Below are 72089 nucleotides of genomic sequence, written 5' to 3' on the forward strand. Positions count from 1 at the left end.
TAATGTTGAAAATGCTAAAATTTTTATTGCATGTGCCAAATTTGATTGTAATTATATTCAATCTTGTGTACCCTGTATTTCATGCGGGTTTTTATTTGTAAGGGTTGTGTGAGAGAGAGAGAGAGTGTGTGAAGACTCAAGGCAAATTGAAGACTGAAGTGTTTTCGCAAGTAGCTCACGAGTAAGCATCCCGCGAAGTGATGCATGTGCCATGCATATGATTGGAATGCGAAGAATCAGGACAAGATGGAGACAACTGGTTTTCGTGAGTATCTCGCGGGTAAGGCTTTCCCGCGAAACATTCTGTTTTACCAGACTGTCATTTCTGATACACACTTTCTTTAACTGCACTATATATACCCTTACTACCCACAGATGTTGAGGAGTGCTTCTGAGAGAAAACCCTAGCCACAAACCTTGAGAGTTAGAGATTGTTATACCCATAATTCTCTACACAATTGCTTGTGAATTTTCCTCAACTCCTACCTCTCCATTTCCATACCATTGAGAGGTTAAAAGCCCAAACACTTACCACACCCTTTTAGAGTGTTTAGTGAGGTTTTGGTGCTGCTAGGAAGTATTGGAAGAAGCCAGGTTTTGGCGGATGCAATCGGGTGTATTGCGGGATCCAGAAAGCTAGACAAGACACGGTTCTGAAAAGCTTTGTTGGAGTAGGAGCTTGAAAGGTTTAGGTGCATCGGGTAGATTAGGCTTAGAGAGTCTCTTGCTAACCCATGTATCCCAACTAATTGTCTAGTGGATCGATTACCACTTGGAGGGCGGCAAATAGGTTTTACGCCGAGTACTTCAGTTTCCTCTTCGATAACATATCAGCGTGTTATCTTATGTTTGCATTCTTCTTCCCCACTCTTTTACCTTTCATTTTACTGCTGTGTTACAATGATTATGGGTTAGAGTAGTTTTTTTGTTTATCCGCTCACATTTACTCTTTTCCGCACTTTGTATAAGTTAGAGTAAAATCAATCGAGCCGTAATTTTTAAATTTGGGAGTCTAAATAGCTCTTATGTTTTAACACATTTTTGAGCTTTCAACAAACACCAAATTTATTTCTATCCCACATTTCAAATCTTATTTATATCAAGCTTGATAGCTCTAACTATGTGCTTTGGAAGTATCAAATAACAAAGGAATGCAAGAGATCAAGAACTTCAAACTCTAATGAATTTTCCTTCTTTAAGCCCACTAGAGAAGAACGTTACAAGGACCGTCTCGCCTACCTCATCTATCAAGGGGGCTTCCATGTTAAATTGGGCTACATACGACTTTAGGCTCTCATCTTCTCGTTGCTTAATCTGCATTAACATGTGTTGAGCATTTGTGTCTTTGTCCTCCAATGAAATAGGTGACAAAGTCATTGCTCAACTCCTTGATGGTTGATATGAAGCTTGGTTTAACCTTACTAAATCACAATCGAGCTAGTCCTTTGCAAGTGGTGGGGAAGGCTCACCGCATTATCTCGTTTGGTATGCCTTGGAGATGCATAAAGGTTTTGAAAGACTCAAGATGATTAATAGGGTCATTTGTACTGTCATAGATTTCCATGGCATTAGAAACTTAGGCAACAAAGGGCAAGATATGACCTACAAGGTGAAAGGAGAATCATTGTGATGGACTAGGTTGTTAAGTGTAGTCATTCATCCCTTCATTGCATTCATCATAAGATCCATCTTGTTCTTCATTGCCCTCATCTTTGCTTCCCATCATGCGTTAACAACTTCGGGCTCATAAGGTTGCTCATCTTCGCTTCTAGTTTGCCTACTAGGAGCATTGCTCTCGACCACATCTTCTCCTTTATGATGGTAACCTGCTGAAGGGTGATGATTGTCATGTTCATGATGGTTGCTTGCTTCAGGTCGTAGCTCCTGCAATAGGTTAACTTATTGCTCAAGGATCTGGTTTGTTGTTGAAGGGTTTGGTTTTATTGGGCAAGTCATTCAACTTAGATAGAGAGTGTTTGTAGTTGTCTTTTATGGCAATAGGAGGATTTCTGGATTCAAGGTTGATTGATGCTATCAATCAAGTTTGGACTATACGATGTTTTGTCTTAGGAGCCAGATGACGGCAAATCACTCGTTGCTTCCCACAAATGGCATCAATTGATGATGCAAGAAATCGTTAGTATGTCAATAGTCTAAACTCGCAGTTGTCAGAAAACCTGAAGAGTAAAGATACTTTCAGAGCGTACAGGTATGGTGCCGGCCAAAGATCTTTCGAAAGTTAAGTCAAAAACTCATAGTGATCTTAATGAACTCAAAGAAGTTAAGAGTTTGAGAATTATATTTTCATGTACCTTGGAACTATGGTATCTTGGTGTTTATATAAGAGTCTAGAGTAACCACTTTCACTGGATTGAAGGCATCAGTGTAGTGAAGATCATGAATTAATGGCACTGAAATTATTGGTTTAGTATTCCCATACTTGGTGGTTGTAAAAATAAAGGAGGGTCTTGTGTAGTGGTTTTCACACATAAGTAGAGTAGGATGATTAATTTCAAATAGGTGTCCTTACTCGTCCTTCTTTAGATATGACGAACGAGTGTTGAAGTCGAACTACTTAAACATACTTAGTTTTATTGCTCAATTGTTGGTTTCAATTGAAGTGGACTAGACGAGTGGATCAACTAGTTGGGAAGGGTTAACCTTGCCTAACAGGTTGACCTTGTAGTTTTACTTGACTCTCACATGTGTTGGATGAGTGCATGTAGTTGAAGCTAACAAGAAAAATATTCGTCATCACTACATCACTTTTTAAGGTAATGCCATGAATGTGTTTTTAGCCATTTTTCTCCCAAAAAAAAAAAATGATGATGCTGATATACCAATTACTAGGAGTTGAAAAATAGGGCAATGTTAGCTGACATGTTTTATGTTGTGGGCTAGTAGAGTTCGTGTTTTATATATATAATAAAATATGGATTATTTGGAGTGTATTTTAGTGAGCATTTATTAGAACCAAGAGTGGAATGTGATCAACATATACTGTTAATATTGACTCCTTTTAGTGCATCTTATTATTAATAGTATAGATTTTATTATCATGTATGTTTTTTAATTATAGATAATTTTTAATGGGATTGGCTCGCTATTTTCACAATGGAAATGTTCCTATCCTCTACTTGTTACAGTATTGGTTTGGCCCATTAAAACCAATACACTCTGATACTCTCTCACCCACATATATATATATATATATAAGTTTCTTGTGTTTGACTTGTATATATATATATATATATATATATAGAGAGAGAGAGAGAGAGAGAGAGAGAGAAGCAAGGGAATAGGTCCTTTCACATACGGGCACTCCATTTTTGCATGACTTCTTTCTCTTATTCTAGCACCTCATAAGGTGTGTTGTGCTTCTCTTAATCTCTACTCCTATATTTTCTTTTTACAAATATATGCTAGTAATGATAGAGAGTAATAGAGATTATTTTATCCACTTTGGTTTTGTGGATCTTTGTTGAAGTTATCTATCATGTTCTTCATGTTAAAAAAAAAAAAGGCTCTCTTCTTTCTATAGTTTGTATTTTTTTTTCTAGATAGACAAATAACTGAACTCATGTTTTCTGCTATTTTAACCCAAATTTTTAGCTATTGCATTATTTATAAAAAATTATACATCCCAATTATCTATTTGTACGTAATTTAAATATTATTTCTACCAAACAAACATTTATCAAAAAATAAACAAACATTTATCAAAAACCAAACATCAAACCTGTATAAGAGCATTCATATCAAAGCTCTCAAAATGCTAAAAAGCTATTTTTTAGCAGCACAAACAATAAAATGCACTACATCAATGATGTTAAAGATAAAAAATTTAGCACCCAAGTTATAGTAAACTGCTATTTCTCTATTTGTTGTCGTCTTATCCTCCATTCTTTTTGTATTTGTCTCTTTCTTATCTCTTTTTCTCTTTTTGCTCTCTCTTCTTCTCCTCTTGCTTAAGCTCTTTCCAAAAAAAAAAAAAAAGTGGTGGTGGTAAATGATTTTGGGTCGTGATTTGCTGTTCTGTGGTGGTGGGTCATGGGTTCAATGTGTTGTGGTAGGTCACGGTGGTAATGCTGGGTTTGCTCTCTCTCTGAGCCATGGTGGGTTTTTTAAGGCTTTTTCTTTTTTCTTTTTCCAGTGGTGTTGGTGGATTGTTTGGGTTTTTTTTTTTTTTTTTGGAGGTGGCTTGTGATTGTGATGGTGGTTGTTGTGGCTGGTGGTGTTGGTCTACTGTAATGGGTTTTGTCGTGGGTTGTTGATGATGGTAGTTTTTGTTATGGCAGTGGCGATGATTTTGTTTTGGGGTTTTTATTTGTGGTGGGTTGTGGCTCTCATAGTGGTGGTGATGAACATGTCTGGTGGTGGCTGACGGTGGTTGTTGTGGCTAATGTTGTTGGTCTATTTTAATTGGTATTGTGGTGGGTTGTTGATGATGGTGGTGGTTGTTTTGTTTGTGGTGGTCATTTTGTTTTGGATTTTTTTTCTAGTGATTTGTGGTTGCCACGGTGGTGGTGGTGGTGAATGTAGTTGGTTGCTATGAACTTTTTGGGGGAAGTTTTATTTTATTTTAATAATTTGTTTATATTATTTTAATGAGATGAATGTAAATATAGAACCTTTGATGTTGAGTGTATTGTAAAATAAGTTGTTAAAATAGATAAAATAGATTTTTGAATTGCTAAATGCTAAAATTTTAAAAAGCTTTGATGTGAATGCTCTAACAAACTAGTAAACCCAAATCACAAACCACCAAGCCAAAATCCACGAACCACACCCAAGCCACCAAATTAGCAGACACCATCCACCACCCACACCTATAACACCAAATCAGCAGCCACCATCCACCACTCACACCCAGACCACCAGATCACACTAAAACAAAATGTATTTTTAGCAACAAAATTTAGTGAGGAAATTTTTTTTCATTGCTAAAAGCTATCATATAGTAAGGAAATTTAAATTTTGTCGCCAATTATAAAAAATAAATAACTGTTGGCGACTAAAATACAATTTCGTCGCTAAAAAGTAAGGCGCCAATAAAAAGCAAGGACAGGAAGCTTTTTGATTTACGGTGACGAAACTATTCGTTGCTAAAAATATAATCTTTGGTGATGAAAATTTTTTTTTGCCAAAAATTTTTGTTGCTGGGAATATATTTGGTGATGAAATTGGGTTCATTGCTGAAGATAACCTTTAGTGACAAAATAATTCGTCACTATAAGCTTGCAAGAATATTTTTAGTGATGAAACCAGATTTGTCGCAGAAGATAACATTTAGTGACGAACTAATTTGTTCATTGCTGAAGATAGCCTTTAGTGACGAATCCAATTTTGTTGCTAAAGCTTTAAGTTAGGGTTTTATTCATTTTGAGCCAACCAAAAAAAAGGGAACCACCCAAAATGAAAAATCATGCCTAATGCACTTTTAGGCGTAAATGCACTTTTGGTCCTTATATTTTGGGTCATTTTTCGATTTGGTCACTAAACTGATTTTGTTCCTAGGTCAGTCCCTGACTTTTTAAAATCGTTTTTAAAATGGTCCCTACTGTCAACCCAGTTACGAAAAAAGCTGAGGTGGTAAACAACGTGTCCTACTTGCTGACATGGCCCTGATGTGGATATTAAAATATTATTAAAAATACCACGTCAGCATCCATGTCAGCGTTTTAATGACAAATCAGCATTCTAATTAATAAAAAAATAAAAAAATTTAAAAAAATTCAAAATCAATAACAAAAAAAGAAAAAACTTTTTAAGATCCTCTCTTTCTCTGTGTTTGTCTGTATCTTTCTTCTTTTCGTTTCCTCTTAATTTTTTTTATTTTTTATTTATTTATTTTTTCCAGATCCTCTCTTTCTCTGTCTCTTGGTGCGTATTTGTGTTTGTATATTTCTTTGTTCAAGATTTCAATCCCTCTCTCTCTTTTAATCTCTGACATTCTCTCTTTCTAAATCTGACTCTCTCTCTGGGTTTTTCTAGTTTTCCGTGGGGTGGTCAGTAATGGAGGTGGATATCGGTGGTCGAGGTGGAGATCGGTGTGGTTGGGGTGGTTGTGGTGGAGATCGGTGGTTGGGGTGGTCTTGGATTATGGGTTTGGTTGGAGATGGAGATGGCTGGGTTTGGTTGGAGAGGCTGGGTTTTTCTGGGTTTCAGTGGGGGTGGGCTGTGACCGTGGAGATCGGTGTGGCCGTGGAGATTGGTGTGTGTCTTGGATTTGTGTTTACAGGTTTGGTTGTAGGTGGGGATTTTTTGGGTTTCTGTAGGGGTGGGTGGTTGGTTGTGGAGGTGGAGATTGGTGTGGCCATGTTTGTGTTTCGGAGATGGAGTTGTCTCAGTGAGTTTGGTTTCGTGTTTGTGGTTTTTTTTTTTTTTTTTTTTTTTTTTGGATTTTTATATTTATTTCTTGGATTTATTGGGTTTGATTTACTAGAGGTTTATGGGTTTGATTTCTTGGATTTATTGGGTTTGATTTACTAGATGTTTATAGGTTTGATTTCTTAGATTTATTGGGTGGTTTATAAGTTTGATTTCTTGGATTTATTAGGTTTGATTTACTAGATGTTTATGGGTTTGATTTCTTGGATTTATTGGGTTTGATTTGGGGAAGAACATGAAGCATGAAGTTCATGTCCTGGGGAAGAAGAAGAACAATGTTCTTCCGAAAAATAATGAAAAGCAAACCCATTTTTTAAACTCAATTTTTTAAACTGAAAAAGCTTTTTTTTCTTAATTTAATTAAATTAATGTTTATTTATTTAAAAATTTCTGACTTGGACTTTTGTTTTAATTTTTTATTAATTTAAATCTGACGTGGCATTTCAAAAATGTTAAATAATTTTTTTAATAATATTTTAATATCCACGTCAATGCCATGTTAGTAAGTAGGACACGCCGTTTGCCACCTCAGCTTTTTTTGTAACTGGATTAACCATAGAGACCATTTTAAAAATAATTTTAAAAAGTCAGGGACTGACTTAAGAGCAAAATCAATTTAGGTACCAAATCGAGAAATTATCCAAAATATAGGAACCAAAAATGTATTTACACCAAAATTAAAAAAAAAAATAAAAGTTTAGTTAAACCCAAAAAAAAAAAAAAAAAAAACAAACAAACAAACAAAAACAAATAAAGGAAGAAAACGAAAAATCATGCCCGGTGGCAGAACCTATACAAAAGAAAAAAGAAAAAAGAAAAAAAAAATCCAGTTAAAGCTTTTTTTTACTTTAAACGATAGAAAAATCCAGCTAAAACTTAAATCGAAAAAAAAAAAAATGTATGTCACGCCCAGTAAAGAAAAAAAAAAAAAAAGTAAAAAGAAATCAAAAGAAGGATCACCACCAAAAAAAAAAAAGAAGAAGATCAACGGACATAAACGAATGGCAAAAAAAGATCAACAGACAAAAATAAAAGACAAAAGTTAGGGTTTTATATTTTTTTCAGAGTCTGAGCCGCCTCTGTCTCTCTCTTCCTCACTCTCGTCTTCGGCTCTCTCTTCTTCTCTCAGCTCTCTTCTCCGCCGCACCACCACCTCCCTCACCTCGCCACTGTAGCGCCCCAACTCCTCTCCCTCAGCCTCGGTTCCCTTTCTCTCCCTCCCCTTCACCTGGCCGCACCTCTCTCTCTCTCCCTCACCCTTGCATCTCCGCCGCCGCCCCAAGCTCCTCAGCTAGCCACCGCTGCCGCCATACCCTCTCATCTCCTCCTCCGCTGCTAGTCTCGTACCTCTTCTCCCCTTTGTATTTTTTTTTTTAACAAAGGTGTTTGTATTTTTTTTTTGGTATTTCAGTTATTAATTTTTTTTATTTCGTGTAATTTTTTTTCTTCATAATTATTCTTAGTGAAAGTTTTTTATTATTGTTCATGAATTCAACCTGTTGCCACCACCCACCACCCACACCCCAAATTGCCATCGCTAACCCATCACCACCCCTTACCACATCCCAAACCCATCAAACTAGATCAAACCGTTTGGCACCAGATCATTTGCATCAGAGATGAAGAAAGAGAAAGGCATATATCTTATAGCCCAAAGTTGAGAGAGGGATAGAGGGTATACCTTGAAGCAAAATTGACCAATGAATCTTAAGGCAAAAGTACATAGAATATAATAGTAGGAAAGTCAAAGATTTTTAATTTTTTATGACAATTTCAATTTTCAATGTTGTCGGCATTCTTTTTTTCGTTGTCGGCATTATTATTATTTCTAATTAATTTTTTTAAAAAAATTCAGAAATATAATATAAGAAGCGCTCAGCTGTTTTATGTTAGTTGAAAACAATTAACATTGAACAAATTTTGAATAATTCTGGGTTTTGCATTTTTTTTATATATATATATATATATATTAATTGTACAGATCCATTCTAAAAATTATCGGGTCATTGCACTACTTTGCACTCCAATCTATTAAAACTTGCAAAGTAATTACCAGTTACCACTGCAGTGCAAGTCACATGATCCTAATGCAATAAATTGTCCATTTTGCGCTTTCACACAGTGAAATTATGACACTGTCCTTACTAATATTCAGCGGTGGTTTCAGAATTTGCCTTGAGAAGCGAGTAAAAATTAAAAATGATTAATTTTTTTTTTCTATATATACAACTTACATGATATATATAATAATCTAAAATAATATTGTAAATATAATTTAATATACAATATAACTATATTGTACAATAGTCTAAAGATTGGTAAGGCAATAACCATTGAATACATAAACAAATATAATTAAATAACTAATCATACTTTTTTTTTTGTCAAATTCATGATAACTTATTATATTTATATGTAATATTAATTAAAGAAAAAATATATGATAAAAAAGAATAATAAAAAACCTAAGAGTAGGATTGGGATTAAGTGTGAAACTAAATGTCTGTTTGGGATTTGCTTATTTTACTAAAACTGAAAACTTTTTGCTGAAAATACCGTACATAAAAATAAAATTTAGTTGAAATAATTTAGTGAGACTCATGAATAATACCAAAAAGTGCAGTGGAACTTATGAATGGTAGCAAAAATAAGTTGACTTTTTAATTTTTTCTAAACACACACTAAGCGTCTGTTTGCCAACAAATGTTTGTGCATTTTGCCTTTTTTTTTTTTTTTTTTGCTAATCTCACGGCACTGTTCATGGACCAGGCAACTTGTGAAAAATAAAGCAACAGTGTTTTGCCTTTTAAAAATTATTTTGCTATAATGTTTTCAGTAATAAATTTTTAATTTTCAGCAAAATAAGAGGTATCCAAATAGATCCTAAGAGGAGGAAAAAAAAAAGAATAAAGTTTAATTACAAAATTGATTATAGCCTAAAACTATAATCTTACTTAATAATATAAACATTATTATATATTTTGGAAATCTAATTGTTGAATTGCATGTTCTTTACACTCTTAATACACTTATCAAATTTTATGTTAATCGGATATTTATTATTATATGATCTATTAGCTTACATTTTATGAATAATTTTATACTACAAAATCTTGCAATTTAGTGTGCGTTTGGCTCTAAATTAAAAAGTTAGCTTATTTTACTATTCAGCTTATTTTTGCTACTATTCATGGATCCCACTACACTTTTTGGTACTATTCATAAATCTCACTGTACTATTTCAGCTAAATTTTACCTTTATTTACAGTACATTCAACAAAAAATTTTCAGTTTTAGCAAAATAAGCAAATCCCAAACAGATCCTTAAACACTTTTTTAATGACATAGCTATTAATCTTTAATTTTCTAGAAATTTTGCAAGTATGGAGTATATAAGAAGAAGATATAATTTAATGATGAATTTTTCAAAATTTATCTCGAATAAAAAGATATTGAGTAAGTTTGTAGCCTTAGATTACAACAAATTTTGTCACTAAACTTTGTTACAAAAAAATAAAATAAAATAAAATAGTAACTGATATAAGTTTTTATTTTTGAAGTGTATGGCTTGTTAACCATACTCATGCTCACTCTCTTGGAATTGGAGCAAACACTAAAAGACTTTTTGGACTTTAGAAATCTATAGAGTATCTATCAAACTACTTGATCAAATAGAGAGAAAAGCTGGGAAAACATAGTAGGAATAAAGAGAGATAGAGAGAATGAGGAAATAATCACAGATATAGATACAAATTTGTTGGTTGTAATGAACTAATGATGGGTGTAATTTTTAGCTGATGAAGAAAAAAAAGTTTAGGAAAAACCCCATTCAACTGTCAACAGCAAAGTTTTTATTTTATTTTATTTTATTTTATTTTATTTTTTATTTTTTATAACAAAGGGTGAAAATAAAGGGTAAAGGGAACATCTACCATTTAAAGGAAAATATAAATATAAATATATATATATATATATATATATATATAATCAAAAGGGCAAGGCCAATCACTTGGTGCATTGCAAATTACAAGACATAATGTTTATTGTATGAAATTGAATATTTCGTCCAAAATGCCAAATATATATATATATATATATATATAATTAAAATAAGTTAGATTAAATAATGAAATTATTTCCTTAATTTTTTTTTTCAAATATTAGTAACGAAATTATGATCTTAATTGAAATTTAGACTTCTGGAATTTTGATACGTAACAGAGTAAGCAAAATTAACTTCATATTTTTATATACTTATAATCTAATATATATAGAATATGATGTTAATACTTAGGAAACAAATATGTATTGTCAAACTTTCCTATGCATTGTGCATGTTTGAAACTAGTTGTAAAACATAAAGTTGAGCAATTGAGGGCTTGTGGTTCAGTAGTTACAAACTTTTGTTTAGGCTTGGCTATTATATTTTAATTTTTATTTGTCAACACTATATATATATATATTTTAGAGAGTTTCAACTTATAGCGTTTACTTCTGATGATATAATATTAGACATATAATTAGATAATGTATAACATTTATGTAATTAGTAGATTATGGAAAATTCAACTATATAGTATATGACTTTTCAGTAATAAATATTGTTAAAAGAGGTTTAAAGTCTGTGCTGTGTATCCAAGAGTTAGGTCATTTTGAATATACATCACTGTAAGTTTTTTTTAAAAAAATATTCTCCCCTCTCTCCGTGTGTGTGTTAAAAATAGTTAGTATTTAAAAAAAAAATAAAAAATAGAAGGTGGTTTCTTAAGAAGACTCTTTATTATTATATAAATAAAGTAAAATTTCTGCAAAATTTAATGCGAAATAAATTATATATCATTTTTAGAATTATAAAAAAAAAACTCTAAACTCCATATTTTAAAATGAATAAATAAATAGAAATGTATTAGAAACATTTATTTTTTTTATTGTATTTTTGTTATTATTTGTTAATAGTTAATATAGGTTAGTTTGAATTTGAATTTGTTAATTTAGTTTTGAATATTAGTATATTTTTTATATTCTTGAATGACATAAAATCCTAATGTTGTTCTCCGCGCAATATTGTTTAGTGCTACAATTATTGTTATAAATTAAATCCTTCCAAGGTGTGTGCAAACTAAATAGCAGAATAATTTAAGGACAGTCTTAATCATTCTGAGAAGGAAAGTTCAGGATTCTCATTACAGAAGCTACAGAGGTCTAGAGAGTTCATGGTAGCAGCAAAATTCCTTACCTCTCGTTTTCTAAACAGAGAGGCGGTAGCGAGAACTTTTAGACAGATTTGGAGGTCATCAAATGGATTTAAGATTCGTCATCTTGGAGACCAATTAGCTCATTTTGTTCCCGACAATTCAAATGACGAGGACAAAATTATCTCTAACCAACTATGGAGCTTTGACAAACATTTGGTGGTTTTGGAGAGATATGAGAGTGATAATCCTATACGCGAGCTTGCGTTCACACAGGCTGCCTTTTGGGTGCAGGTCCATGATATACCAATAAGATACATGACAAGGAAGGTTGCTGAGAGCATATGTGAAACAATCGGGGAAGTTAGTCGATCCATAGGGGCAGTGGATGATGATGAAGGACATTTCATTCAGGTTAGAGTGATATATAATTGATATTTCTCTACCATTATGTCGAGAAAGAGTAATCACTGTGGAGAGTGGAGAGAAGGCTTGGATTAGCTTCAAGTACGAGCACTTACCGAATATTTGTTACTGGTGTGGTTGCCTTGATCACGATAATAAGAACTGTGATTTGTGGATCCAAAATAAAGGTACTCTTACAGAGGCGCAACAACAATTCGGTCCAAACCTTCGTGCTCTGCCCTATCAGTCAACAGGCAAGAGTGTAATATTCGCACCTAGATATTACGAGAGAGATCCGGTGCACTTGCAGGTTAATTATTCGAAGGAGGTTGATGCTTTGGCGATCAAAGTTGAGAAGGTGGCTTCTACGGCAGTGGATAGTTCGGATATGGAAACTAAGGATTTCGGGGAAGGCATTAACGATGGTAATTTTTTTAATTTTAAAAAAAAAAAAAAAAAAAAAAAAAAAAACTGATGATAACGGAAGGGATTTATTTTAGGAAGTAAATGCCTCCCTTGCCGAGTCAACTCTAGATTTTATTCCTTCAAATTACTCAGTAGAAGAAAATCAGGGGGAATTAATTGTTGAGGAAATAGTGGAGATTGATCAAGATCTTCAGAAATTGGATAACCAAAATTCTGTGTGTGGATTGGATTCCCACGTGACCACCACAAAAAAATGATTCAGATCTTCTAGATTTCTTAGGGTACTCTACCCATAGATTTTCTTAAATTCTAATCACTCTTTTATGATTTAAAGGTCTAAATTCTGTCATGTCAGTATTCCACTAACAATATTTTTAAAATAATAAAATAATGTTGCAAACAAAACAATTAAGATTATTGTTAGTAGAATGATGACATGACAAAATTCATACCATTAAATCATTAAAGAATTGTTAAGATTTAAGAAAATTTATTTGGTAGAGTACTCTAAAAAATCTAAAAGATCTGAATCCCAAAAAAAGATGAGGTTGCAAAGTCCCGTAAGTCTTATTTTGATAATAGTCTTGTGACACTAGGACTCCCTGAAGCCAAGTCGTCTCTAAAGGATATTCCAAATACCTTTACCTCAACTTTCAAAACTCCAAGTAGGACATGGACACGGTAACAAGTAATCCTCCTGAGGGTGTTGTCACCAATGTGTGCTCATCAGGTCTGGGCAAAAGAACACACGATTCTGGTGAGAGTTTTCTTGAATTATCAAATAAGAAGCATCAAGTTTCTCAAGAAGATGGTACTGTTATAAATAAATTGGTAGAGGTTGGTCACCAGCCCTGCCAAGCACAATGAGTCTCTTAGTCAGGAACTGTCGTGAGCTTGAGAACCAACGTACAGGAAAAGAGCTTGGGGATTTGATCCGAGCAAAAGATCCTTCTGTTGTGTTTATAGCCAAAACATGGATAGATGAAACAAGGCTAGACCGTATTCTTCATAACATAAATTTTGATCACAAGTGGGAGGTGCCAAAAGGAAGTAGGGGTGGGGACTTGGTGCTTTTCTGGAAAGACATAGTAAATTTTATAGTAGAGGATTCGCAGAGGTATTTCATAAATACCACAATTGATAAGAATTTGGATATAGAGTGACATTTTACAAGTTTCTATGGCGAACCAAAAACTCACAAGAGACACGAGGCTTGGAACAAATTGAGAAGTCTGAATTCCAGATCAAATATACCTTGGCTTTGTGTTGGGGGGTTTTAATGAGATAACAAAGTAAGAAGAAAAATTGGGAGGTGCTTTAAGAAGCTATAATCAAATGCAAAGCTTCAGAGACATTATTGACGAATGTGGTTTCATGGACCTAGGATTCGTTGGTCCTAAATTCACTTGGAGCAAGCACTTTGAAGATGGACATTCCATTTAGGAGAGGTTAACATAGGCATGGCGACAAGCAATTGGTTTCTTCAATTTCTAGGCTCTCGGGTTACTCATTTGCATTGTGTTTCTTCAATCCACGCTCCACTCATTAATCCAACTGGACTGGAAGTTTCACCAAGGAAAAAAGTGTTTTACTTGGAAGAGATATGGCTGTTCGATGCAAGGTGTGCAGAAACAATGGAGGCAGCGTGGACTTCTACTGGGGAAATACTAGTAGATAATGATGTTTAAAATAAAAATAGACCAGTGCAACAAGGATTTAGAGTGGTGGAATAAGAATTGTTTTGGCAATGTTAAACGTGACCTGGAGGAGAGGAAAAAGAGTTTGGAAAGAGTTGAGACCGAAGCAAGAAGGATTGGAATCAATACACAAGTCGGAGAACTCAAAGGCTGAAATTAATGTGCTTTTGGACAGAGAAATCAGAATGTGGAGTCAGCGATCAAGGGTTTTGTGGCTAAGCAAAGGTGATAGCAATTCCAAACATTTTCACAGCAAAGCAACTCACAAACACCGAAAAAACACTATCTTGGGGATTAGAGACAAATGGGGCCGATGGCAAGACCAACCAAATGGGATTGGGAAAACTTTGATTGATTTTTATGGGGAGCTTTTCACCACATCTAGTCCAGTCCTTCTACTAAAGACTTTGGGGTATGTTCCACAGATGGTCTCAACTGAAGTAAATTCCCATTTAATAGGTGAGTTTATGGCGTGGGAAGTTCATAAGTCTCTTAAACAAATGGCTCTGCTTAAAGCATTAGGGCCGGACAGAATGCTACCATTGTTTTTTCAGCATTTCTAGGGAATTATGAACAAGGAGGTAACACAATCTATTCTCTCTTGGTTGAATTCAGGTAAATTACCTCATCCCATAAACCATACTTTTATCAACCTTATCCCTAAAGTTAAAAGCCTTGTTTTAGTTTCTGAATATCATCCAATTAGCCTATGCAATGTAATGTATAAGGTTTTTTCAAAGGTTCTAGCAAACAGGTTAAAACAATTCTTGCCAGAGCTCATTATGGGGCATCCATACACCTTTGCTAAGAATAGCATTATTTTTTACAATATTTTAGTGGCTTTTGAGACTTTACATAGTATGAAGAGACATAATTCAGGGAAACATGATTTTATGGCGCTCAAGCTCGATATGAGCAAAGCATATGACCATGTGGAGTAGTGTTTCTTGGAAAAGCTAATGAGGAGAATGAGGTTTTATTCAAGGTGGGTTGATCTAATCATGGAATGTGTACGCACAATTTTGTATTCAATACTTGTCAATAGAGAGCCAAGGGGATGATTTACCCTTCTAAGGGGATTAGGCAAGGGGATCCTCTATCTCCCTTCCTCTTCTTATTATGTACTGAAGGATTGCATGGGCTGATTATGCAAGCAACAAGAGCTAAGGAGATTAATGGCTTCTCTCTTTGCAAGAGAGGCCCAAAACTAACCCCTTTTTTTTTTTTTTTGGTAGATGATAGCCTCCTTTTTTGCGGGGCAAACTCCGAAGAGTGTGGTAATGTTCTTAAAATTCTATCCGATTATGAAGTTTCATCCAGTAAGAAAATAAATAGAGAGAAGACGACCCTCTTTTTCAACAAGTCCACTCAATAAGTAACTCAGCAAGAGATGAAAAGAGCATTGGGGGTTCAAGAAATAAAATTTTACGAGAAATATTTGGGGTTTCTAGCCTTGGTGGGTAGGGGGGAAAAAAAGCAAGTTTTAGTTACATAAAAGAAATGGTGTGAAGAAAATTGCAAGGGTGGAAAGGTAAATTACTATCTCGAGCAAGTACAGAGGTTTTGATCAAATTAGTAGTTCAAGCCATCCCCACTTATGCCATGGGATGTTTCAAATTGCCATTGGGTTTGTGCCATGACATAGAAGAAATGATCAAGAAATTTTTTTGTTTGTGCCACGACAAAGGGACATGTGTTACCATTTTGTGTGTCCATCATTTTTGGGGATTCAACTTATATATATATATATATATATATATATGATTTATGCATTGACAAATGCAACGGTATTGTACTTAGCTATTCATTATTAACTGTTTAGCTTCTTCACCTACATAGTTTTTTGACCTCCAATCAAACATTACTTTAATCTTTTTTTTTTCTTCTTTTTTTACAAAAATATGCCCTTTAGATTACTTAAAAAAAAAAAAAAAGGAAAAAATTTGATGGGATATTTAAAGGACATTATAGTGAATATTTATTAGAGACGGTTGAATTTATAATACGCATTTAATGTTTATTTATATATTTACTGGTAATACATAGAAGAAAAAAATGTCATGTTTGCCATATGATGTTATGAACAACCTTATTATACGTAATATATGGAGGAAGTTACAAAAGATGATACGTGTTAGTGATTTATGCATTGTCAAAGAGACATGTATCACCATTTTATGCATTTACTAGTTGTAGGGATCTAACTTTTATTATATATTATAGATAAATATGAACTTTGATAAATTTACTATTGGATTACATTTTTTTCTTATATCCTTCATGGTTGCAAAATTTTCAAAATATCAAAGATTAATAACTATGTCATTAGTCAAATATTTAAATTTTAAGTTTTTGTAACCTAAAATTAAATATAAAAAATAAATTTATGAATCAAATAGTAAATAACATTTAATTGACAAAAAATTTGACATGCATGTTAAAGTCATAAAAAACATACAATCCAATAGTTAAATTTTCAAAATATATAGCCAAGTTAATGTTTTTAGTGAGAGTTGTAACAATTAGCTACATCATAGTTTGTCCTCAAATTTTGTCCATAATTTAATGGCGGAAGAGAAAAGAGAGTGAGACTCACAGTTATAGATCCATTGTGTCCAAAATCTGAGCTTATTTCCACTCGTATATGCAAAAGACATGCTAGCTAGTGCTAGCACAGGGGACTCGTTCTCAATATCTAAAGCAGTCACCAAAGTAGGGAATTTTTCCAGTGCATTAAAAGCCATACCTATTGAGTCACAAACAGAAGGAACTAGGGTGAGTTTGGTTCAGCTTTTTGAAAAAGTGCATAATGAAAAAGTGGAGTTTTGTAAAAGTGCATAATGAAAAAGTGGAGTTTCAAAAAGCTGAGTGTTTGGTAAAAGCTGTTAAAAAGTGCATAATGAAAAAGCTAAGTGTTTGGTAAAAACTGTTAAAAGTGGCTTTTTGAGGGATAAATGACCAAAAAGGACAATGTATATAAAAGAGATATTTCAAACTTTTGTTTTTTTGTTTTTGTTTTTTTTTTTTTTTTTTTTTTTGGATGTGAATTTATTTCATACTTATTATAAATCATCTATTTAAATTGTAAATAATTTCCATCAACATGAAGCACAAAATAAAAATGTAAAAAGATGATAAAATATACACCAATAATCTAAGTTTAAATTGTACTACATAAAAATGTAAAAACATATAAAATACATATCAATAATCTAAGTTTAAATTGTACAACACAAAAATGTAAAAAAGTTGATAAAATACATACCAATAACCCAAGTTTAAATTGTACTACAGGATATTATAAAAAAAAGACAACTACTAATTATTATCCCCCCAAATGGAATTAGCAATGGAATCACGAAGAACCACCATCGCAGGGTCTGTTAAAGATCCTAAATTCTGCTCATAACTGCTATCTGCTTCACTATTATTTTCTCTTCTAGAAATTGAATCTCGATTGGCATTTATGAAGCCCCTATCATCCCTATCATTTAGTCTAACAAAATTATGAAGAGCCATAGTAGCAGATACAATAAGCATTTGGATATGGAATGGAAAAGATGGCATGTTTCTGATAATTCTCCATTTATTCTTCCACACACCAAAAGTGCGCTCAATCGTACATCGAAGAGATGAGTGAGCATGATTAAATTTTTCATGTCTAGTTCTAGGGCTTCCACCTCTCCTTCGAAAGTCTTGAAGATGGTATGATATCCCTTTGTATGGTGCCAAATAACCTTTCATCATTGGGTATCCAGAATCAACTACATAATATTTCCCTAGAAAAAAAAATTCAATTGTTTTAACACACTCATATAATATGTAATTATAATGAACAATTGATTAACCAATTACAAACCTGGTGGTGGGTGCGGAAAGTTGTTACTCTGTTTACGAATAGTATCAAGAAAAATGTGAGTGTCGTGTGCTGCACCTTCCCATCCAGGCAAAACAAATGTGAATAACATATCAAAATCACATGCAGCCATCACATTTTGGGTTGGATATCCCTTTCTTCCAAAGTATGGAATGGACTTCTCAGTAGGTACAACCGCTGTCACATGTGTGCCATCAATCGCACCGATGCAATCCTAATAAAAACATTAATAGTTTTCAGTTCCACATGCATTGTATTATCTTATAGACAATAACACTTATTCAAATATACAATAGTACACATACTTTGAAATGTGGCCAATAAATTGGATGGTCTTGTATTTTGGTTGGAACTTCACTAAAAGTTGGATCCGAAGGCTTTACATATGCAGCTGCAAAGCGAGCACCCAACAGAGTGATCATCTTCTCAAAATGTCTATTTATGGTTTCACCCGAATGTTGAAATATTTCTTGAACCATTCGGTTACATGTTCCATGACCAAGTATCATTAAACAGATTGCCACTGACTCTTCTAATGTTATATTCCTTGAATGTTGAAGTCCAAAGTCACGTTCTAAAACTTGACACAAATTAAGAAACACCTCCTTTTTCATTCTAAACATGTTGTAACACAATTTCTCATTACCTTCCATACAACGTCTCACCCAAACCCACCTTGTTTGTTCAGAATCATAACAAGGAGTCTTATTAATGTACTTATTGAAATATGTCACAACTGCTTCGCAGGTAACTGCCACAAGCTGGTAAAACTCATCAGAATCGTCGTTACTATCATCATCATCAGAATCACTGTCACTGTCATCATCACTATCACTACTCTCATCATCATCATCATTGTTATCATCATCATCATCATCATCATCATTGTTATCATCATTGTTATCACCATCATCATCATCATTGTTATCACCATCATTATTATTGTCAGCATTATTATAATCACTAGCATCATGATAATCACAATAATTTCTGTAATCCCCATCCATTAATAGTTCCATAAAATTGCCACTCTCATAAGTACCATTATAATCATCCATATTGGTTTAGGCTACACAACAAAGTAACAAATAATCAACCATTGCTCATTAATAATATAAATCAACATAGTAATCAACAAAGTATTACATAACTTTGTAATCAACATATATTAACAAAGTAATCAACATATATTAATCCAAAGCTAATACTAAATATTACATAACTTACTTTAAAGTTAATACAACAAAAAGCTAATATTAGTCGAAATGTGTTTACATTACACATATATTAGTCCAAAGCTAATACTAAATATCACATAACATTGTTTAAAGTTGATGCAACATAGTTAATACAACATAAAGCTAATATTAGTCATAAGCTAATATTAGTCCTAAGCTAATATAGAGTATCACATAAGGTTGGTCACTTCTTTTGCTTCAAAGAAATCAATTCTTGTAGGTACGCCAACTGTAACTCTGGCTCCTTGAAAGTTAGAAACATATCCCTATGTATCTTTTTTAGTAATGCTAAGGAAGCTTGAACCACAAACCTACTATCCACTCCAGGAAGTGCTCTCACAATCGCCATGACATTATCAACTGAACTTGGTGACTCTTAAGAAGTACCTTCAGACTTATTCTTACATACAGTTATTAATTCACTAATATGATTGTCTAACATTGCAGCTCCTCCTATCTTCTTCTTTTTCTTCTGTGAGGGTATTGATTCACTAGTTCGCTTAAGTCCTGAACTACGTGATTGACTAGTATGTCCTTGTTGCAAACTATCAATGTCTAAACTCATGTCACATTGATTATCTTTAAATTCGGAGCTACCATCCGAATCACCAGCACCCTCTTGTGGCATTGTTGGAGGGAGTGTATTTGAAGAAGGGGTCCATGCAGCTTCTCCAGTTGCTGCAACATCCCTAAACATTATATCAAGTTGTTCTGGATTCTGTAGACCTTTCTCTCGAAATTTTTTAGCTTTGGGTAATTCCTACAAAATGTAAAAGTGCTTTCACTCAGATAACAACAATATAAAAAAACTATTTCCAACTAACTACATATTAATAAAATACTCAACTCACCTTCAACTTTCGGTCCCACCAATCATCAGGAGCAAGAATTGTTCCCTTCGCTGTATCCCAACCTAAACCTGTGTCATGCATCCTCAATTTTTCCCACAATCTCCAATCACCTTTTAACACATCCCACCTACTTTTTAATTGCTCCCTATCATAATTTTGACCGGTTTGATCACAAAATTTGGTCACTATATTGGTCCAACCTAGGGTACTAAAGGCAGCACCTTTATTCCTATTCCCAAGTTGAATCTGTTCCACACAAAGATTACAAAAAGTAGTGGTCCAGCTTGAATTATTATCCCATAATGCTCTAGCCTTTTTTGCCTCGAGGTTGGAAGTTGTGTTTTTACCCATCTATAAAGTTAACCAATGAGGTTGAAGCATATTAGCAAAACTATAAATTTTTTATTAAGATCAAAACAAATAGGTACAAGGACTAGCAGGTTCAATACAAAGAAAACCACAAACTAGCAGGTGCAACCTCAAATATACACTAAAAGATGAAATGTCACTTCATTTGGAAAAAACCACAAACTAGCAATTTATAATGTTCTCAGGCAGTGTTTGATGCGACATGATAGAGGTTGGATTGGACAAAACTATTCATATCTATCAATTTTGCATGACCAATTGGATTGGATACTGATGGGAAATCAAGGCATCTTAACTTAGTTACATTCAATCCATTTTTACAAAACAAAAGCTCCAATTAATGGAAGAACAATTCTTATAGAATTAACATATATGGCTGGTTATATTGGGCAGTCTAATACCTATTGAATTACTGGCATTTTTTTTTGGGGATGCTGCCGGTAATTTTTAGCGCCCTGATCATGAGGTAGGATTTATGCATAAATTGATGCATGCAAATAGAGGAATGTTAAGTGCAGGGTGAACAAATGAACACATATGGGTATTGTTCAAATGTAACGTGCATTATGTGAGCATATGAGGTAAGTCTCTGGTTTATTGACTGCATTCACTTGTGAGTTGTTATGGATGCATATGGCTTGGGTTTGCAATCAGCAAACCCATTTTTGATGCTCTCTCTCTCTGTCACAGATACCTTCCAAAACAGTTGATAAGTTCTTTGAGAAACTCAATTTTTTAGCTTACTAATTGATCTTATTTCTAAACTATTAATTACATAGCTGAATTCCAGGTCCAGTTCTTAATTTAAGGTTAAAAGATCATCTGAATAAAAACTCTGCTATGCAACAAAACAAACAACAAGAATCCTTTAGGTAATAAACACCAAAAGGGTGAGCCCAGAAAGAAATAAAATAACATAAAACAATTACATGTTATTTCTAGAACCCATGTATTCACAAGTTAGTGTGGTGTATTAAGAATAGGAATATCAGCAAAACATGAAAACATCATTAAGCCACTGCCAATCTCAGATCCAATTAAAAACATTCCAACAACAACGAGAAAAAAAAAAAAGCAACAAAATCGATAGCAAAACCACTAAACAAGCCAAAATTCAAAAGTGAGTTCACCGACCACAACCACCCCAAATAACATTGAAATGTAGACAAAAACTAAACTAGACATACATAACATAACACAACATAACCCAGCCCCAAAACAGAGTAAAATTGTAAATAAATTCAAACCCAGCATGCGTTTTTCAAAAGTCATTCGGTTCTTGACGTTAGGCGATCTCAAACTCACATGAATGTCCGATTTTCTCACATTTTTCACTCAAAAAAAACTAAATAAATCTTATAAGCGTTACCTCTCCCGTTTGGTTCTCGAGAAAACCAACAAAGCCTAAATACAGAGACACCAACAGAGACACCAACAAAGCCTAAATACATTTCAATTCGATGAATCAAGAACCTTCTAGAACCCGAAAATAGAAAACAAACTCGTAAACCCGAAAAAAGGGTAAGACAGAAATAAAGTGATAAGGATAAGAGTTTGGATCTGTGACAGAGAGAGAGAGCATCAAACTAACACTTCATTATATATTCCAATCAGCAAAAACAAATAACAAAACAAGTAAAGGAACAATACCCATTCATAGCAAGATCCGAAATTTTTTTTCCCACACTCGGTAAAAAAAAAAAAAAAAACAGATCAGTGTTGGTACCTGTTTTTTCGTAGCAGATTAGTGTTTTTGTACCTGAGAAATCAAAACCCACACACCAAAAGTGAGAAATCAACCAAAGAACAGAGAAATCAAACCCAGATCCATGAGAAATCAAACAAAGAACAGAGAAATCAAAACCAAAAAAACCCAAATCAGACCCATGAGAATCAACCCCGGTTCGGTCCAAATCAAAACAACCCATACCCATGACAAATCAACCCAAAGAAAGACTTACGGAGAGGAAGAACCAGAAAGACTTACGGAGAGGAAGAACCAGAAAGAAAGAAAGAAAGAAGAAGAAGAGGAAGACGAAGCGGAAGAAGAAAAAGGAAGACAAAAAGAAAAAAGACAGAGAGTAGAGAGACTTACGAAGGCAGAGCAAGGCAGAATCAGAGATGGGAGGCGTCAAAAATGCGAAGGGAGAGCAGAGATCAGAGATGAGGGGCGAATGTGAGTGTGGGTATTTCGGTCTTTCAACGTGCTGCAACGGTAATAATCAAAACGCGCTATGCGCGTTTTGATTTATGGACAGCTGATGGTCCATAAACCAAGCGCGTTTTCTCTTCAGTATTTGTAAAAGTTGAAAACGCAACTTTTATAAAAAAGTTGCGTTTTCAACTTTACCAAACGCAGAACGTGGCTGGGCTTTTTTGAAAACGCCCGTTTTGGGCTAAAAGTGGAACCAAACGGGCCACTAATTGAAAGGGAATCATAAATGATATTTCAAAGCATAGAAATAACCAGTGATTGTCAAAATAATAATAGAATAAAACAAAGTTCCTTAACTCACTTGGATTCTAAACCGTTACTCTTTTTTCTCCTCTCTCAGGATGATTAGGAATCAAGTTGGTTAGTTTTGAAAAATTTTGGACTTGATAGGTATTGTCCCAAACTTTTTTTTTTTGAAAACGGTATTGTCCCAAACTTAAAAGGTGTTAACTATATTTTACCCAAATAATAATTATAACAAGTGTATAGTCAATTCTAATTAAATTTCTTACCATCTTCTAAAAAAAAAAAAAAAAAAGTTCTTACCAAAAGCTTTGGAATAAATGCATCGATTAACAAACGTAGCACCATTGCGGTCTTTTCCTGGACTTTGAATTTTCAGATCAGTTTTAGAAAGGAGATATTGAGCCATAGCTATTGAATTGGAGTTATGCGTAAGGGCCATCACGACTGGAATGAGTGCATGTGGTCCATTCGCAATGCCAAGTAAGTTCGGACACCTATCAACTATATATGCATTTCGCCATCTCGGTGGTTCCAACAAGAGCACAAAAACCAAGAAACGTATTACCATCTTTATCTTTTATTTCTAATAATTTGTCTGTCGGCAACATGTTCACCAACTCCTTCACAATACTCTGATGTCCAGCAAGGATAGCAATGTGTAAAGCCGTACTTCCTGTATTTGCGATTATTTCACTCTGTGCCTCCGGACAGGAGTCAATGAACCGATTAACAGCGGACAAATTACCATTACGGAGAAACTGCCTAAATGATAGATACTTACGGAGTTCACTCCTTACCCCTGCCAAGTTTTTCAATACTTTAAAAATTAAAAGATTTAGAGTATCTAATAGTAATTACAAAATTTTTGATCTATATTTCAACTTATACCTCTTGGAATTTTCAATAATTTTCAATAAAGATATCCACAGTTTAAACTATCAAATTATAAAAAACAGAAAAGATACACTAAAAGAATAATCTTATTTGCACAAGGGTTATACACTAAACTCCACCCAAAACACATATAGTGCAAAGTATAAGTAAGTGAAGATATTATTTATTTATATACCTTTTGAAGATTTTTATAGTAAGAGCATCAGTATTGAAGAATGCTACTCTATCCTATTTTACCATCCCAAAAAACTATTTTATCAATTATACCATACCATTTTACAATACACCCTACATCCAAAAACTCTATTATTTTACTTTTTCATTAAAATATTATTTTTTAATCTTTCTTTATTATTTCTTTCACATCATCACTTTTTTTTTTCAGCTAAAGGGTGAAATAATATATATATATATATATATATTTTTTTTTTTAGCATAATGCTATAGTACAATTCTAAGTTTAGAATTGTACTGTAGCACTATTGCAAAAAGTTTTGCAATAGTGAGGTATACAATTTTTTGATGCAAATGTTTTTTAGTTATGAAATGTCAAAAAGGCCTTAGATATGGCATTAGCATTCTTCAATGCTAATGCTCTAAGGGTTGGAAGAGGGGGCGGTGAACTTTGGATATCTTTATTAGAAATATTAGGAGATGTCAATCAAGTTACAAAACTCTTGACATGAAAATATAGTGACATAGCTATCATTTTGTGAAGAGAAAATTACACTTTATCCCTAGAGTGAGAAAATTACACTTTATTAAGAAGAGAGTGAGAAAGGCTTCTTGATATTATCTCTAGAGTCACCCCAATATCATGGTTCCAAATTGGTACGGATTATTAATGGTATTATATTTTCTCCCAAACTATTATAAACGACATGGACTCAAATTATGCCAACACTAAAAAAAAAAAAAAAAAAATTTAATTAATTAATATCTTAATTTGATGATAAAGAGTGATCATTAAGAATGGATAACATAGATTCAAATTCTATCATATTCATTAAAAATGAAAATCTACCTAGAATAACTCATAACTATAATTATCATCTTTCCATTTTATTTCATGGTGATTAAAGATGAATACAAATCCTATGTACCAATTTTTGTGTACCACTCTATGTTCTACCAATCACAACTTGTCATGTATTGATTTTATTTTTCTTATAAAATAACTGGAGTTGAAAATGGAAAAAAAATTATACATGTAACAAGTTATAATTGGTGGAACATAGAATGATATATACACAAAAAAAAGTACAGAGGATTTTTATTCATCAAAGATCAATAGTTATGTTCCTATCAAAAAAAAAAAAAGTCATGTCATTGATTATAGAATTTAGATGGTGTAACTTTAAAGAATGTTACATCACTCATTATTTTTCAATTGAATGCGAATTTAGATGAATCTGTTGTTAGATTATACTATCTTCCTATATTCTCTATCATTGCAAGATTTTGTGGTGATCAAACATTAATTGTTTAAATTTAAGTTTTTATAGTTTAAAACAATGCACACATAATTTTGCCAAAATCAGATAAAAATGATTTTATTAATAAATTAAAATTTTAAACATTGTGAGTTATATCTTTATCTTCATAAATTTGCAGTCTATATATAAGTTTGTCGTTGTCCTGCGGATTAAGCTTATTTTAGAATGTTTGATCACGTTCATTTTCTAGAGACGGAAGAGAGATAGCTACTATTTTGTACAAGAAGAAATTAAAAGAGAGATAGCTACCTCTTGATTTGCCAAATTCTGCCAAGGTATTCCAAGCGCAGTTCTTGTACTTTTCTTAAAGCTAAAAAATGCATCCGACGATTCCCAGATCAAATATAAAGCTTTGGCATTCTTCTTGCTCCAATCATCTTCGGGTTCGGTGGCTGCTTCAACAATGTTCCAGAGTCTTTGCTACTTCAAATAATCTTCCATCCGGACGCTCCAAGCCACGTAATCATATTCCTCAGGAACTAAAAGTAAAAGAACAGCAATTATATCTATATATTCTTTTTTTGGTAGAAGCAATTAGATATATTATGTACATACGAAACTTTTGCTATCTATCTTTTGCAAGATACTTAAAAATAAAAAATAAACCCTTAAAACACCCACATAAATATACAAACATGCATAAGCGCATGTGCAAATATTAGAAAAAATATCTCTTAATTTTTAATATTAGAATAGGTCATAACTTGTAAACATATTGGATTACTTATATTATTAGTTGGGATGAAGAGAATTGAATCCTGAATGTTTTCATTAAAAACACTAAAAAATACTAGTTAAACTGCAAAATTTTGTATTACATAACTTATAAATATATTGCAAACAATTTTGTTTGATACATAATGTTGGAGAGAACTTATTATTTTATTAAATCCTAATGAGCATATAAATGTAAAAAATATCAATACTATTTTATTGTAACATTAAATCTGACCAATTCAGTTATTCCTTTGATCATTAACTATAATTAATTTAATATTTTAGTTCTCAATCAAATATGGACAAGCAATTAAAAATTTAAATGAAGATAAAATATTTATACAATTCTATACGTCCATTCATCAAACTTGATAAGTGAATTAATTAAAAAAAAAAAAGTCTGGTTAACGGATGCTTTTAGAACATTCGTTCAGGAATCATTTTAGTAAATTTTAATATCATTTTTTATAGAAAATATAAAAAAGTTGTCAAAAAAAATTAAGAGAAATGCTATGATTACAACATTTTCACAATACTTTTACAACAAATCTTAAGTGGTAATTTATTACTAATTCTAATATGAATTTACTATTGAAATTATTTTTTTTACCTGCTAGTAACTGTTAGTAACAATTTGCCATGTAAAATTTGTTGTGAAAATTTTGTAAAATTATTGTGGATATATCATTTCTCTTAAATTAATAACTTTTTTTTCCATAAAAAATTTCTAAAAAAAGTTTCTAAACTAATACTTCAAAGAGATCCGTTAACTTTTTCTATAAAAAAATTCCAATAAAATTAATTAAGTCATTATAACCAATACTACTTATTCAAAATTAAGAAGGTACCCTAGAAAAAAAAAAGTAGGTACCCTAGAAAATATAGTTAGTGTAATTTGGAGGGTGTGTATATATATAATTGAGGTTTTATTGTTTGGTTTGTAATAACTACAGTTGTTTTGCTTGGTTTAGATCTGGTTGGTCAAGGGTGAGCTAGCTGCCAAGTTTTAACAACAGCGATGCGCCTTTGAGTTTTCTTTCTTTCTTTCTTTTTTATAAAAGGTTTACTTTCTTTCTTGACATATATATATATATATATATATATATATATATATATAGACTACATATCCAACCTTAAAATTGTTTGACTATGAGATGTGCATTTTTTTAGAGAGAGATCTAGAAATACCTATGTAATCACTTTTGTGGAATTCACATATTTTTGCCAAAGTATTCCAAGTAACTTTGGCCGAAGTAATCCCCCAAATCACGAAACGTAAGCAGAATCCGCATGAAAACAAGGTCACTGCTAAAGCCATGGCATTCTTCTCGGACCAAGCCTCAAAAATGGCTTCATCATTTTCCACAATGTCCAAGAGCTGTTGATTCATCAAATAGGTTTTCACTTGAAGACTCCAATCCCTATAATTGTCTACGTCATCAAGACGCCTAATAACAGCTGGAATCGACTCAAGACGTTCAATAATAGCTGCAATCCACTTTTTATCTGTGAGAATATCTATACAGCATTGATAAAAGGAAGATTCGTTCTGTATCAATGATAGTGGTTTTATTGAGTTCCCTATGTTACTTGCAGACTACTAACTAATGTAATGTTTAATAATCATTTGCTACTTTTTAATTTTTCCTAATGAATAAATTATTTTTTGGAAAGAAAAAAAAAATACTAGGATTTGGAGCGTAATATACAAGTACAAACATTTGTCCTAAATCCGACAAACTTAAAAAACTTAAAAAACACACATAAGTATAGCATACGTGCATGCATATACATTAAAAGAAATATATCTTTTTTTTTTTTTTTTTTTTTTGGAGCGAATATATATCTTGTTTTTTAATAATAGAATTAGAATAGGTTTTAACATGTGAACATATTGCATGACTTATATGAATAGTTGGGGATAGGGGGAATTGAACTCTGAATGTCTTCATTAGAAGCATCTAAAGGTATTAGTTGAGCTGCAATACTCTTAGCATTGCATAACTTATAGCAATTTTTTTTTTTTTTATACAAGATAGAAATTCTACTCTATCTTAATTTAGTATTTTGATTCTTAATCAAATATGGACAAGGAATTAAAAAAATTAAATATATAAAAAAATATTCGTGCAATTCTATATTACCATATATAAATCAAACTTATAACTCATAAGTTTTTTTTTTTTTTTTTTTTTTTTTTTTTTAAAGTAGTGTCAACCTATAACGTCCATTCATGATAATAATTTTTTATCATCAGATCAAAATACCAATCGGTTTTTAATGTAGGCAGAGATTGAACCCAAAATCTCTTATTCAACCATTAAAGACTTTACTAATTGAGCTAACTAGAGTCCACATAACTCATAAGTTAAGTGAATATAAAAAATGCAAATAGGATTAATTAAGTCATTAAAGGAAGTACTATTGATTCAAAGTTAAGTGGGTAACGTAGAAAGTAATTTTCATTACAAACCCAAAGTCAGATTTGATGTTATAATAAACGAGAGAGAGAGAGAGAGAGAGAGAGAGAGTTAATGTAATTGGTTGGTGTTGGTGTGTATATATGGTTGAGGTTCTGTTTGAATTTTTTTTTTTAGATAAAGGTTTTATTGTTTGATAAGTTGGTAATAACCAATAACAACAGTTGTTTTGGTTGGTTTAGACCTCTAGTTGGTCGTGGTGTGTACTAACTTCCAGGTGTAACTAACAGCAGTGCTTTTAGTTACACCAGTAAGAATGAAAGTTTGTGTTTAACGTTTTTCCTTTTCTTTTTTTTCTTTTTTTTCCCCTGAAAACGTTAAACTTTCATTCTTGATACACATTTACCGGACTCATACTGGATAACTATACTAAATTAAAAATGTTTGAACAAGTGCATTTTAGAGAGAGATCTAGAGATACCTATATGTAACTTACTTTTGGGGAGTGCGCATATTGCTACCAAAGCATCCCAAACAATTTTGGCGGAAGTAATACTCTCAAGCTGGTCATCTAACCCGGCCTGAAACCAAAAACTTGAATACTTGATCAGTCCTAAAGCCATGTCATTCTTTTCTGCTTTGGGAGGGTCATCAGTTCCTTTCACAATGTCCCAGAGCTATCGATCCATCAATATGGCTTTCACTTTAAGACTCCAATCCAAATAATTGTTCCCGTCATCCGCAAGAAATTCAAAAGCAACTGCAATTGCAAATACAATTATTCGATACATAAATTTTGTAGAAAACTTATTATCTTATTAAATCCTAATGAGAATATACATGTACGAAAATATCAATACTGTTTTATGTGTAACATTAAATCTTACCTATTTAGTTATTCCTTTGCTCATTAGCTATAGTTAATTTAAGGTGTTACGTTAAAAATGTTTGAACATGTGCATTTTAGAGAGAGATGTAGAGATACCTATGTAACTTACTTTTGGGGAGTGCGCATATTGCTGCCAAAGTATCCCAAGCTATTTTGGCCGAACTTATGATCTTCTCAATCGCGTAACGAAACTCATTATGGCACTCACGCCTGATCACTTTTAGAGCCACGTCATTCTTTTGGACCAAGCCTCAAAAGCAGCATCATCATTTTCTAGGTTGGGAGGTTCACCGGTTCCTTCCACAATGTCCCAGAGCTGTCTACGCTCCAATAATTCTTCTTTCACTTCATGACTCCATTCGTTTTATTTGTCCATGTCATCAAGATGTATCACTTTTAAATCTGTGAATGCATCCACTTGTTGTGAGGAGCACATATATATACAACATTGATAAAAGGAAGATTCGTTATGTGTCAATGATTGTTGCTTTATTGACTTCCCTAAGCTACTTGCTTACTACTAACTAACTAATGTAGTTTATCAAAAAAAAACTAACTAATGTAATGTTTAATTATTTTGATATATATTTTTAAATTTTTCCTGATGAAAAAAATATTTTCTGGAAAATAAAAAGAGAATATTCTAGTATATGAATCCTAATATACTAATGCCCAAAAGACGGGAAAAAATAAAACAAGCATTTTAATTAGACGATAATAAAGAAAGTCACTTAAAGAAAACACTATTGACTAAAATATGACTTCTTTTGTTTTTTCATTAATCTTGAGTAAATCTTTTTTCTTTTTTAGAAGATTTTCCCAGAGCAAATCAAGAACACAACACAAAATTCAATTTATTTAATAGAATCTCTAGCAACCTATAAAGTAGTGCGTACTTATCCACTTTAATGGCTATGGCATTAGAGAGAGTGATTTTAGGGGATAGTCTTAATTTTACTAAAAAGGTCTTAGAATAATATTATAGCCACAAACTATTTTACAATATTTTTATAAAATGTTGATGTGAGATATTAATATTCTGACCCTAATGAGTTGGTTTAATAATTCTATAAAGTCTTGTGATATCCATGAGATCCTGAGTTTGAAATCTCTTGCTAGTATTTTAAGGTCATCTTAAGAGATTCCTCCCTAAAATAATATGATGTTTGTTTGAAAAAAGAATAGAAATATTAGATATCATATCCAATCCTAAGTTAGGGTTCATAATTCATTATCTTACTCAAGGATCATTATTCCACAACCTATATTAATGAAAACAAAAGTATCATAATTGTACTAGTAATAATACTATGCAATGATACAAGTAAACTAACTTTGGCCTAACTTTGGCTTAAATATCTCTCCCCAATTCTAACATGGTGTTAAGAGTATTTATAGTCTTCTTTGGCCTCTACTTTTTTTTTTTTTTTTTTTGCCCCTTATAAATTATAATTTTCAAATCTTCTGGGCACTATTAATTTTGAGTCACAAATCAAAATACTTGAAAAGATTAGTAGTACATCTACAGAACATCAATATTGCTACTATCAAAATCTAGAAACAACTCCCTCATGTGCCTTTTAGAGGTATACGCAACCCGCGAAATCAATTGCCAAATAATCATTGGAAATGCTGTCCACAACCAATGTCATCATTGTAGCTACTAGTACTGTTATTATCCAGCCATTAGCAACACTCTCATCTGTTGATCCATCAATTTGGCATTGGCACTGCCATTATCTGACCATTGCAACTATTTTGCGACCATATTCCATCATCGACCATCACTCACTACTGTAGTCAACATCTTTTACACAATTTCAATTCCACGTCAAGCATGGTTATACATATCCAATTTTGTCTAAAATGATCAGCATTAGGTTTGAGGATGGGTGTCTGACATATCAAACCCAATCTAATTCAATACCCAAATCAATTATCTTAGTTTAGATTTATCGTACTAGGACCTATTTGTATGTGTTACCCTAGATTATCTCTAGATTATTGGGATTGATACATGTACTATATAGATATAACCAATATGTTTTCTCTACGTGACAAGTAGTGTTAACAAAGTGATAATAATTCAACTTATACTACGTTCCATTACTGCTAATTTAAGTAGCCTTAAGGTTGATCTAGGGTTTAATTTACTAAGTACTTTAGAGAATTAGGAATTCATGTTGTGTGCTACTTATGGTAAGGGAGAGAAAGAGAGCTATTTGGATGCGAATGAAACTTGGGTCTTGTAAAAGTACTTTTGTGACACTTTTTAATCTTTTTATTTTCCTAGCAATGACGGCCTTGGAGACATAAGTTTAAAGCCGAAAGACTAGTAACGTAAATCTTTGTATTTCCTATGCTATTGTTTCTTTTAGTTTTCTATTTTTATTTTGCATAAACTTACTATTATTGGCTACACACACAACAAATAGTTATCAAAACTTAACAATCATAGCTTTGGCTTTCTCAACAAATAAAAACAAATAATTTTGACCAAAAAATAATCCATCAAAAATTTCATGATTTTCTTAATACATGTAAAATATAAATTCCATCCCATGCGTTTGGTATACAAATGAACAAATTAAAAAAAAAAAAAAAATACAAATGAACAAGTTCATAAAGAATTTTATAGAGTTTTCATACATGTGATACAATCTGGGGCTCTTTCATGTGAGTGTGTGTTAAAAGCACAACACTAAACAACGTTAAACAAGAGACAATGAAACGATGCCGTATCATTAAACAAGAACAAACGAAAATTCACAAAGCAATATTGTATGGAGAAAAATGGAAATTAACCTTAAAATTCAAACATTATAATTAGTAGTTTAAGTTTTCAAACTATATTTTTTATTAGCATCTCAAGTCTAAGAGACTCGATTTAGGGTCTATAAATCGAGTTTTTGGGACTCAATTTTCATGGGTTGTTCACGTCTGATGTGACACTTTTTCCACATGGCATCTACCTGGAAATTAAGTCGCTAAGACTCGATTTACATCTAAAAAGAAAACAAAAAAAAAACCACAACGACAATAGCAAAAGAAAACCACAACGACAACAGCAACAGCAATTCCTGAAAATATGTGTTCATCAGAGAAGGGCGATCGGGGTTGTGCGGCGACCGAGGTCACACAGCGACCTGGGTTGCGCTGCGACCAAGGTCGCACGGCGATTTGGGTCGCGTGCGGCTTAGGTCGCGCGTGGCATTGTGACCTGGTTCGCATTGTGACCTGGGTCGCGCTCGACCTGGTCGCACTGCGACCTGGGTGGCGCGGCGACCAGGGTCTGGCGTGACTTGGGTCGGCGAGCTTGCATCTCCATTTCTTCTTCTTCCTCTTCTTCTTCTCTCTTTCTTTCTTTTTTTCTTTCTTTCCGCATTTTTGCTGTTTCTGCATTTTGGGTCATTAATAATTATTATTTTTGGGTTAGAAATCGAGTCTTAGAGACTCGATTTCCAGGTAGACGCCACATAGAAAAAGTGCCACATCAGACGTGAACAACCGATGAAAATCGAGTCCCAAAAACTAGATTTATAGACCCTAAATCGAGCCTCTTAGACTCGAGATGGTAGTAAAAAATATAGTTTGAAAACTTAAACTACTAACTGAATAGTTGGGAAATTATGGTTAATTACCCATTTCGTCCATGTTGTGTAGATAGCACACGTGTCATAATCGTATTGGTTTCTTTTGCAACTGTTGCATTAGTTAGATTTGTTATTTATGTTTTCTTTTCCTGCTCTTTTTCTGGGCTCGCGTACATGCTCTGCCATGTAGTATAAATAGTAGAGGAGCTTTGTATTTTATTTTTATGCTCTCCATTTCTTTTCTTCAATAACAAGAATCTTATTAAGAGAGAGTTTCTTTCTCAATTTAATTCGAAAAGTTTATTTTTCTACAACCCTATCAATGACCAAATGGGCAAAGACTCACCGAAACCACCACCACCACAACCACACCGAATACAGCGAAGAAACAACGGCAACCACTCCAGTGTTATTATTTTAGCTATTATTTTATCATCAATTTGCAAACTTTAAGATATTATTTTAGAATGTTAGAGCATGTGTATTTTCAAGAGAGATATAGCTACCTGAGTATGGTTCAAGGGTATCCCAAGCAATTTCAGCCTCACTAATCTTCTCTATCAAAGAAAATCTGTCCAACCCGCAGGATTCTTGATCAAATATAAAGCCAAAGCATTCTTCTTGCTCCAGTTAGGTGTAGTTGGTTCAGTGGTTGTTTCAACAATGTTCCAAAGATCATGATACATTAAAACTTCTTTCATCCGATTGCTCCAACACACATAACTTACTTCGTTCTCCTCTGAAACTGAAACACCAACAACAATTTAATATATCATTCTCACATATAAAATTGTGACTCAGTGAAGATTCTATTAAACTCTTTTAGATATCCAAAATACCATAGTGGGTGTATTAGGTATATTACATTTCAACCATTCTTGCTTTACGTGTTTACCTGATTTCACATTTCAGTTTCTCCTCATACTTCCAATGTACACACTCTGCATTCCAGACAATTGTTTACAAAGAGTGGACATCGTGTATGCACATTTTTTTGAAAGGGGGAAGCAGTGACTTTTTCTAAGACCTTTTGTTATGACACTGACCTCCCTTAATTTGGAATACGATAGTCACTTCCTTTAAAATAAAAATTATTTACGCATGCCCTCCCCTGAATGATTAAAAATTCATTAAAATTCTTTGGGGAATTTTTTTTTTCCAAAGTTCCTATTAGAGAAATGTGAATGGCAATCTAAGTGAAGGGTAAAATACAAAATTTAAGTTTTTTAGAGCTTATTTTCGGTTATTTAGAAGAGGTTAGTGTAAATAGTTTGTATTTTAATTCCAAATTAGAATTTACTCTTTTTCAAAGTGATGTCTGGTCTGTATAGAGTGTGAATATGAGACAATTAATAATTTTTCCATTTGATAATGAAAATATATTATGATTTAATTAACAACAAGAGATTAAAATCCTAAGGAAAAAAAAAAAAATAGCAGTGAGCAACTTCATGGCATTTTCCTCACCTAATTATATTTAACCTGTAATTTAGAAGATCTAAATGAAAGAAAAATTACAAAATGGATGGAAGGGAAGGTCACTAAATCTCTACCAGTACTAGCCATCCGAACAAGAATATAACTAGTAGTAGCCATTATAAAAATAAAATTCCAATAATTGATAGCAAGTCTGGGAGAACAAAATAAAGTTGGACAAATGGGGGGAAATTTTAACTAGTGGGGAAAACATAACATAATTACATTTTTTTGGATGAAGTAAAAAGTGAAATTTATTGAAACTTGGTTCAAATCTGATGAAGAAATTTGTAGCAAATGATTCTGTTATATACGACCTACAACTTAGACATCTAAATAGAGAAACCTACAGGTAGCTTAGTTATGTATTTATCCCACCATTGTGACAATACACGTGTTATGTTGTCATTGGTACCTAGAGTTGGTGGACCTTTCTGTTATGTTACTTATAAGCTATTAATTAGTAAGAGTTTCAGTTTTTCTTATTTTTCCAGTTTTGTATTCTCTGCTTCTTGTATATATAAGCAGAGATTGCGTTATTCATTCAATGAGAAATCAGAGAAGATTATCACATTCTTAATCTCCAATCACAAATTTGACCCTAATCTTTTAATATCGTGTCAATTTAGCCTATATATTGTTATCTCTTAGATGGAAATTGCTGACATGACTAATAATCAAAATAAAAAATTAGTTGTCATTGATGTGGCAATAAACTAATTTTTTATTTTGGCCGTTTGCCACATCAGCAATTTTCATCCAAGTGATAACAGCAAAGACTAAATTATCAAATCACTAGAAGGTTAGGAATCAAATTGAAATAAAATATAAAGAATAGAGACCAAATACATAATTTACCATAAATTTAAATACTAGCCTCTCTAGATTCTTATTAAAAATATGTAATGCACTTAAATAGTTGACTAATGTATTTTTAATTCCCTCTAATTACTCTTATGTCATATATAGCTCATTAAATTATAGTGTATTTAATGTGTACTATATTTATTTTTTATGTTTATTAAATTGACTTGTATCTAGCTTGGTCACCCTTGAAAAAGTTTTTGGCACTGCCACTGATTCAGTGGTAGCTTCTTCAACGTTTGCTAAAACACGTTCTCCAACCAGGCTTCAACCAGAGAATATGCTTGAAACTCTTACTATTAGCACAATGGAGGATAATCCAAGCACTATTCTTGTCACTCAACGTTTTATGGACGACACAATTACAACACCTGAAAGTAGATCTTTTCTCATGGTAGTGGCTGCCAAAAATAAGATTTTTTATGTTGATGGAACAATCTTGCAACCCTTAGATTTCTTGAGCCCAGTGTTTAATGCATATATAGAGGCACTATAACACTATGCTGCTATCATGGATCTTCAATTCCATCTCGAAGGAAATTACGTTTCAAGACATGAATTAAATAAACTTGAAAGTAAAGAATTAATTAAAAGAAAGTGAAGTTTAAAAACTAAATTGAATTGAATTTGAGACAAAATTAGAGGGCCTAATTTGTAATTTAACCAAAAACTTATTAGATAAATAGTATGAAATTTGACCACAAAAGAGCCTAATTTTATTTTTAGGAAAAAAAAGAGCCTAACTTTATGATTATAGCATAAAAGCTTATTACAATACCACAGATTATAATTTATTTATATCTAAATAAAATTGCCATGGGGGATGGGGGTGTTTCTGCAGCAGTATCAAAATGGGTCTTTTCTGAATGCTTCAATCATGGATTTGGCACCCATCACATGTCCTCTGACATAAGGCCATTCCCGCTGTTCAAACATTGGCTTTGCTTCTGTTAATACTGCTGGTGTATTAAACTTGTATTGGTGGTGGCAACCAGACGAGACAGAGGGGAGGAGGAAAAGTATGATGATTTTGTATTCCATTTCATTTCTTTCTTTTAAGGTTTTTTTTTTTTTTTTTTTTTTTTTTTTGGGGGGGAGGGGTATGTTTATTATCATATCTTCTAAACCTAGGCCTATTTGAGGTATAAAATTTGTAGGCACATGCAGTAGAGAGAGAGAGAGAGAGAGAGAGACATACCAACATAACGACTTTTAGGGATGTTGCATATTGCTTTCAAAGTTTCCCAAGCAATTTTGGCGGAATCAATCAAACTAATCACATGACATATCCGTTGCGGGCATGAAATTAGGATCACGTGTAAAGCCATGGCATTCTTCCTGCTCCAAGCCTTGAAAGCAGCTTCATCATCTTCTTGATTAGGACATTCGTCAGTTGCTTCAACAATGTCCCAAAGATCTTGAGCAATCAAATAGGTTTTCACTTGGACACTCCAACCCAAATAATTGTCTACTTTAAGAACTTCACTTACAGCTCCACTTGAGGATGTCCTTGTTTCCATCTTTAATCTGTCAATGTACCTACATGGTGTTAGGATCGGAGTACACTTTGGCAATCAAATCCGGTTAGAATATAGTCCAATCAGGTACAGGTTTAGAATCGGGGTAGCTAAAATTGTTGACTGTTTCTTTTTAACATTTATAGTCTTTTATGGGTCGGATCAATTCAAGATGTTATGTCATAAATTTAGTCCAAATGGTTCCAAAAATAATGTGAACACATGTTATATATAAAACATTAAAATAAAAAATAATGAAAATTAAATATCTCATAAGCATAACTAAATACATAAACTTTAAGGATAGAATATAACCTACTGGGATAAAGAGAAAATAAATAAGTAAATAAATAATTGGAAGAATAAAAACTACAATAAAGGCTACTCAATATTAGTAATAAATCTAAAATTAAAAATATTTATATTAGAGAATTGCACATCAAACTATTTGTCAGTTTAGCACCCCCTCTATCTAATTAGTCCTCTCACTATTCCCCCTCCCCCCCCCCAAAAAAAAGAAAAAAAAAAACCATCCAAACTGACCATAAACATGTATTTACACTGTTAATAACTCAATAAATCGTTTTTCTTTTTTCTTTAGGCAAATTTAAGAGGGTGAAGATACTCGCCCAGGTTTAAAGAAATAACCGAAGTCTAATTATTAAGCCAGAGGTAAGACCATTTGGTGGGTTTGAGGTGGGGCTTGGATTAGGATTTATAGACTGGTAAAAAAATAAATAAATAAAAAAGAAAGAATATTAATAAAAGGGTAAATTGCAAATTACACCTTTAAAGTTTGAGGTGTTTGGATTTTACACCTAGAGTATCAGAATTTGGATTTTACTCCCTGAAATTTGGGGTTGTTTGGATTTTATATCATAATGTTTCAGAATTTGGATTTTACTATTTAAATTTTAGGGCAGTTTAGATTTTACACCCCTAAAGTTTGAGGGTGTTTAAATTTAACACCTTAAAGTTTTAGAATTTTGAGATGTAAAATCCAAACATCGTTAAACTTTAGATGGTAAAATCCAAATTCTGAAATTTTATAGTGCAAAATCTAAACACCCCTAAACTTTAGGGATGTAATTTGCAATTTACATCATTGGTTTCTGTCAACTTCCCGATGTAGAACAAACTGACATTGGCTTCTTTGAGTCTCAAGTGCGCTTGAAATTGTGCAAGGCAAAAAAACACTAGTAGAAATCATTTGGACGATGGAGTCGGAATCACATGAAATTTGACAGGTTGAAGGAAAAAGGTCTTCTAAGCAATAGTCGTTACTTTGCCACGAGGTACTCCATGATTTTGTTGAATTCCTCTGTTTAGCCCCTGACAACTGTGATTTTGCTGTTTTTAATCATTTTTGTTTCCTTAAAATATTTTTTCTCAAAAGTTAGAATAGAGTCTCACTTATTTTGGGATGACTCTTAAAATCAGTAGTTTATAATTTTGCATTTAACTCAATTTTACCATATTTGGTAAAATTCAGTATTTTGCCATTTGATCTTGTAATTAGTGAGAATTAGAGTTTTAGACATTTCCTAATTGTCTTAGGGTTTTACTTTCTCAGTATTTATATGTTTTGTGACCTTCAAAGGCAAATCAGATTATTATCAATAAATACAGATGTTTTGTCAATTTCCTTCTCTGGTAAATTCCAGTTTATCATCTTGTGAACTCAAGGAACTTCTCGTAGATTTGAGGTTTAGTACCGGAAATTAACAATTTAGTTTCTATCCATTAAAAAAAGTATTATGTGTGCTTTCTTCAGGCTTCTACCACATCACTTTCATAAGCTACTTTTTTTTTTTTTTTTCCTTTTTTTGGTTGCTGAGCGACTTCCCTAAGCTACTTGCATGCTACTAACTGTCGTTAATCATTTGGTACTCCTTTGAAAATGGGACATCCAAAGTATTGAGAGTCAGATAGATGGCCTTATGGGTAAAGCAAGAAGAAAAATGTCGCTTGGCTAAAATGTACGAGTTTTTGGAAAGTGGTGTTTCTCTACGCAATGGTGTTTCTTCCCGGAGTTCTTTCCGATGCTTTTTAGTTGGCTATCAGTTAGGTTTTTTGTTTTGAGAAAAAAGTTAGCTTAGATATTTTAAGTTGTATTTCCTGATTGTATTAAATTCAAAAAAAGGAAGAAGAAATATAAAGTCAGCATTTTATTTTTTGGTTCTTTATTTATTTATTATTTTTTTAAACGCTATCACGTATCAACTCAAAAAAAGCATCTACGCATTATATACAAAAGCTCGTAGTAATACGTCAGCACGGCTGAGCTGAGTTCCTGCTGCAAGAGGATTAGATTGATTCTGTCCAGAAATATTTACTGGCCGACCAAAAGATAAAATAGGAAAACTTATATATGGCTGAACTACCGAGGTAAACAATCCCATGACTCTCTTCTTTCTTTTTGGGACAAATTATATCCTTTTTTTATTAACACAAATTATATTTTAAAACTACACAATTTAGAAGTGGTTTCAAATTAAATCTTATACTTTTACTAGCTTCGAATTTTATCCAACATTTTAATTTGAGTCATTGAGACCTATTTAGAGCATTTGTAACAGTGGAGGTATAATGCTATAATGCTAAATTTTAGCTCCACAAATATTAAAATGATGCTCCAGCAGTAAAGCTAAATATATTTTTTTTAGCTTCATTGCTACAGTGCACATCTATAAATAGATGTGCACTGTTCATGAGAGCAAAAAAAATTATTATTTTATTCGGCCAAAACTTAAAATAATAAAAAGCCTCTCTCTCTCACAGTCACTCTCGCCTCTCTCTCTCTCTCTCTCATAGTCACTCCGTCACCGGCCCAACGTCACCACCCTTAGTCACTCCGTCACCGACCCAAGCCCCAAGCCTTCGACCCATGCCTCCGCCGGCCTCAACATCATCGGCCCAAGCCTCCGCCGACACACGATCCACCGGCCCATGCCTCCCAAGCCTACGATCCACCACTGCCGCACATCTCTCTATTCTCTTTGCTGTGATTGAGGTTTATATATATATATATATATATATATATATATGGTTTGGTGGTGGTGGTGGTGGTTGATTTTGGCTATGGTAGTAGTGGTGGATGATTTTGATACTGGGTTTATGGATTTTGGCTGTGGTGGTGGTGGATGATTTTGGCTTTGGCAGTGGGTTTTGTGGATTTTGGCTATGAGTTTTGTGGTTTATGGTTGTGGTTGTGGCAGTGGCAGTGGCAGTGGGTTGTGGTTGTCATGGCTGGTGGTTTGTGGTGACTGGTGGTGATGGGGTTGTGGTTTTGTTTTTGTTTTTGTTTTTGTTTTTGTTTTTTTTTTTTTTTTTATGTTGTGTTGTGGTTGCCAAAATAGAGTGGTGGTTGTGGCCAGTAGTGGTAGTGGTGGTGGTGGTTGTGGGTGTGGTTGATGGTAGAGGTGGTTGTGGTTAGTGTTGTGGGTGTTTTTTGAGTAATGGGATTTATTATTTTATTGTAGAGGATATATTATCTTATTGTGATGTTTATATTATTTTATTGTGTTGAAAGCTAAAATAGATCCACTACTGCAGCATATGTATAGGTAAAATAGATAAAATAACTTTTGGTGGAGCTAAAAATCTAAATTTTTAGCTCCACTATTGTGGATGCTCTTACAATTAGATTTTGCATTTTCTAATTTTGTGCTAAGTACTCTTTAAATTTAAAATTACTTCTAGCTTAATGAAATGTATTTATTGACTATTTAAAATTACTTCTAACCTATTTAAAATTATGGTGTAAATATATTTTTTGTCCCTATAGTTTGGTCATATTTTCTTTCTAGTCCCCACTTTTTTATTTCCCTGCATATAGTTCCTAAAATTGGAAGAGATATTTGTTTTGCTTCATACTGTTATCCCACTAGCGGAAATAGAGTGAGTTTAGTTTAGCTTTTTGAAGCTGGGCTTTTTGAAAAAATGGAGTTTTCAGAAAGTGCGATATGAAATTGGGTCTTTTTAAAAAGTTGAGTATTTGGTAAAAACTATTAAAAAATGTTTTTTGAAAAAGTTGAGTGTTTGACTAACGCTTATAAAAGTGGTAGTTTAAGTTGTAAATTACCAAAAAAATAAAAAGCAAAATGTGTGTGTATATATATATATATATATAATTACTTCATATTAATAATAAATGACTCTCTTAATAAAAGATTTTGTAAAAAAATATTTGACTTTAACATTTCTCTTTTAAAAAAATATTATGCCTACAATATTTTCACAATATTATGAACTAGCATTAGTCAAATATATTTTAATCTTTTAATATATTTATTGGCACCTTACCCCACACCTAACCCATTTCCCTTTTCTTTTTCTTTTTTCTTTTTCCTCAGCCAAGAGCCAACCCTACACCTTTTGCAACGCCCCAGCTCAATTCAAGAGTTAAAAAAAAAAAAAAAAAAAAAAAAAAGAAGAAAGATATTTTAAGGAGGTGACCCCACCTACCCCACTCCCCTCAACCACACATCTCACAAGAATCCTCACTCTCTTGGTAGGCCACTCATTCGCTTCTTTCTTTCTTTTTCTTTTTTTTTTCATAAGATATCACTCTCTCATCTCCCTCCATTGCCATAGCACCACTCCACCATCATTTTCCGGCAAGGATCACAGGAAAACTCTATAGAAAAAAAAGGTAAGGCTCACCCATCTCTAAAGAAGTTTATTTCAAATGGGAAAGATTCAGCTATTATTTTCTGTATTTGTCATTTCATTGAAAAACTCCTCTCTAACACTTAGAGTTTTAAGTAAAAGTGAAAGGTAATTTGATAACTAAACCAATAACCCAATGGTAAGATTTCTCAATGCGCACGGGCTTCATTAAGAAATCGCGCATTCTCTTCGCATGAGCTACAGAAAAAGTTGCTTCTTAGCTTCCATCATAGCCATATATTACATTTATAGTTTCAAAAAGTACTCTTTGGATTGAAAAAACTGAAACAAACAGGCACATAGACTATTTGACAGATAAAGTGCACCGTTAACCCACAGAGTAACTGTGGTCATTCAAATAATAATAAAAATTTTCATGTCATCATCCACGTTAGTATCTAACTTAAAAAATTAGCCTATCAATTTTAACTAAAAAAAAAAAAAAAACAATAAAAAAAAATGTTAGAATTTAAATCTAGGTTCATCTTTGTTTAAAACAAACAATAACAATAACCCGGATTCAAACATAGACACAAGAATACAAGATCACAAACACAAGAACACAAACTTAAAAAATCCAAAATCAAAACTCAAATCCAAATCAAGACATAGACACAAACATAATACAATATTCACTTCATTGAAAATGTTCATAATTTTCCCTCATTTTCTCAGTAGCCGAATAGGAAAGAACAGAAATAAACGAAACTAGATCTACTGGTTTTACACCAAAAACAAAAAAGCACGGGGAGAGAGAGAGATATGAGATTTATTTATTTTCGTTATGTGTTTATATGGAAAGAAAGAAAAAAAAAAAAAAAGAAGAAACAAATACAAATACACACACCAACAAAGAGAGAAGCAGATCTAGGAGGCGCATGGAGTCGGCGCCGTAACCGGTGGAAAGCACGTGAGAGTGCGTGAAGCAGATGTAGGAGGTTGGATTTCTTGGCTTTTCTTGTGGGATGCCGAGGACAAGGCCTGTGGAGTCGGTTTCAACAAATGAAGGCTTGAAAGGTACAAATCTAAGAAGGATAGACACGACTTCCTGGGTATCTAAGATTGATCTAGTTTTGCAAATTGAGATAAATTTCTTCTTTAGATTGAGATATATTGTTTTAGAAATATATTCTTGTGATTTATTTCTTAAGCTGATACTCTGGGCCATGAAAGGCCAATATTTGAGCCCTTTTTTTTATTTCAACTAAGAATATAAGCCCAATTTATTATAACGGTTTTGCATTTGAAAGCTACATAGTTTTTTTTTTTTTTTTTTTTTGGGGGGGGGTGGTGAGAAAATTGAAGGCTTCATAGTTAAAAACTTCAAAATGAAGATTCGCCATCTTCATAAATTTAAGATTCATAAAATATGAACCATAAAAGTAGTGGTTTTTAATTATTTTCTTCTCACTCTTTATACTGAATTGTGTCATTTTTTATTTTTGTGAATACTTTTTATTATTATTATTATTATTATTATTATCATCAGCAAATGAATACTCGTATTGTTACTCACCGATGAACAAACAAATCTTTTAATGAGATAATATATGCATCACATTCTTCTTCAGAACATTGAAAACCTAACAATGACTGTCATTTGATCCTGGGTGTATAAAACTTTAGTGAATAGTCGCATTTTACTTTATAAAATTGATTATAATAAAATATAAACTTAACCACACTGCAGCCATTGATGCAAGTGAAATTTTGATAATAAAAAGATGCAATTACTTACAAGCAGCGAGACTGGCTGTCTTCCAAATAAACGCAGCTGCCCTTAAATTTCACTATGCAGAGTAACTTGAAAGAAATGATTAGATACTCCCACACCGTTTATGCCTTAGAACAAGTAGTTCCTAAAGTAGGAGCGGCTTGCTTGAAATTCTGTTGACCTCTCTTATTCTTATAGATGAAGGGACTGTCACTTAAGTTGACGAAGACTTGGATAAACAGGCCTTAATAAAATAGGCAGAGACGGAACTAGTAAGGGAAGACCCCTCCCCTAGGGATGGCAATTTTGCCCCGCCCCGCTTGACCCGTCCCTCCCCGCTTCGCCCCGTGCGGGTTTTCCCCACCCCGCAAAGGTGGTGGGGTGAGGATGGGGCAAGATTTTAGACCCACACCATGGGGCGGGGCGGGGATGGGTTTACATTTTTTAGACCCACCCCGCCCCATCCCCGCCTCGCCCTGCATTAATAAGGGTTAAAAGGTAATTTTTTCATACCCTAAAACCCTACTATTTAAACAAAAATATCATCATCTTATTTTATTTAAGTGGAGATTCTTTTTGAAGAACTAGGCAATTTTTATTTTGTTATGTATTAGGAGTTTGGATTATTTTATTGTGTCATACTATGAGATTTTTGTTGTGATATTATCTTGTTAAATATTTAGATAATATTATTTAGTATTTGCTAAAAATTAGTTTGATTCGATAGAATAAATTTATTTATAATTTCAAGTATATTTTTATCATTGAAACATGTCATTTTATTTGAAAAAATGGTAATAGTTGTAGGGAAAATTAACAAGAAATAGAGTTTTACAGTGTAGGGCGGGGCTTCGCGGGTCTTCGTGGGGCCTTAAGGGGCGGGGATGGGGCAAGAAAAATCCATGTGGGGTGGGGGCGAAGATCCCATCCTTCGGCCCCGCCCCACCCCATTGCCATCCCTACCCTCCCCTCCCTCCCCCCCCAATTTTTTTTTTAAATAGTAATAATATACATATTTAATGAATAGTATAACAATTGAGCCCAAAATGATTATTTTTGCCCCCCCCCCCCCCTCCTCCTCCTCCTAATAAGTTACTAATTGGTCCATGAAAATGATAAAACCCAATTGGCAAACAATTATACTACAACATTTGTGTTACTGTGATGGCTGTTTCTTATTCTTTCTTCTTAAATCCAAGCTATTTTTTTATGAGTATTAAGATTAACTATTTGAATTTTTGTGAAAAACATTTGACCATTTTTGCTATTAAAAAAAAAAAAAAAAAAAAAAGAAGATAGATGGATACAAATTACAAACCAAGTTAATGTACTTGTAGTGAGTGAGAGTAGGGTGCGTGGGTGGCCATTAATCAGTGTGTGGGGTGGGATGGTAGGTGTGTTTGGCTATTAATTTTTAACTTAAAATATATATATATATATATATATATATTTAACTTACTACTTACTAGTTGGTTGTTTATTAGTAAATTAGTTTAATTTTATGTGGGGTATTATAGAATTGAATAGTTGTGTTAATAAATTGGTGCTAATGTGTAGTGTACAGTCATTAGTATTACAAATTTTATTATATAAATTTTAGAAATTCATGTATCATTAATCTAAAGAAAATTAGGATTGAAAGGGAGGTTGTTGCAAAGTTTAGTACAAAATCAACTATAGATATTTTTGTTATTTGAAAGAATGTTGAATTCTAGTTTTAAATTATTAATTTAAAATGTATTAATAAACAGTTATTTTATTTCTCCTTTCTTTTGTTGATGTTTTCTTAACATTAAATATATACTAATTTGTATTTTTTTTTAAAAAAAAATTTAAAACCATGTGCAAAATCAATCTAGAAGTCATAAGAATAAAAACAATACATCATGTGCTTAAATCAAACCACTAAATTACAAGATATAGCCTTATCGAAATTTAACAATTAATATATATTCTTGTGATTGATGCTAAACATGATTAATTATCATTAATTAATAGTGATTAGTTCTCTAGTTGTGGTTGATTTATACCATAATCCCATTGGTTTAGGCTTCACACAAGAGTGATGTATGCATATAAATAGTTTAATTCTATTGGATAATTGGGATTTTTTTTTTTAAATTGATAATCTTATATATAAGAGTTTAATTAAATTACAAAATTTGCTAAATAGCCACTAGTGGCCCTAAAAGTGGCACAACTTGTGTCACAAGTCACCCCGTGGGCGAGTTGTGAGTGGTAGAAGAGTAATGGTGGGTCCACATGAGGATACCTCTCTACCACTTACAACTTGCCACGTTTGTGAGTTGTCATGTAGGCGAGTTGTAGCACAAGTTATACTACTTTATGTGGCACCAATAGGGCTGTCCATGGGTTGGGCAGGTCGGGTTTTTGTCCAACCTGCAACCAACCCATAACATTAACGAATTCATCGATTCGAGTCGCCAACGGGTGGTGGTCGGTTTCGGGTGAAACTGATATCACCGAAATCCTTCAAAACGCGGCAAGATCTCGCCAGATCTTGCCAGATCCATCCAAGATCCAGTGAGATCATGTCGGATCCGATGAGATTTCTGCCAAATCGTGATGAGAAATCACTGGTTTGGCTAGATCCGGTGTTTATTGTACTAGAAATCGACGGATTTAAGTGAAAAAAAGGCTGGAATTTGGAAAAAAATGACCAGAATCTAGAAAAATGGCCGGATATTGAATGGACTTCAGTTCGGGTCGGGTTTCACGAGTTTTGAACTGAAAAACTGATAACCGACCCGCTGGGTGTTAGGTTAGCAAAGTCAGAAACCGCGTCCGATCACTAGAGTCGTCAGATCGAGTGGCAGCGGGTCGGACGGCGGCGAGTCGGACGGGTTGGGCAGGTCGCTGATTTGCCTGGACACCCCTAGGCACCAATATAACTCGCCTTAAAAAGGAAAAAACACTTGGGGAAAAAAAAAGTATGTCCCAAAAATTGGATTTACCTCAAAACTTTAAAAAAAAAAAAAATAAAAAAAATAGAAGAAGAAGAAGAAGAAGAAGAAGAAGGGGGAAACAAATGGATAAGTTTAGAGTCTTTGAGTCAAAGTGTAGACACTTGGACCATGTAACTAAATGTCGTCTGGCACTCAGAGCACAAAAACATGTGCAACACTTTGGTGCTATTTTCAACTTCTATCTTCTTTTGTTTTTTCTTTTCTTTTCTTTTCTTTTTCCCTGATTAGTATGTGAGATAAATATAACTATAACTTAATCCAAAGACAACAACAAAAGCTGTTCCCCTTTAGAGGTCGTTCACAATTCCAAAGCAAAGTGGAGCACTAAGAGCTTTTAAAGAGAGACATCAGGTGGTTATTGATCCATTTGTAAGTCACCACAACCTCTCATCTCAAGAGCCACGGAATTTCATGCTCCCAAAGCCTTAGAAACACGTCAAATTAATATCACCTCCACAACTCTTAAACATCAAACTTTTGCATCATATGATGCCAGATTAAAATTTCTCTAATGCTTAAAGTTAGCATTCACAGCGGTGGATAATGGATATTCTTCATGAACAGTATATTAGGAATTCCTAATACCTTGGCATGTACATGGATGACGGAATATACATTATTACTTGTCCGTTGTCCCATGATGATTGTCATATCCTGTGATTGAGGTTGTGGAGCACGTTTGGGCGAAAATCGGGCACTGTTTTGGAAATGTGTGCCCATATTTGAAGAGGCATATTTTTGGTTTTATCAGGTAATGAGATAATCAACTCCTTGGCGTGATGGTAACTTTACAAATATAAGTGCTTGTGGAGTATCCGAGTAAAAGTCGGGGTTCAAATCTCTAAGAGCAGGCTTCACACATATATACTTAGATTATGTTAAAATAGAATTTCTATCTTGTATATATGTATAAAAAAATTAATAAGATAAGTCACGTAGTCATATATAATATGTTAAATTTGAAACTTGAAACACAATCATAATTCAAATTAGCTTCTAATCGTAATTTGTTGTTGTTACACTCTCCGGTTGAGTTACATCATCGTCGTCTCACAATTTTATTTATTTTTTTTGGTTTCCACTTCACACATTCTCTATAATCAATCATCCTTTCTCTCTCTCAACTCATCATCTTCTCCATTCTCAAAAAAAAAAAACTCACCATCTTCTCATTATTAATTATCCAACTTATTTTTACACATTCTTCAACCTTTCCCCACCATTTTACCTTTTCATATCCCCATTGCTACTACCTAAATACCACTCTTCCTCTATCCCTTTATCTTCCTTTTAGTTTTGGCTCTTTTTATTTCTATTCTCTTATAATAAATATGCAATTCACTCTCACATTCTATGCATAGTTTTCTCATAGACAAAATGTTATTTCTCTCTCCCTCTTTCTCTCATTTTTTTTTTCATTTTTTGGTGGATTTCTTTTTTTTTTTTTTTTTTTTTTTTTTTTTTTTTTTTTTTTGCATCTCTACTTTCGATTGATAAATTTTTGTGCTCTTTATAACTCTACTTTAGGTTGACGTGATTTAGTTTTGTGTTTTTAAGTTGTTATCTTTTTTCTTTTCTTTGATTTCATAGATGTTATCTTATTGAATTATAAAATAGTATATAAGAAATATAATGTTATTCTGTTACATAGCATGACTAGGATAATTTGGTGTTTATTACTATATCTTTTATTTTTACTATTTTTCTTCGTATCTTATTTTCTATAATTTTGTTATTCTCTCTTGAAAAAGTGATTATTCTCTCTCTCTCTTGATTTTATATTCTTCCTTGCAACTCTACTTTAGATTGATGAATCATTGTGTTTTTTAAAACTCTACTTGTGAATCATTGCATTGTAGTTATCAAAAAAATAAAATAAAAAATTATTGGTGTTGTGTTTTTGAGTTCCCCATCACAAGTTCTCTCTCACTCTCACTCTCTTTTAGCCTTCGTTTTGTAGACACCCCATTTTACAACTTGCATATTTAACCAACCGGTAGATCTTCAAATTTGTGATACAAAACAAATCTTGATGTTCTAAGGATCATAATGGTATGTCATGGGTTTTGATCGGACCACCTGATCAAAAGTTATCATACAAACAATTTTCAATGATCATGGCTTGCCTACACGATGGGCTTGACCGCGTCCTATTCTAAACACTTAATTTTGATTGGTTCTCACAAGAATTAATTTAAAATTAATCAAGTGTGATTTTTGATTGGATTTCATTTTATTTCATTTTTTTAAAGAAAATAATAAAAAAATGTTTTTCTTTAGGGCATCTTATCTGCTCTTTTGAAAAAAAAAAATTCCGGAGATATGATCCATGAAAAATTCAAAAAAAAAAAAATGCTCAAAAAACGTCATTATCTTCAGTAGTAATTTGAATCGCATTTTTGGTCAGAAAAACATTGAAATTTGGATTTCTCTATTTCTATAAAATTTGTAGAGAATTAAATTTCCTTTCAAAAGACATCAATCCTGAATCAATTGGAATTTTGAGCAGCAAGTTATGGCCAAAATACAAAACAGGTGCAGAAGACAATACAAATTCAGCATTATCTTCAATTTTCTCTCAAAATTTCAAATGAGTTCAACGTCAAATTTGTTCAAGCCTATCTAATAGACTTATCCTTTCCCTTTGCTTCAGAAGAAATATTTTTGAAAAATAAATTGGTTAAAAAAACAGATACAGCCTATGAAAAAATTCGAAAATGCTCAAAAGAAGTTACTATTTTCAGCAGCAATTTGAAACACATTTTTGGCATGGATAAAATTGAAATTTGGCTTTCTTTATTTCTGAAAAAGTTGTAGATAATTGAATTTCCTTTCAAAAAACACCCATTTTGAATCAATTGGAATTTTGAGCGGAAAATTAGAGCCAAAATACGAAGCAGGTGCAGCATCATTTCAACATTTGAATGGGAATCAACACCAAATCCGTCCCCAGCTCATTTAAACAGGTTATCTCCTCCCTTAGCTTCAGAAGAAAGCTAATAACTTAGCTTTAAAGCTAAGCCATCCCTTCCCCTATAAATAGAGAAGACCTCTTCCATTTTCTGGACCCCGAATTCCCTCTAGAGAGCTAGTGAGAAAGTAGAAAAGAAAAGCTGTTGAGCAACCATTGTTCTTACTTTGGTTGTAGTTTAGTACTTCCTTGCTTTCTCCCTAGCCCTTTAAGTGATCACTTCCCCCTTTTAATTTATGCTGGAAAGTAGTTAATTGTGTTTTTTTTTAATTCTTTATACATGCTAGAATAAATGCTTACAAATCATTATTCACTTCTTTTATGCTATGCTTGGATGAACATGCCTATGTGTCTTATTGATTTTCTCTTACATGCTTAGATGAACATTTCTAGGTGATACACAATTTTCTCTTGAATGCTTAGATGAACACTTCTAGGTTAAAGCACAAATTTCTCTTGAATACTTAGATGAACATGTCTAGGTAGTTATTTTACTTTTTAAAATGCTTGAACAAACATGTCAAAGTATGTTGATTTTGTCTAGATAAACATGTCTAGGGTTTTTCCTTTACTTCTCTTCATAATTGCTTGGATGATCAAATATGCTTAAAGGTTTTATTTTTATTTGTTCCTCTTTGCAATTATATTGATGACAAATAACATGACAATTTTGTTTTTTCCTTCACATGCTTAGAATATATTGATCTCTTGGATGAACATGCCATTACCTTCATTTTTTTTTTTTTTTTTTTTTTTTACATTAAAATTGTTATCTAACAAGTGTCATTTTTTTTTTTTTTTTTTTTGTTTCTCTTTATGTCAAATTCCCCTAACACATATTTGTTTACAATTCCTGCAAATCACATATTTATATGACATATTCTTTGTATTTGTTTGACATGACATGACATTGGTCACCTTAACCTAGAAAACCGGTTTTACCGAGTGAGATGGGTGCTTAATCCCTTCCCATCTCGTAAATTAGCCTCCGAACCAAGATCAAGGGTTCTAGACAATATTTTTGTATATACAATTTTACCTTTTTTAGAATGTAACTAGGAAATAAAGCAATGTAATTTACTTTTCTTAGATTGTACCTAGGACAAAAAGCATTGTAAATTTTTGTTACAAAATTCGATGTAAATTGTCATATACATTAATACAACAGAAGTATTTTTCATTAAAGGTTTTCTTGTTTTTCCTTTTTAAATTAAATAAGTGGCGACTCCATGTAAAACACTCGATCTAGGGGAGAGCACATTTTTACAGTGGCAACTCCACTAGGGATGTTGAAGGCTAGACTCTAGTTTAGGTTATGGTGGCCAACCATGTCATTTGTTTGTTTATTGCTTTTAATAACATGTCATATTTGCTTGCCATAACATCATTTGCATAATTGGAATTGGATATGAATTGTGTTTTTGCCCGAAAACCACGGTAATTGTAGCCATGGATCGCGGTCGTCCTGGATTCGTGTACCCAGTGGTGAACCTACCACCCCATCGCCTAAGACTCGCTTGATCTTTCTTGCGTTTTGTAAAGGACAAACTCTACCATTTGGACCAACGCGGCGTTCATACGTCACAAGTTGGGAGGTACAATGTCCTAGCTTTTGGGGAACTTATTAGCCTACCCTTTACCTTCATGTAAGAAGCCACAGAACTAATCTTTAGGTCAATCCCATAAAATACATTGCATCCCATGAATGTGTTTGGCTGTTGTTTGATCCATGATGTGCCTTAGTCCAATGCTTAGGCCCATCATAATTGTTTAAGATTTCTTTAAAAAAAAAAAAAAAAAAGTCTAACTTATGCATTTTGGTTGAGACCAAAGAATCTCAATCAAGGTTCAAGCCCACCAAGTTCAAAGCATATCTAAAAGCTCAAGATCATCAAGCTTAAAGACATCAAGATTAAAGCCACCAATCTTAAAGTGCAAGGCCTTAGCAAACATCAAAACCGAGGCTTCTAATTAAGAAATGGCCAACAACCAAGAAGATCGACACATGAATGATCACAGGGAACAATCGCCTCTCACCACTCAAGATTTACTCAACACTTTGGTAGTAGGTCAAGCCCAACTCCAAAAGGACATCCAAGCATTGATCCAACGAATGGGGAACAAGAACTCTCATGAATCCTCTAGGGCCCAAAATGATAATGGACCCAGAAATTCTAAAGAAAGCCATGGCTTGGTGTTGACTAAAAATGAGAAGAAGATGGTTGAACGAATGGACCAAATGGAAAAGCTCCTAATGAGATCTAGAAGGGTTGAAGAAGCTATGGATCTGCATTCTCTTTCACTCTTTCCTCAAGCAAGGGCCCCACCAAAGTTTAAGATGCCAACATTGGACAAGTTTGATGGCATGAGCTGCCCTAAAGCCCATCTAAAAATGTACATAAGAGCATTGTAGCCCTTGGGAGCTGATGAAGAGTTATTGGCCCAAATGTTTCAAAATACACTCACCGGAGCTGCCCTACGTTGGTTCCTAAATTTGGAGGATTCTCGAACTCAGACTTGGGAAGATATGTGCCATGAATTTTACAAGCAATACAAGTACAATACTGAGGTGGACATCACTTGGCAAGACCTTGAGACAACCAAGCAAGATTCCAGTGAATCTTTTCATACATTCATCACAAGGTGGAGGACAAAAGCAGCCGAGATGACCGTTAGGCCCAATGAGGAAGAACAATTGAACATGATTGTGAAGAATCTCCTCCCGACCTACAACAAGTATCTATTTGCTCGATACTTTCCCAACTTCAAGACCCTAATTGCTGCTGGAACCTAAATTGAAGATGCCATCAATAATGGTGGAATTATCCAAGATCTCATGGACTAACAAATCATTGCTGCACCAGCATCTACCAATCAATCCAACTCTACTTCATGAGTTGCCAAGCCATAATGGGTTTTTCAAGAATTTTTTTTATTACAAGCTTTGTCTATTCCTTACTTGTTTCCATTTTTAATTTCATTTCTTGTTTGATGCATTTTGTTATTCATGCTGTGTTTGATGCAAAAATTAAAATAAAAAATAAAAAAAATTCAAAAACTCAAAAAAAAATAAATAAATAAAGAAAACTTTGGACTAGGGGCATTGGGATCTTTAGTGACATTTCCGACTCCTTTCAAAGCCCAATTGAAAATGGTTTCCTTGAGGCCTACAATTTCTATCAAAATGGACTTGTTCATGATAATCCTTCAAAAATTACAAAAATGCTTTTCTTCAAAAAGAAAAAATAATAAAATAAAATCAAGGAAAACTTTCCAAAAAAAAAAAAAAAAATCTTCCAACCAAGGGCATTGGGTCCTTTAGTGGATTTTCAAAAATGATGTAAGGCTTAACCTTCTCATCAAAGCCCAGTCTACTTGGAAAGAGTGTGAAAGGTCAAAATTTTCAAATGTTATTCTCCTCAAGTACTACATGAGAATTCCTTTGGCAAAGCTTTTGCATATCATAATGCTTAATGGGGCAACCAATCAATGTGCACCAAGAGAGAATTAATTTCATCTTATTCATGTAAGGATCTTTGCTGAATCACTTAGAACAAGAGAAGAGAAGGTCCTAAGAGGCAATCAAAGAAAATCTAGTTATTAGGAAATCTCCACAAAAAAAGATTCCACTGATCAGAAATTCTCAAACAATGTACACTCAATCCGAATCTTAGAACATTTTTTTGTGTCACAATATTGAAGCATTCATAATTTTTATTCCAAGAGGAAGTTACTAAAAGAGTTCGATTTACGTTGCCTATAAACAAGCCTTACTAGGGATAGGAGGCCATCTTTGGTTTAGCCACATTATTCCTTGACACCCATTACAAATGTTATCCATTGCTAGCCCATTTAAGCTATTAAACAGTTAGCCTTTTTTTTCATGAACCCATAACAACCTAAACCTAGGGTGGGAAAATTCAAGTGTGCATACTTAAATTTTATGCTAAGGAGGACAATCTCATAGCTTCAATGAAGACATCAAGAAAAGTAGAGTCCATCAAGATTAGAAGAAAAAATGAAGATCACATTTGAGAATGTAGATGATAATACTCCATCAAGGTGAGAAGACAAGACTTCATCAAGTTGAAAGCTAAGAGATTCCATCAAACGGAAAGAGATGAGAGCTCATTAAGTCAAAAAGCATGAAGCAACAAAAAAAAAAAAAAAAAAAAAAAAAATCCCACTAGATTGAAAACCTGAAAGGACAGTCTAGGCAAAAATTAGGGATTAAAAAAAAAATGGTAGGTTGAAAACCTAAAAGGGCAGTCTACGCAAAAAGAAAGAAAAAAGATCGAGTCTGAGAGAGCCTGCTAGATTGAAAACTTGAAAGGGCAGTCTAGGCAAAAATTAAGGCACAAAAAATTATTTTGAACTATGGATGACCTGATCCTTCTTTTAAAAGAGGTACATAGGCAGATTTTTCAAGCACGGTCATATCAAAAAAAAAAAAAATCATTCATTCATTTGCTATCAAAGAAAGAGGAATACAAAAGAACAAAAGAAGTCCAATTGGTCGAAAATCGAAGAGACGGCCTAGTTACAATTGCCCAAAGAAGAGAAAAAGAAAAGGTGACATTGCCATAAATTTCAAAAGAAGGGAAAAAAGAAGAACAAAGAAGGTCGAAAATTGAAAAGGCAGCCTAGTCACAAGTTACAAAAGAAGAGGAAAGATTTGTCAAGATGAAAGTCTAGAGGTTTGAAAAACAAGCATGAAAGCACATTCATATAATAGATCAATGAAGAGAAAGGCAGAAAAATTGAATCACAACAAAGACCTCAACACAAATTCGAATCAAAGAAGAAAATTTGAAAGCTCAAAAAAGAGTTGCCTAAGAAGAATACAAGGCAAACAAGAATGATATAACTTTGATACAAATGATCCATGATGACCAGTGAGTAGATGACAAGAATGATGAGAATTTCAGCACAACGTCAAGAAAGGGAGAAACAAGAAAATCCTTCTAATGCCTAACTTTTGAGTATTGCACACTTGAGGGGAATATCTACAGGGGATTTTGAGCCTTTTTATATCATTTCTTTCATAACCTGAACCTAGCCTACATTACAATCCATGCATAAAGACCTCCTTGAAGTTCTGCTAGTCATAGGCACATCCTTAACTCTAGCAATATTTTCTCTTGGATTAAAAAGGAAAAATGCTTGAGGTTATCAAGCCCCACTGGCAAGTAATCTCCATGACACAGTTTCTTAAATTCCCAAATGACTTGAAATAATTCTCTAATAGAGGGCACTCCCTTTTTGTTTTTGTTTTTTTTTTTTTTTTTTTTGCTGGGTAATTGGTTTATAGGGGGATCGAACCCCCGAGCTTGACAAGGCACTAAGGCCCGGGTACCACTCAGGCACAAGGCCCGGTGGTGGCACTCCCTTTTTGTTTGTTTCCAACAAATGTGACTCCCAAATTTGGGGCACTCCTCTTTGTTTCTATCCCAAAAAAAAAAAAAAAAAGTGTCACGTAAAATTGAAGCACTCAAAAAAAAAAAAAATCACATGACTCTCAAACATCTCTACATTTCATTTCTTTGATTGTCCTTGAAGACCTAATCCAACTATGTTTAAAAAGAAGAAGCAAATTTGATTACATGCATTCAATGACTTTGATCCTTTTTAGTCAAAAAGATTGACTTGACTCTTAAACAGTATGATATGCTAAAATAGTTGTTGAAAGGATTATCTCATGATCATTTGGGAAAGAAAAAGAATTTTCTCAAAAGGCACCACTATTCACCAAATGGTTTTTCAAGAAGAAAATCAATTTCTTTCAAAAACGAATTTTTTCATGATCAAGTCCATTTTGAAAATGCAATGCAAGGTTTGGTTGGAAGCCATGATCATCTTTTGGGTGGACTAGATGTCTTCCCTACAAACTTGAACTATGTCTAACTTGGTCCTCCTGAAGAAAAGTGCGTAGACAACCTGTTAAAGGCTCTGTAAACAATAGGCACCAAATCAAGACAATGACCCAAAGTTGTTTGCAAATAGCTTTAAACTAGGGGCATTGGCCCATTTGCTTTTTTATTTGCATTAAGCATTGGCCCATTAGTTTTCATCTGCAAGCTTTTCATCTATTTCTCTATGCAAGCATGTTTATACTAGTGGCATTGGTTCAAATTAACTTGTTTCTAACAAGCTTGATAAAGGAAAATTTTCATCTTTGTAGGAATTAAGCAAAAATCTCTCAGCATTCAATAACAGCTTCAAGTCCAGATCACCAAATTAGCTAAGAAGTCTCACATCTCGCATGGATCAACTAAGAAGTCTCCCACGTCACACAAGGCTTGACTAAGGAGTCTCTTGCATTCACTGAAGTTGACTAGTATTGTCCAACATCTCAGGCTCTAGGGTTTGACAAAGTTTTTGTTTTCTTGAAAGTCACAAAAAGTTTTCAGAAAAATCCAATAAGATTTTCAAAAAATTCGTAACTTTTTTGAAGGAAACCTGAAAGTTTTTCAAAATTCTTATAAATCTTCAAAAAAACCCGACAAGGTTTGTCAATCAATTTTTCAAAACAAGGTTTTCATGACTTTCTCGAAAAATCAAACAAGATTTTCAAAAAAATTTAGCATCTATCTCAAAAAACCAGAGAAGGTTTTCTAATAAAATTCTCAAAACCCGACAAGGTTTGTGAACAAAATTTTCAAAAAAAACCCAACAAGGTTTGTCAACAATTTTTCAAAACAAGGTTTTCATGACTTTCTCAAAAAATCAAACAAGATTTTCAGAAAGTTTTAGCATCTTTTTCAAAAGTTGAGGAAAATCCTGCAAGATCTTCAAACATCTCTTAGAAAAAGAATGCTTGACAATATTACACAGTTTTCACAAAAACCCAACAAGGTTTTTATCAAATTTCCAAAAGACATGACAAGATCATTCCAAGAATAACCAACATGTTTTCACAAATACAAATTTTGATAAGAATATCAAAATTTTCAAGAGAAAATTCAACAAGATTTTCAACAAGTCTCAAGTTCAAAAATTTTCAAAAAACAGACATGTTTTTAGAAAATTTGCCAAGATCTTCATAAGAAAACCCAACAAGGTTTTTATCAAATTTGCAAAAGACATGACAAGATCATTCCAAGAATGCCCAACATCGTTTACAAATTTTGGTAAGAATATCAAAATTTTCAAAAGAAAATTCAACAAGATTTTCAACGAGTTTCAGGTTCAAAATTTTTTCAAAAATAGACAAGTTTTTTAGAAAATTTGCCAAAATCTTCATAAGAAAACCCAACAAGGTTTTTATCAAATTTCCAAAAGACATGACAAGATCATTCCAAGAATGCCCAACATGTTTTCACAAATACAAATTTTGGTAAGAATATCAAAATTTTCAAACAAAAAATTCCACAAGATTTTCAACAAATTTTGGGTGCAAAAATTTTCAAAAAAAACAGACAAGTTTTTTTAAAAAAAAATTGCCAAGATCTTTAAAAGAAAACCCAACAGAGTTTTCAAATAAAAAAGCCCGACAAAGTTTTTTTTGAAAAAAAATTGCCAAAACATTTTGGATCAAAATTTTTTGGAAACCAACAAGTTTCCACAACTTTAACAAATTTTCATCACACATTGGTTAAATTTCAAGTTGCAAAATTTGGTGTCTTTCTTTTACATTGACATTCGCTTTTCAAGCTCTGTCAATGAGGGGCATTCTGTAGACACCCCATAAAATAAAAAATTATCGGTGTTGTGTTTTTGAGTTCCCCATCACAAGTTCTCTCTCACTCTCTCTCTCTTTTAGCCTTGGTTTTGTAGACACCTCATTTTACAACTTGCATATTTAACCAACCGGTAGATCTTCAAATTTGTGATACAAAACAAATCTTGATGTTCTAACGATCATAATGGTATGTCATGGGTTTTGATCAGACCACCTGATCAAAAGTTATCATACAAACAATTTTTAATGATCATGGCTTGCCTACACAATGGGCCTGATCGCGTCCTATTCTAAACACTTAATTTTGATTGGTTCTCACAATAATTAATTTAAAATTAATCAAGTGTGATTTTTGATTGGATTTCATTTTTTTAAAGAAAATAATAAAAAAAATGTTTTTCTTTAGGGCATCTTATCTGCTCTTTTGAAAAAAAAAATTCCGGAGATATGATCCATGAAAAGTTCAAAAAAAAATGCTCAAAAAACGTCATTATCTTCAGTAGTAATTTGAATCGCATTTTTGGTCAGAAAAACGTTGAAATTTGGATTTCTCTATTTCTATAAAAGTTGTAGAGAATTAAATTTCCTTTCAAAAAACATCAATCCCGAATCAATTGGAATTTTGAGCAGCAAGTTATGGCCAAAATACAAAACAGGTGCAGAAGACAATACAAATTCAGCATTATCTTCAATTTTCTCTCAAAATTTCAAATGAGTTCAACGTTGAATTTGTTCAAGCCTATCTAATAGACTTATCCTTTCCCTTTGCTTCAGAAGAAATATTTTTGAAAAATAAATTGGGTAAAGAAACAGATACAGCCTATGAAAAAATTCGAAAATGCTCAAAAGACGTTATTATTTTCAGCAGCAATTTGAAACACATTTTTGGCATGGATAACATTGAAATTTGGCTTTCTCTATTTCTGAAAAAGTTGTAGATAATTGAATTTCATTTTAAAAAACACCCATCCTGAATCAATTGGAATTTTGAGCAGAAAATTAGAGCCAAAATACGAAGCAGGTGCAGCATCATTTCAACATTTGAATGGGAATCAACACCAAATCCGTCCCCAGCTCATTTAAACAGGTTATCTCCTCTCTTAGCTTCAGAAGAAAGCTAATAACTTAGATTTAAAGCTAAGCCATCCCTTCCCCTATAAATAGAGAAGACCTCTTCCATTTTTTGGACCCCGAATTCCCTTTAGAGAGCTAGTGAGAAAGCAGAAAAGAAAAGCTGTTGAGCAACCATTGTTCTTACTTTGGTTGTAGTTTAGTACTTCCTTGCTTTCTCCCTAACCCTTTAAGTGATCACTTCCCCCTTTTAATTTATGCTGGAAAGTAGTTAATTGTGTTTTTTTTAATTCTTTATACATGCTAGAATAAATGCTTACAAATCATTATTCACTTCTTTTATGCTATGCTTGGATGAACATGCCTATGTGTCTTATTGATTTTCTCTTACATGCTTAGATGAACATTTCTAGGTGATACACAATTTTCTCTTGAATGCTTAGATGAACACTTCTAGGTTAAAGCACAAATTTCTCTTGAATACTTAGATGAACATGTCTAGATAGTTATTTTACTTTTTAAAATGCTTGAACAAACATGTCAAAGTATGTTGATTTTGTCTAGATAAACATGTCTAGGGTTTTTCCTTTACTTCTCTTCATAATTGCTTGGATGATCAAATATGCTTAAAGGTTTTATTTTTATTTGTTCCTCTTTGCAATTATATTGATGACAAATAACATGACAATTTTGTTTTTTCCTTCACATGCTTAGAATATATTGATCTCTTGGATGAACATGCCATTACCTTCATTTTTTTTTTTTTTTTTACATTAAAATTGTTATCTAACAAGTTTCATTTTTTTTTTTTTTTTGTTTATCTTTATGTCAAATTCCCCTAACACATATTTGTTTACAATTCCTGCAAATCACATGTTTATATGACATATTCTTTGTATTTGTTTGACATGACATGACATTGGCCACCTTAACCTAGGACACCGGTTTTACCGAGTGAGATGGGTGCTTAATCCCTTCCCATCTCGTAAATTAGCCTCCGAACCAAGATCAAGGGTTCTAGACAATATTTTTGTATATACAATTTTACCTTTTTTAGAATGTAACTAGGAAATAAAGCAATGTAATTTACTTTTCTTAGATTGTACCTAGGACAAAAGGCATTGTAAATTTTTGTTACAAAATTCGATGTAAATTGTCATATACATTAATACAACAGAAGTATTTTTCATTAAAGGTTTTCTTGTTTTTCCTTTTTAAATTAAATAAGTGGCGACTCCATGTAAAACCCTCGATCGAGGGGAGAGCACATTTTTACAGGTTTTATTTTTATTTTTTTTAGTTAATACTTAGTTATTTTGGAAGTGATAATTGAATTTATATCAAAACACAATATTGATTATGCATTTGAGTGTGCCTATATTTGTGTAATATTAAGTGCAATTTTAGGATGATTTTTTATTATTATCATGGTAATCTCCTTTAAGAGGATGATGAATTTGAATGATTTATTTGAAACTTAAATATAATAACATAATTTTGAGAATATGTACCACCTCATAAAGGAATAATATCAATCAAAGACTCCCAAAATAATAGCATGATATATTGATAGAGATAGAAAGATGAAATAGTTTTAGAAAATGTTTAACGTATCAAAGGTAACCTTTTTATTTTTCTTGAAGTATGACTTTGTTGTATTTTAGGTCCTGAAAGTAGTTGTTTCTTTTTTTCTTTGACTTATACATTTTTTATATATGTTTTCTATACTTTTGATATTAGGGAGAGAAAGTTTGGAAATTGAGAAAGTTTGTCAAATTTCTAAAATATTATATGGGAAATGATATTTTTATGCTTCACCTTTTAAGTTCTTAATTATTTTTTTTTTTCATTCTTTCTTGCAACCCAACTTTAGGTTGACAAATCATTGTGTTTCTTATAATTCTATCTTGGGTTAATACTTTTTTGTGTTATGCGTTTTGAGTTCCCTATCACAACTCCTCTCTCTCCCTCTTATAGCTTTTGTTTAATTTTTGTTTGAGTTAATATTTAATCATTTTGGAAGTGAGAATTTGAATATATATCAAAACACAATCTTGACTACGTATTTGAATGTGCGTATCAATCATTTGATTTATATCGAGTGTAATTTTGTAATGAGTTTTGATTATCATGATAATTTTTTTTCATTGTTTTGTGGTTAATTTGGAATCACAGAAACAGAGTGCTTCACCAAGGCTTTAACCTAAATCCCTTAGAGGTTATACTAATAGCCAAAAATCTATGTTGCAGGTACAGGAAGTCTTATGCAAGTCAACTCCATCATACCAGAGAGTTTAGAGCAACCAAGTCAGCCCATCTCACAGCTGCAGGGCAATATCAACTCATCATCAAATTAGCTGAAGCAAGAAGAAAGAAGCCACAAAGGAGAGCATACGCTTTTGTAGCTGTAAATATGCAGGGAGCAGAAATGTTTTCAGGGGTTAATTGCAGTCTCACCAACACAGCAATAGGAGCTCTACTAGTCTACTTGAAGCAATGATGGAAGCTGGTATCATAGCTAAAAACTATGGCATCCAGTACGTTTTGTTCTTAACCGACAGGGTTAATCTCCATCAAGTTTTCAAATTGAGGAAAAGCGCAGATTGGTTGGATAGTAGTAGGATAGCTGATCTAAACTTTCTTTCTCAACATGGTTTATTTTGCAATACTTTAGTTGTTCCTCATGTAGTAGTTAAGGCTATGTGATGTTTTGCTAAACAGGCAATTAACAGACCTTTGTATCACAGGTGGTACAATCTTGCTCTATATAACCAGGTATGAACTCTTCCTTTGTTTGGTATCAAAAAAAAGTATCCAAGGGAGAAGGTTATGGCCTTATGGGCGACCTTGTATCTTCCACGACCAAATGCTTAACAAGTAACATACACAGGCATGCTGGGTGGGTATTCACAGCTAGTTCTAGTGTAACTTCTTGGAGGCGGTGTAGTAGGAGTCAATCATCACTCTTCACTCAATTTCTATAAAGAAAAACTCACTTTTTGTGATGCCCACATTCATTCCATTTGTTTGGCTTGATTTTCATTCTCAATTTTCATAACTCATAACTCAAAAAATTGAGTTAGGGTTGTGAAAAGTGGAAATTGAGAACATCTTTTTGTTGTTTCTGAATTATGAAAATAGAATTATTATGGCAATTTTGTAATTTTGCTTAAATAAATGGGTCCCACCCATATGTATTATCACCATCAACTGCAGAGCACTAATTGATGACCAACGACTCTTTCACTGTGCATGTGCCAACCTTTTGTTTTTCTCTTACTTTTCCTTTACTTTGACTTTCGCTTAACATTTGTTTGGTTTCCATTTTGTTGTGATTTCGAAAAAGTAAGTTCAACATCTCTGAAAGCTCTTGCAAAATTTGTAGCTTTAGTCTCTACTTTTGGGTGTTCGTGTGTGTTATGAAGTTTGTAGTGGAATCCCATCTCCTTTGGTTGCAATAAGCCATGGGTCCTCATCTACAATTCTGATCAATGAGGGAATAAAAATCACCTAACCCATAATTACAAAACCCAAGTATGATATACAGAAACTTCATCCATTATTAGCTAGACAACAGCTTGGAGAAAAACGAGGAGAGAGAGAGAGAGAGAGAGATACATGTTTTAGATCCTGGGTTGTATTCAAACTTGGGCTTGGGCTTCTCGAGGGTTTGTACTCTTGATTTCAAACACAAAGACAAAAGGAAAATGGAGGAGAACTCCTTCAGTGCACTACTAGATAATGAATTCAAAAATAATAAGAGGAAGAGGAGACACAAAGGTAAAGTGAGAGGAAGAGAAGAGAGGGGCGAAGAAAGAGAGGCAGAGAGAGAGGCGAAGAAAAAGAAAATAGTAAGTTTTGCAAAAACATATAAAGATATGCGAATAGATTATGAAGTAGAGAGAGAATGTCTACGCAAGTACTCAATTTAGCTGTTCTGCGTACTTTGCAAAGTGCTAATTTTTGTGGGTCTCACAACTTTGCTTAAAGTTGAGTTTTTGATTTAAAAAACCCACTGAGAATTTCCATCCAAACACATTGCAAGTAGAGTTATGAGAAAATTGAGTTACGAATATGAGAATTGGATAATGAGTTATAGGGATGAGATTTGAGTGTTGAGATACGAAAATTGGGCCGAACATGGCCTAAGATTTGGTGAATTGAGGTCATATCCTGACAACCGTTACAATTTGAATCGCAATTGAACACTAGAAAGCAATGGTTTCAATTTTCTTATAGTGATGACTGGAGGAAATCAATCATCCATGATCATGATAGACACTGGAGAAAAGAAAACTAAATACCTAATTGTTTCAAGCTGTATCCAAAGGGAAGCAAGGACCCATGAGAAAACTACTTAATGTATTTACTGCAGCCATCGAAATGGCAGGAAATGTGCCATTACGATAACATCACCCCCCTTTACTCCTCTAGACCTTCCAAAGTCAGATTTACAATTGGAAAATATCTGGATCCAGTGCACGCACTTAATCAAAGGGCCAAGTAAGACAACTCTTTCAATTTAAGCAAGGGAATTTATATTCATAATTGAGGGCATTATAACTACACAAGCTTTCATGACCAATGGCATTGATACTTCATACTATAATAAAACATTGTGTTTTTGATGTCGCGGAAGCCTAAAGAAAGCACACGCGATGCTCTCTTGATGAAACAGAAACTAAACTGTTAGTTCCTGGTAGTAAACCTCGAATCCACGAGGGGTTCCTTGAATCCACAAGGTGATAGGTCTGGAATCCACCAGAGAACACAATAGACACAAGTCTGAATTTTTATTGATAATAAACTATGAAAAACGTTTACAAACTTAGGGGCCTATTTAAGGGCTTCTAAAAACTTGATAGACAAGAAAATATAATCTAAAATAGCTCTTAATTGATATCTAACCATAACATGAATCAAATTTGATCTAAAAAGCATTAAATGCACCTAAAAACAAGGAAATAAATCACCTAAACCTAAAATAACGTCTTTTACATAAAAATACCAAAAATAATAAATTACAATAATTAAATAGTAAATTGTGTCCTACATTAGACCCCTCCACTTGAAACAAACTCGTCCTTGAGTTCATCTTTGAAATCTGAAATCTTCCACTCCAAATAAACAAATATTTCGAGTGCTTTAATAACTTGATTAGGCTTTGAAACTTGAATCCTTCATAAAGTGTAGCATAAAATTTCTTTTCATCTACTTTCAATTTATTTGCAACATCAATCAAAAATGGGTTGATAATAAAATTAAAATTTTCTACTCCAAGAAAATCAACATATTGTGTAGTCGTCTTCAATAAATCAACCGGAACCTGGGGGTGTGATGGACTCGTCCTCACCTTTGACCTCAAGTGGATCTTCCACAATATTCTCAATAATTACAATCTCTTGATTTCTGTGATCTTCCACAATCAACTCAATCTTCTTTTCAAGTTTCAATTCAACAACTTGTTGCAAGTCTTGACCTTTTTTAACCACTTCAAAAGTTTCTCTAGAAATAGGTTGCTTCTTCTCAACCCTCAAACTCTGTCCTTTACTTGATACATGGACTTGGCTGTGATAATTTTGGTTTTGACCTTTCATGTTGTGAACATATTGATTTTCATATGATTATACAGATTTATAATCAACACTTGTATAATCTAGTATATCATAATAGTCATTAGGAAACCATAAATCAATTAATACTTTTTTCATTCTTTGCCAAGAGCAGATTGGATGCTTACCTCGCCGCTTTCTATTGATTTGAATCTCTTCCCACCATTCCTCCACTTCATCATCCAATTTATTAGATGCAAGCCGCACTTTTTCTTTATCACAAATCTTCCAAAAAATAAAATACTCTTCCAAATCAAGAAGCCAGTCGATAAAATCTAACTTACACATATCTCCATCAAATAATGGACTTTTCTTGTAGTTAGGAGTGCGTTTTTGAATATATTGGTCATTGTCATTGTGGGATGATTTCTTAGCAAGAAGAGTAGCAATATTTTGCTTGATTTCACCCATAATTTGCTGACTCTTTTCACAAAATTGGTGATTCTCATCACGAAAATTAAGGAACTCAGCCCTAGTGAGGACTGGGTTGTTGACGTCGTCACTGCCGTCATTGTTGTGGTGGTCACCGTCTCGCCAGTTTGCCATCAGACCAGGGTAAGTCAAGGCTCTGATACCAACTGATGTCGCAGAATCCTAAAGAAAGCACACGCGATGCTCTCTCGATGGAACAGAAATTAAACTGTTAGTTCCTGGTAGTAAACCTCGAATCCACGAAGGGTTCCATGAATCCATAAGGTGATAGGTCTGGAATCCACCAAAGAACACAATAGACACAAGTCTGAATTTTTATTGATAATAAACTATGAAAAACGTTTACAAACTTAGGGGCCTATTTAAGGGCTCCTTAAAACTTGATAGACAAGAAAATATAATCTAAAATAACTCCTAATTAATATCTAACCATAACAGGAATCAAATTTGACCTAAAAAGCATTAAATGCACCTAAAAACAGGGAAATAAATCACCTAAACCTAAAAGAATGTTTTTCTTTACATAAAAATACCAAAAATAATAAATTACAATAATTAAATAGTAAATTGTGTCCTACATCAATTTTGCTTTAACAAAAGGAAACAAGTATCAACCACTCTCACCCTTTCAAGCACACAAATTATACAATACGCAGAAAGCAACCATGATTGTTAGGACTCATCTATATATATAAAAAACCGAAACCTTTGGAGCTTTCACAATTTTCCACGTTATCACTACTTTCTTTTTCTTTTTCTTTTAAATTCTTTTTATTTTTGGTTTTATATCTTATCAAGTATTAAAATAGTATAGTTTAAATAAAACTCTATTAGATATATGTTTCAAAAGCTTGAAAATTCTATTTCAACTAAAATTCTTTAACAATAATTTTCACAAATATAAACTTCTGCCAAGGTCGAAACCTTTCATACTCACTTAAATTTTCACAAAGAAAACACACATATCAAATTGAAGCCATTGTAGGAAGCAAGTTGATTCTTCAACGAGAACAAATCCTGTAGTTCAAAGGCTACCTAATCGCTTTTAGTTTTGAACTCGATTGTCTTATTAACAGCAAAGTCTATGAATTGCAGTGATGGACAGTCGTCCACAAATAACATCCACGCAAGGGCTTGATGTTCTTCTTAATTATCTCATATAATTCTAGAAATTATTTTATTTAATATTTTTTAGAATTAATATATTTAGATAGTTGGCATAGCAGACAACGTAAAAACAATTTTCTGTCATTTATGTTGCCTAACCCTAAATCAATGTTGAAAGGTTGTGTTTTACAACCATCTGATTTTAGTAACCAAACCCCGCACCTATGATTGTTTATGATTATTTTTGTTCATTGTTTGTAGTTTAAACCCATTAAAACTTATTGCTTGATGGTATTTCATGGTTTTTTTTTTTTTCCCTTTACTTTTTCTTTCAAGGTTGCTAGGAACACAACCTAACATGTGATTTTTTTTCATTGTTTAAAGTTTAGACCCATTAAAATTTAAAACTTATTATTTTATAGGTTCATGTACTTTTTTCTTCTTCTTATTTTTCTCTTTTGAATAGTCATATATTTTTTGGCATTTTGGAAGTTTTCACATCTGAATTTTTGTGTTAGTTTTTGCAATATTTGAACATGTTTAGCAGGTTTCAACAACTATACCATGTATTATTCTTTTGAAGGTAATCAATTTTTCTTTTATATTTCTCTATTATAAAATCATATATATAGTTTTGTTTCAATAATTTATAGGATGTAAATCTTATGATTCCTTAATATTTTTTGGCCTTTTGGAAGTTTTAACATCTGACTTTTTGAGTTATATTTTTGTAATATCTAAAACTATCTGGAAAATTTCAATGATTATAACCATGAATTATTATTTCGAGTGTAACAAATTTTTCTCTTATATTTCTCTGTTGTGTAGTCACACACACATATATTTTTATAATTTTTAAGCTCTTAATCTTTTGATTCTTTTCAATAGTTATAGGTTTATAGTCATGAACTATTCTTTAATATTTTTCGTAAGTCATTGCACGTTTAAACAATGACTTCTTTATCAAATTGTAACACAAATTGAAATTACACAAGAGCAATTCATGCAATAATGTAGTTTCTTAATCAATTTAAAATTTTATAAAATCATTTTAGTTTACCACATAAATAGGTAGGTTCCCGTGCATACGCACGGGTTAGCAACTAGTTGGAATTAAAGTAGAAAGCTTTAATATGAGATGATGATTTTCTTGACATGTCCCTAGGATGTCCTCTCTGATCAATTTTGATGAGTCCAGAAAAATCATTAAGGCCGTCCATTAATGTGGACGACCTTGCATCATTAGTAGACCATCAAAGATAACTGCTCAACACATTCAATAACGACCATCAAAGGTCTTAAACTTTCATCAAGACAAAAAACGTTACAATCAAGGTAATAATCACCCTTATTTATTTACAACAACTACCTAAGTCACCTATAAAAGGGATAATCGGTCTCACTAGCGAAGGTATGTCAAAAACTACTACAAAATACTACAAAACACTATCTATATTACTATATACAAAATATATGGATTGATACTAACTTAAGCATTGGAGGCTCCCCCACCGGGCACAACCCGGTGGTCTTTTCAATCTATCTCTCTTTTATCTTGCAGGTCCTACAAGATCGTCTAATGATCCGAATTGAACGAGTAACCCAACTGACGATTTTGGCATCATCAGTTTGGCGCCGTCTGTGGGGAGATTAGTCATCTAGCTCTTCCTGCAACAAAAGGGTCGCTTAGTCGAAAATTTGCAAGATTTCCTCCATGAAACCCCTTTCATCATTGTCTCTTTCAGGGGATTGTCATTCTTCCCTTATGTGGGAAGAAATCAAGAAATACAGACTACAAAGGATCCTAGAAAGGTCTAGGAAAACTACCATTCCAAGCGGCAGTGGCTGAAATCAGAGAAAAGTGGTGACCAATAATGTCTTCGACGCAAGTTAAACCCAAAGCATGACCATAGTTGCAATATTTGGTGAAACTAATTGATGACAATGAGATCACCCGAAAGCATCTCAAGATCGAGTGACTATAGGCCATCTCCTTGTTCATTGTCAAGTAGCAAGTGCGCCGTCAAAAGGAGCACTGAATGACCTTTGGAAGGAAATATAGAATTTTCATCTCCAAATTTCTAGAAGCAACCTATCAGAATAGCAGTGAAGATGATCACAAGGAAGCAAGAGCAGAGCATGAGACAGCAGAGCTTAATTTGAGTGAAGAACAAAGTGCTGCATAAACGACATCAAAACCATGAAGAAACGGCAAGTAGTTTTAGTGTCTGTATTAATACCCACACGTGGGAAAGTTAGTTTGCTATATAAAGACACGTGTAGAAGTTAGTTAGTTGAGTTTGTTAGTCTCTGTTTTTCAATTAGATCAGTTCCGTTACTTGGGTCAATATATATATAGTCTTGTACATTCATCTTTGTAATTAATGAAAAAGATAGATATTCTTCACTTTTCTGATATGGTATCAGAGCAAATTCCCAATTTTTAGGGTTTCTTTTTCTCTCAAATTTCTTTTCAATTTTCTTAGGAAAACACTCTGTTTTTTGAGAAAATTCCTTTTCTTTGTCATCAATGGCTTCCGCTGCCACAAACACAAATACAACTGGTTCAACTAATGGTTCTGTACCTGAAAATCCATCTCCTTCTTCACAAGATTCACCAATGGATGATCCCCTGTTCTTGCATCATGCTAAGAATCCAAGCTTAGTGTTAGTTACACAGCCTTTAATTGGTGGAGAAAACTACTCAGCTTGGGCTCGAGCTGTGAGAAAGGCATTGCTCACCAAGAACAAACTGGGATTTATTGATGGGACTCTGACTCTCTCATCTCCATTGATTTCTACTCCTTCATCTGTGCAAGCATGGATTCGATGTGATAACATGGTTGGGACCTGGTTGACCAATTCAGTTTCTTCAAAGCTTCAAGCAAGCATTATATATGAAGATACTGCTCTGGAAATATGGACTGATTTGAAGAATCGTTTTGCACAGACCAATGGACCAAGGGTATTCAATCTCTAAAAGGAAATTTCAGAATTACATCAAGGTGAGATGAGCATTACTGATTTCTTTACTCAGTTGAAAGTTTTTTGGGATCAGTTACAAAACCTTAGTCCATTTCCTTCTTGCTCTTGTGGAAAGTGTATGTGCAATATCAACAAAAGACTCAATGATTTACAAGGTAGAGAGTCTGTGATGAAGTTCTTAATGGGAGTAAATGAGTCTTTTTCTCAAGTTAGGTCTCAAGTGTTACTCATGGATCCTATTCCATCACTGAGCAAGGTTTATTCCTTGATGATCCAAGAAGAGACTCAAAGGTCAATCCCTAATACACCAGTTGTTAAAGTAGATTCCACTGCTTTGGCTGCTAAAGTGTCCACTGATCAAGCCAATTATGTTGTTAATTCTGTTGGAAAAGGAAAAGATAGGCCGGTTTGTACCCACTGTGGCAAGACTGGTCACACTATAGACAAGTGCTACAGATTACATAGGTTTCCTCCAGGTTTTAAGTTCAAGAATAAGACTACTATGGCACATCAAGTCTCCTCAGGATCAAGCTCAGAATTTGTTTCACCAATGCATCAATTTTCTGCCTTCAGTCCTGAGCAGTGCCAACAGCTTTTAGCCTTGTTTAGTGCATCCAATCTTTCTTCTGCAGCACCACCTCATATATCAGATGCCTCAATGGTCACAGCAACTCCTTCTTCCACTTCTGCTAATGTGGCAATGGCAGGTATGAACTTCTCTCATAGTGTTTTTGCTGCTCAAGTGGTAAATAGAAAGGCTTATGGTTGTAATACTTGGGTCTTGGACACTGGTGCAACTAATCATTTTGTATGCTCAGTGGATTTGCTAACTTCAATCACAGCTATTAGGCAATCTTTGGTCCAATTACCTAATGGGGAATCAGCTCAAGTAACTCACATTGGGACTGTTACTCTTTCTTCTTCCCTTGTTCTTAAGAATGTCCTTTGTGTTCCATCTTTTTCTTTTAATCTCTTGTCTATTAGTTCTTTAACTCATTCAGAATCATATTGTTGTGTTTTTCTGTCTGCTTATTGCTTCATTCAGGACCTTATTTCCTGGAAAACGATTGGGGTAGGCAAAGCACTTGATGGATTGTACCTGTTGCAGTCAAACAGCCTTCACCAATCCTCCAGCTCCTCTTTTGCTACCTTTCTATCAGCTCACAACCTCACTGATGCTTTTGGTCATTTCACTGCTGTTACTTCCACATCAGTCTCCTCTCAACCTTCATCTATTTGGCATGACAGGTTGGGGCACCCATCTGATGTCAAACTCAATAGTTTGTGTCATGTAATTCCTTCTTTAAAACCTTCTTGTAACAAAGGTTGTCAAATCTGTCCTATGGCAAAACTTAAGCGATTGCCCTTTCCTTTTCATAATAATACCAGTTCTTGTGCTTTTGACTTGATTCATATGAATGTATGGGGTCCCTACTCAACTCCAACTTTAGATGGCTTCAAATATTTTTTAACTATTGTGGATGATGCTACAAGAGCCACTTGGTTATTTTTAATGAAGTCTAAATCTGATGTTAGGGAGTTATTTTCTTCTTTCTATACTATGATTCATACTCAATTTAGCCTTAAAATCAAAGCTGTTAGAACTGATAATGCCAAGGAGTTTAACATATCTGACTTCTTCAATTCTCATGGAATTATACATCAAACCAGCTGTGTTTACACTCCACAACAGAATTCTGTTGTGGAAAGGAAACATCAACATCTTCTTTGCATAGCTAGAGCTTTACAAATTCAATCCCAACTCCCTCTTCAGTTTTGGGGTGATTGTGTGTTACATGCTGCCTATCTTATCAATCGGCTTCCATCTCCTTTGCTACATGATAAAACTCCTTTTGAACTTCTTTTCCACAAAATTCCAGACTATTCTAATCTCAAAACTTTTGGTTGCCTATGTTTTGCATCCACCATTTCTCACACCAGATCCAAGTTTTCTCCAAGGGCAAGGAAGTGTGTCTTTCTTGGCTTTCCTTTCAATACTAAAGGTTTCAAAGTTTTTGATCTTGTCTCTCACACTATTTTTGTTTCTAGAGATGTCACATTTCATGAAAATGTGTTTCCTTTTGTTTCGAACTCAATTACTTCTGTCCAGCAGTCTTGTTTCATTCCTGTGTCTAGTGTTCCAGCCATTAATCCTCTCTTTGATCCTTTAATTCAATCTAAGTCTAAATCTGCTCCTGCTGTACCTCTTGATCCCATCACTCATATTCATCATTCTATTGATGATGATCTACTTGATGAGGTTCCAGTTGAGCCCCCTGATCCTATTGTTGATCCTATCCCTCTTAGAAAGTCTTCTAGAGCTGTCAAACAACCCTCCTACCTACAAGCTTACCACTGCAAAAAGGTCTCTTCTGTCATTGCTGCACCTACTTCCCAGTCAGGTACTTCTCATCCACTTTCCTCACATCTCTCTTATCAACACCTCTCTTCATCTTACAAATCCTTTTGTTGTTCCATTTCTTCTCTTGTTGAGCCTACCTATTATTATCAAGCTGCTTCTAATCCCAAATGGCAAGAGGCCATGACTGCCGAAATAGCTGCCCTTGAAGCAAATCACACATGGACTTTAACCCCTCTACCTGCTGGTAAGAAGCCTATAGGGTGTAAATGGGTGTATAAAATCAAGTTCAAGGCTGATGGTTCAGTTGAAAGGTACAAGGCAAGGCTAGTTGCTAAAGGTTTTTCACAGAAAGAGGGTGTGGACTATTTTGAGACCTTCTCCCCAGTGGCCAAAATGGTTTCTGTCAAAGTACTCCTTGCTGTGGCTGCCATAAAGGGCTGGTTCCTTAGTCAATTGGATGTGAACAATGCCTTTTTGCATGGTGATTTGGATGAGGAAGTTTATATGGCTCTTCCACAAGGGTTTCATAGCCAGGGGGAGGTAGTTTGTAAGCTGAATAAGTCCTTATATGGGCTAAAACAAGCATCTAGGCAATGGTTTGCCAAGTTTTCTGGCACTTTGTTGCAGCTTGGTTTTACTCAGTCCAAAGCTGACTATTCATTGTTTACTAGGAGGCAAGGTGATGTTTTCATGATGCTTTTGGTGTATGTGGATGATGTCTTAATAGCTTGTAATGATAAGGCTGAGATAGACAGATTCAAGGTTTTGTTGGATGACAAGTTCAAGCTCAAAGACTTAGGTGACTTAAAGTACTTTCTTGGATTGGAGGTTGCTAGATCAGCCAAGGGAATTGCCCTTTGTCAAAGGAAATACACTCTTGAGGTGCTTAATGATGCTGGTATGTTAGGGTGTAAACCAGCTAAGACCCCTATGGAACAAAGTCTCAAGTTAAGTCAATTGGAAGGAGAAGAGCTCAAAGATCCCAGCATCTACAAAAGACTAATTGGGAGATTATTATATCTGACCATCACAAGGCCAGACATTACTTTTGCTGTTCATAAGCTTAGCCAATACATGTCCAAACCAAGAAAACCACATTTAGATGCAGCCTATAGAATCTTACAGTACTTGAAGAATGAACCTGGGAAGGGTCTCTTATTTTCTTCCAAGACAGATTTACATTTGAAAGGTTTTGCAGATGCTGATTAGGCTTCATGTTGTGATACAAGGAAGTCAATAACAGGTTATAGCATTTTTATTGGAGATTCTTTGGTGTCTTGGAAATCAAAGAAGCAGTCCACAGTCTCCAGGTCCTCAGCAGAAGCAGAGTATAGAGCTATGGCAGTTGCAACATGTGAACTTGTGTGGATTTTGTACTTTTTAAAGGATATTGGAGTTAAACATGACAAAGAAGCATTGTTGTTCTGTGATAGCCAGGCAGCATTGCACATTGGTTCCAATCCCATTTTTCATGGGAGAACCAAGCACATTGAAATAGACTGTCATGTAGTCAGGGATAAAGTTTTGGAAGGTGTCATCAAGCTTAATCATGTGAGGTCTCATTGTCAATTAGCAGATATGCTTACCAAAGCATTGGGGTACAATCAATTTTCCAATCTTGTTGACAAGATCGGGATGATGAATATACACACACCAGCTGCTCTTGAGGGGGAGTATCAGAATAGCAGTGAAGATGATCACAAGGAAGCAAGAGCAGAGCATGA

General features: G+C 33.4%; 3 protein-coding genes across 3 annotated transcripts; all 3 read right to left on the reverse strand.

Moving 5' to 3' along the window:
* Positions 1 to 17265: 17265 nt before the first annotated feature.
* Positions 17266 to 18418, reverse strand: LOC126722668 (protein ALP1-like). Its single transcript, XM_050425820.1, has 3 exons — positions 18293 to 18418; positions 17970 to 18201; positions 17266 to 17889 (listed from the first exon to the last, which is right to left on the reverse strand). Exons 1-3 carry the CDS (start codon positions 18407 to 18409, stop codon positions 17429 to 17431), a joined length of 810 nt encoding a protein of 269 aa, XP_050281777.1. The 5' UTR covers positions 18410 to 18418; the 3' UTR covers positions 17266 to 17428.
* A 962-nt stretch (positions 18419 to 19380) lies between these two features.
* LOC126722091 (L10-interacting MYB domain-containing protein-like) lies at positions 19381 to 20427 on the reverse strand. Its single transcript, XM_050425241.1, has 2 exons — positions 20077 to 20427; positions 19381 to 19985 (listed from the first exon to the last, which is right to left on the reverse strand). The coding sequence occupies exons 1-2, from the start codon at positions 20425 to 20427 to the stop codon at positions 19602 to 19604; spliced, it is 735 nt and encodes a 244-aa protein (XP_050281198.1). The 3' UTR covers positions 19381 to 19601.
* A 2976-nt stretch (positions 20428 to 23403) lies between these two features.
* Positions 23404 to 27801, reverse strand: LOC126722092 (uncharacterized). The gene is made up of 3 exons (XM_050425242.1): positions 27792 to 27801; positions 27202 to 27531; positions 23404 to 23705 (listed from the first exon to the last, which is right to left on the reverse strand). Exons 1-3 carry the CDS (start codon positions 27799 to 27801, stop codon positions 23404 to 23406), a joined length of 642 nt encoding a protein of 213 aa, XP_050281199.1.
* Between the last annotated feature and the right edge of the window lie 44288 nt (positions 27802 to 72089).

The sequence above is a fragment of the Quercus robur genome, chromosome 4, assembly GCF_932294415.1.
Source record: "Quercus robur chromosome 4, dhQueRobu3.1, whole genome shotgun sequence".
NCBI lineage: Eukaryota > Viridiplantae > Streptophyta > Magnoliopsida > Fagales > Fagaceae > Quercus > Quercus robur.

Bases quoted from the DNA above. Each gene is read 5' to 3' on its own strand.
- LOC126722092 (XM_050425242.1), bottom strand. The intron at 23,706-27,201 runs GTATTTCTAGAT...AAAACTTGGCAG, and splicing joins CCACAAAAGTGATTACATAG to GGGTAAGGAGTGAACTCCGT.
- LOC126722091 (XM_050425241.1), bottom strand. From the start codon at position 20,427: ATGGGTAAAAACACAACTTCCAACCTCGAGGCAAAAAAGGCTAGAGCA. The intron at 19,986-20,076 runs GTGAGTTGAGTA...TACATTTTGTAG, and splicing joins GGTGGGACCGAAAGTTGAAG to GAATTACCCAAAGCTAAAAA.
- LOC126722668 (XM_050425820.1), bottom strand. From the start codon at position 18,409: ATGATCACTCTGTTGGGTGCTCGCTTTGCAGCTGCATATGTAAAGCCT. The intron at 18,202-18,292 runs GTATGTGTACTA...TGTTTTTATTAG, and splicing joins TTTATTGGCCACATTTCAAA to GATTGCATCGGTGCGATTGA. The intron at 17,890-17,969 runs GTTTGTAATTGG...TTTTTTTTCTAG, and splicing joins CTTTCCGCACCCACCACCAG to GGAAATATTATGTAGTTGAT.